General features: G+C 46.7%; 1 protein-coding gene across 2 annotated transcripts; it reads right to left on the bottom strand.

Annotated features, from left to right (window-relative positions):
• Positions 1–28,180: 28,180 nt before the first annotated feature.
• Positions 28,181–63,744, bottom strand: LOC147102633 (serine/threonine-protein kinase SBK1-like). Of its 2 annotated transcripts, XM_085963311.1 has the most exons (4): positions 63,505–63,744; positions 58,699–58,929; positions 33,352–33,554; positions 28,181–32,659 (listed from the first exon to the last, which is right to left on the bottom strand). In XM_085963311.1, exons 2-4 carry the CDS (start codon positions 58,865–58,867, stop codon positions 31,874–31,876), a joined length of 1,158 nt encoding a protein of 385 aa, XP_085819437.1. In that variant the 5' UTR covers positions 58,868–58,929; positions 63,505–63,744; the 3' UTR covers positions 28,181–31,873. The 2 variants fall into 2 exon arrangements, with proteins under 2 accessions (XP_085819437.1, XP_085819438.1); XM_085963312.1 differs by lacking the exons at positions 58,699–58,929; positions 63,505–63,744 and adding an exon at positions 34,423–34,615.
• Positions 63,745–71,820: the final 8,076 nt, after the last annotated feature.

Below are 71,820 nucleotides of genomic sequence, written 5' to 3'. Positions count from 1 at the left end.
CTCCCTATTTCTGTCATGTACTGTGCTCTCTCCCAATTTCTGTCATGTGCTGTGCTCCCTCTCCCTATTTCTGTAATTTACTGTGCTCTCTCCCTATTTCTGTCATGTGCTGTGCCTTCTCTCCCTATTTCTGTCATGTGCTGTGCTCTCTCTTCCTATTTCTGTCATGTACGGTGCTCTCTCCCTTTTACTGTCATGTACTGTGCTCTCTCCCTATTTCTGTCCTGTGCTGTGCTCTCTCCATATTTCTGTCATGTGCTGTGCTCTCTCCCTATTTCTGTCATGCACAGTGCTCTCTCCCTATTTCTGTCATGCACTGTGCTCGCTTCCTATTTCTGTCATGCACTGTGCTTTCTGCATATTCTTTCATGCTCTGTGCTCTCTCCCTATTTCTGTCATGCACTGTGCTCTCTCCCTATTTCTGTCATGGGCTGTGCTCTCTCCCTATTTCTGACATGTACTGTGCTCTCGTTATTTCTGTCATGCACTGTGCTCTCTCCTATTTCTGTCATGCACTGTGCTCTCTCCCTATTCCTGCAATGGGCTGTGCTCTCTCCCTATTCTGTCATCTACTGTGCTCTCTCCCTATTCCTCTCATGTGCTGTGCTCTCTCCCTATTCTGTCATGTACTGTGCTCTCTCCCTATTTCTGTCATGCACTGTGCTCTCTCCCCATTCTGTCATGTACTGTGCTCTCTCCCTATTTCTGTCATGCACTGTGCTCTCTCCCTATTTCTGTCATTGGCTGTGCTCTCTCACGATTCTGTCATGTACTGTGCTCTCTCCCTAACCCTGTCATGTACTGTGCTCTCTCCCTATTCTGTCATGTACTGTGCTCTCCCCCTTTTCTGTCATGTACTGTGCTCTCTCCCTATTTCTGTCATGTACTGTGCTCTCTCTCCCTATTTCTGTCATGCACTGTGCCCTCTCCCCCTTTTTCTGTCATGTGCTGTGCTCTCTCTCTATAGCTGTCATGCACTGTGCTGTTTTCCCCTATTTCGGTCATGTACTGTGCTCTCTCACTATTTCTGTCATACCATGTGCTCTCTCCCTATTTCTATCAGGCACTGTACTCTCTCTATATTCTGTCTTGTACTGTGCTCTCTCCCTATTTCTGTCATGCACTGTGCTCTCTCCCTATTTCTGTCATTGGCTGTGCTCTCTCACGATTCTGTCATGTACTGTGCTCTCTCCCTATTCCTGTCATGTACTGTGCTCTCACCCTATTTCTGTCATGTGCTGTGCTCTCCCCCTTTTCTGTCATGTACTGTGCTCTCCCCTATTTCTGTCATGTACTGTGCTCTCTCTCCCTATTTCTGTCATGCACTGTGCTCTCTCCCCCTTTTTCTGTCATGTGCTGTGCACTCTCTCTATAGCTGTCATGCACTGTGCTGTTTTCCCCTATTTCGGTCATGTACTGTGCTCTCTCCCTATTTCTGTCATACCATGTGCTCTCTCCCTATTTCTATCAGGCACTGTACTCTCTCCATATTCTGTCATGTACTGTGCTCTCTCCCTATTTCTGTCATGCACTGTGCTCTCTCCCAATTTCTGTCATACACTGTGCTCTCCCTATTTCTGTCAGGCACTGTACTCTCTCCATATTCTGTCATGTACTGTGCTCTCTCCCTATTTCTGTCATGCACTGTGCTCTCTCCCTATTTCTGCCATGTGCTCTCCCCCTTTTCCTTCATGTTCTCGGCTCTCTCCCTATTTCTGTCATGCACTGTGCTCTCTCTCCCTATTTCTGTCATGTACTGTGCATGCTCCCTATTTCTGTCATACCGTGTGCTATCTCGCTATTTCTATCATGCACTTTGCTCTCTCCATATTCTGTCATGTACTGTGCTCTCTCCCTATTCCTGTCATGCATGTGCTCTCTCCCTATTTCTGTCATACACCGTGCTCTCTCCCTATTTCTGTCATGTGCTGTGCTCTCTCCCAATTTCTGTCATGTGCTGTGCTCGCTCTCCCTATTTCTGTAATTTACTGTGCTCTCTCCCTATTTCTGTCATGTGCTGTGCCCTCTCTCCCTATTTCTGTCATGTGCTGTGCTCTCTCTTCCTATTTCTGTCATGTACTGTGCTCTCTCCCTTTTACTGTCATGTACTGTGCTCTCTCCCTATTTCTGTCCTGTGCTGTGCTCTCTCCATATTTCTGTCATGTGCTGTGCTCTCTCCCTATTTCTGTCATGCTCAGTGCTCTCTCCCTATTTCTGTCATGCACTGTGCTCGCTTCCTATTTCTGTGCTGCACTGTGCTTTCTGCATATTCTGTCATGCTCTGTGCTCTCTCCCTATTTCTGTCATGCACTGTGCTCTCTCCCTATTTCTGTCATGGGCTGTGCTCTCTCCCTATTTCTGACATGTACTGTGCTCTCGTTATTTCTGTCATGCACTGTGCTCTCTCCTATTTCTGTCATGCACTGTGCTCTCTCCCTATTCCTGCAATGGGCTGTGCTCTCTCCCTATTCTGTCATCTACTGTGCTCTCTCCCTATTCCTCTCATGTGCTGTGCTCTCTCCCTATTCTGTCATGTACTGTGCTCTCTCCCTATTTCTGTCATGCACTGTGCTCTCTCCCTATTCTGTCATGTACTGTGCTCTCTCCCTATTTCTGTCATGCACTGTGCTCTCTCCCTATTTCTGTCATGTGCTGTGCTCTCTCCCAATTTCTGTCATGTGCTGTGCTCGCTCTCCCTATTTCTGTAATTTACTGTGCTCTCTCCCTATTTCTGTCATGTGCTGTGCCCTCTCTCCCTATTTCTGTCATGTGCTGTGCTCTCTCTTCCTATTTCTGTCATGTACTGTGCTCTCTCCCTTTTACTGTCATGTACTGTGCTCTCTCCCTATTTCTGTCCTGTGCTGTGCTCTCTCCATATTTCTGTTATGTGCTGTGCTCTCTCCCTATTCCTGTCATGCTCAGTGCTCTCTCCCTATTTCTGTCATGCACTGTGCTCGCTTCCTATTTCTGTCATGCACTGTGCTTTCTGCATATTCTGTCATGCTCTGTGCTCTCTCCCTATTTCTGTCATGCACTGTGCTCTCTCCCTATTTCTGTCATGGGCTGTGCTCTCTCCCTATTTCTGACATGTACTGTGCTCTCGTTATTTCTGTCATGCACTGTGCTGTCTCCTATTTCTGTCATGCACTGTGCTCTCTCCCTATTCCTGCAATGGGCTGTGCTCTCTCCCTATTCTGTCATCTACTGTGCTCTCTCCCTATTCCTCTCATGTGCTGTGCTCTCTCCCTATTCTGTCATGTACTGTGCTCTCTCCCTATTTCTGTCATGCACTGTGCTCTCTCCCTATTCTGTCATGTACTGTGCTCTCTCCCTACTTCTGTCATGCACTGTGCTCTCTCCCTATTTCTGTCATTGGCTGTGCTCTCTCACGATTCTGTCATGTACTGTGCTCTCTCCCTATTCCTGTCATGTACTGTGCTCTCTCCCTATTCTGTCATGTACTGTGCTCTCTCCCTAATTCTGTCATGTACTGTGCTCTCACCCTATTTCTGTCATGCACTGTGCTCTCTCCCTATTTCTGTCATGCACTGTGCTCTCTCCCTATTCTGTCATGTACTGTGCTCGCTCAATTTTTCTGTCATGTACTGTGATCTCTCCCTATATTTGTCATGCACTGTGCTCTCTCCCTATTTCTGTCATGTACTGTGCTCTCTCCCAATTTCTGTCATGTGCTGTGCTCTCTCTCCCTATTTCTGTAATTTACTGTGCTCTCTCCCTATTTCTGTCATGTGCTGTGCCTTCTCTCCCTATTTCTGTCATGTGCTGTGCTCTCTCTTCCTATTTCTGTCATGTACTGTGCTCTCTCCCTATTTCTGTCCTGTGCTGTGCTCTCTCCATATTTCTGTCATGTGCTGTGCTCTCTCCCTATTTCTGTCATGCACAGTGCTCTCTCCCTATTTCTGTCATGCACTGTGCTCGCTTCCTATTTCTGTCATGCACTGTGCTTTCTGCATATTCTGTCATGTACTGTGCTCTCTCCCTAATTCTGTCATGTACTGTGCTCTCTCCCTATTCCTGTCATGTACTGTGCTCTCTCCCTATTCTGTCATGTACTGTGCTCTCTCCCTAATTCTGTCATGTACTGTGCTCTCACCCTATTTCTGTCATGCACTGTGCTCTCTCCCTATTTCTGTCATGAGCTGTGCTCTCTCCCTATTTCTGTCATGCACTGTACTCTCTCCCTATTTCTGTCATGCACTGTGCTCTCTCCCTATTCCTGTCATGTACTGTGCTCTCTCTCTGTTTCTGTCATGTACTGTGATCTCTCCCTATTTCTGTCATGTACTGTGCTCTCTCCCTATTTCTGTCATGCACTTTTCTCTCTCCCTATTTCTGTCATGGGCTGTGCTCTCTCCCTATTTCTGTCATGCACTGTACTCTTTCCCTATTTCTGTCATACCATGTGCTCTCTCCCTATTTCTATCATGCACTGTGCTCTCTCCATATTCTGTCATGTACTGTGCTCTCTCCCTATTTCTGTCATGCACTGTGCTCTCTCCCAATTTCTGTCATACACTGTGCTCTCCCTATTTCTGTCATGTGCTGTGCTCTCTCCCTATTTCTGTCATGTGCTGTGCTCTCCCCCTTTTCTGTCATGTACTGTGCCCTCTCCCTTTTCTGTCATGTACTGTGCACTCTCCCTATTTCTTTAAGGCGCTGTGCTCTCTCCCTATTCTGTCATGTACTGTGCTCTGTCCCTATTTCTGTCATGTGCTGTGGTCTCTCTCCCTATTTCTGTCATGCACTGTGCTCCCTCTCTATTTCTGTCATGTACTGTGCTCTCTCCCTATTTTTCTCATGTACTGTGCTCTCTCCCTATTCTGTCATGTACTGTGCTCTCTCCCTATTTCTGTCATGCACTGTGCTCTCTCCCTAGTCTGTCATGTACTGTGCTCTCTTCCTATTTCTGTCATGCATTGTGCTCTCTCCCTATTCTGTCATGTACTGTGCTCTCTCCCTATTCCTGTCATGCACTGTGCTATCTCCCTATTTCTGTCATACACTGTGCTCTCTCCCTATTTCTGTCATGTGCTCTGCTCTCTCCCTATTTCTGTCATGTGCTGTGCTCTCTCCCTTTTCTGTCATGTACTGTGCTCGCTCCCTATTTCTGTCAGGCTCTGTGCTCTCTCCCTATTTCTGTCATGTACTGTGCTCTCTCCCAATTTCTGTCATGTGCTGTGCTCTCTCTCCCTATTTCTGTCATGCACTGTGCTCTCTCCCTATTTCTGTCATTTACTGTGCTCTCTCCCTATTTCTGTCATGCACTGTGCTCTCTCCTATTTCTGTCATGCACTGTGCTCTCTCCCTATTCCTGCAATGGGCTGTGCTCTCTCCCTATTCTGTCATCTACTGTGCTCTCTCCCTATTCCTCTCATGTGCTGTGCTCTCTCCCTATTCTGTCATGTACTGTGCTCTCTCCCTATTTCTGTCATGCACTGTGCTCTCTCCCTATTCTGTCATGTACTGTGCTCTCTCCCTATTTCTGTCATGCACTGTGCTCTCTCCCTATTTCTGTCATTGGCTGTGCTCTCTCACGATTCTGTCATGTACTGTGCTCTCTCCCTATTCCTGTCATGTACTGTGCTCTCTCCCTATTCTGTCATGTACTGTGCTCTCTCCCTAATTCTGTCATGTACTGTGCTCTCACCCTATTTCTGTCATGCACTGTGCTCTCTCCCTATTTCTGTCATGCACTGTGCTCTCTCCCTATTCTGTCATGTACTGTGCTTGCTCAATTTTTCTGTCATGTACTGTGATCTCTCCCTATATTTGTCATGCACTGTGCTCTCTCCCTATTTCTGTCATGTACTGTGCTCTCTCCCAATTTCTGTCATGTGCTGTGCTCTCTCTCCCTATTTCTGTAATTTACTGTGCTCTCTCCCTATTTCTGTCATGTGCTGTGCCTTCTCTCCCTATTTCTGTCATGTGCTGTGCTCTCTCTTCCTATTTCTGTCATGTACTGTGCTCTCTCCCTATTTCTGTCCTGTGCTGTGCTCTCTCCATATTTCTGTCATGTGCTGTGCTCTCTCCCTATTTCTGTCATGCACAGTGCTCTCTCCCTATTTCTGTCATGCACTGTGCTCGCTTCCTATTTCTGTCATGCACTGTGCTTTCTGCATATTCTGTCATGCTCTGTGCTCTCTCCCTATTTCTGTCATGCACTGTGCTCTCTCCCTATTTCTGTCATGGGCTGTGCTCTCTCCCTATTTCTGACATGTACTGTGCTCTCGTTATTTCTGTCATGCACTGTGCTCTCTCCTATTTCTGTCATGCACTGTGCTCTCTCCCTATTCCTGCAATGGGCTGTGCTCTCTCCCTATTCTGTCATCTACTGTGCTCTCTCCCTATTCCTCTCATGTGCTGTGCTCTCTCCCTATTCTGTCATGTACTGTGCTCTCTCCCTATTTCTGTCATGCACTGTGCTCTCTCCCTATTCTGTCATGTACTGTGCTCTCTCCCTATTTCTGTCATGCACTGTGCTCTCTCCCTATTTCTGTCATTGGCTGTGCTCTCTCACGATTCTGTCATGTACTGTGCTCTCTCCCTATTCCTGTCATGTACTGTGCTCTCTCCCTATTCTGTCATGTACTGTGCTCTCTCCCTAATTCTGTCATGTACTGTGCTCTCACCCTATTTCTGTCATGCACTGTGCTCTCTCCCTATTTCTGTCATGAGCTGTGCTCTCTCCCTATTTCTGTCATGCACTGTACTCTCTCCCTATTTCTGTCATGCACTGTGCTCTCTCCCTATTCCTGTCATGTACTGTGCTCTCTCTCTGTTTCTGTCATGTACTGTGATCTCTCCCTATTTCTGTCATGTACTGTGCTCTCTCCCTATTTCTGTCATGCACTTTTCTCTCTCCCTATTTCTGTCATGGGCTGTGCTCTCTCCCTATTTCTGTCATGCACTGTACTCTTTCCCTATTTCTGTCATACCATGTGCTCTCTCCCTATTTCTATCATGCACTGTGCTCTCTCCATATTCTGTCATGTACTGTGCTCTCTCCCTATTTCTGTCATGCACTGTGCTCTCTCCCAATTTCTGTCATACACTGTGCTCTCCCTATTTCTGTCATGTGCTGTGCTCTCTCCCTATTTCTGTCATGTGCTGTGCTCTCCCCCTTTTCTGTCATGTACTGTGCCCTCTCCCTTTTCTGTCATGTACTGTGCACTCTCCCTATTTCTTTAAGGCGCTGTGCTCTCTCCCTATTCTGTCATGTACTGTGCTCTGTCCCTATTTCTGTCATGTGCTGTGGTCTCTCTCCCTATTTCTGTCATGCACTGTGCTCCCTCTCTATTTCTGTCATGTACTGTGCTCTCTCCCTATTTTTCTCATGTACTGTGCTCTCTCCCTATTCTGTCATGTACTGTGCTCTCTCCCTATTTCTGTCATGCACTGTGCTCTCTCCCTAGTCTGTCATGTACTGTGCTCTCTTCCTATTTCTGTCATGCATTGTGCTCTCTCCCTATTCTGTCATGTACTGTGCTCTCTCCCTATTCCTGTCATGCACTGTGCTATCTCCCTATTTCTGTCATACACTGTGCTCTCTCCCTATTTCTGTCATGTGCTCTGCTCTCTCCCTATTTCTGTCATGTGCTGTGCTCTCTCCCTTTTCTGTCATGTACTGTGCTCGCTCCCTATTTCTGTCAGGCTCTGTGCTCTCTCCCTATTTCTGTCATGTACTGTGCTCTCTCCCAATTTCTGTCATGTGCTGTGCTCTCTCTCCCTATTTCTGTCATTTACTGTGCTCTCTCCCTATTTCTGTCATGCACTGTGCTCTCTCCTATTTCTGTCATGCACTGTGCTCTCTCCCTATTCCTGCAATGGGCTGTGCTCTCTCCCTATTCTGTCATCTACTGTGCTCTCTCCCTATTCCTCTCATGTGCTGTGCTCTCTCCCTATTCTGTCATGTACTGTGCTCTCTCCCTATTTCTGTCATGCACTGTGCTCTCTCCCTATTCTGTCATGTACTGTGCTCTCTCCCTATTTCTGTCATGCACTGTGCTCTCTCCCTATTTCTGTCATTGGCTGTGCTCTCTCACGATTCTGTCATGTACTGTGCTCTCTCCCTATTCCTGTCATGTACTGTGCTCTCTCCCTATTCTGTCATGTACTGTGCTCTCTCCCTAATTCTGTCATGTACTGTGCTCTCACCCTATTTCTGTCATGCACTGTGCTCTCTCCCTATTTCTGTCATGAGCTGTGCTCTCTCCCTATTTCTGTCATGCACTGTACTCTCTCCCTATTTCTGTCATGCACTGTGCTCTCTCCCTATTCCTGTCATGTACTATGCTCTCTCTCTGTTTCTGTCATGTACTGTGCTCTCTCCCGATTCTGTCATCTACTGTGCTCTCTCCCTATTCCTCTCATGTGCTGTGCTCTCTCCCTATTCTGTCATGTACTGTGCTCTCTCCCTATTTCTGTCATGCACTGTGCTCTCTCCCTATTCTGTCATGTACTGTGCTCTCTCCCTATTTCTGTCATGCACTGTGCTCTCTCCCTATTTCTGTCATGTGCTGTGCTCTCTCCCAATTTCTGTCATGTGCTGTGCTCGCTCTCCCTATTTCTGTAATTTACTGTGCTCTCTCCCTATTTCTGTCATGTGCTGTGCCCTCTCTCCCTATTTCTGTCATGTGCTGTGCTCTCTCTTCCTATTTCTGTCATGTACTGTGCTCTCTCCCTTTTACTGTCATGTACTGTGCTCTCTCCCTATTTCTGTCCTGTGCTGTGCTCTCTCCATATTTCTGTCATGTGCTGTGCTCTCTCCCTATTTCTGTCATGCTCAGTGCTCTCTCCCTATTTCTGTCATGCACTGTGCTCGCTTCCTATTTCTGTCATGCACTGTGCTTTCTGCATATTCTGTCATGCTCTGTGCTCTCTCCCTATTTCTGTCATGCACTGTGCTCTCTCCCTATTTCTGTCATGGGCTGTGCTCTCTCCCTATTTCTGACATGTACTGTGCTCTCGTTATTTCTGTCATGCACTGTGCTCTCTCCTATTTCTGTCATGCACTGTGCTCTCTCCCTATTCCTGCAATGGGCTGTGCTCTCTCCCTATTCTGTCATCTACTGTGCTCTCTCCCTATTCCTCTCATGTGCTGTGCTCTCTCCCTATTCTGTCATGTACTGTGCTCTCTCCCTATTTCTTTCATGCACTGTGCTCTCTCCCTATTCTGTCATGTACTGTGCTCTCTCCCTATTTCTGTCATGCACTGTGCTCTCTCCCTATTTCTGTCATTGGCTGTGCTCTCTCACGATTCTGTCATGTACTGTGCTCTCTCCCTATTCCTGTCATGTACTGTGCTCTCTCCCTATTCTGTCATGTACTGTGCTCTCTCCCTAATTCTGTCATGTACTGTGCTCTCACCCTATTTCTGTCATGCACTGTGCTCTCTCCCTATTTCTGTCATGCACTGTGCTCTCTCCCTATTCTGTCATGTACTGTGCTCGCTCAATTTTTCTGTCATGTACTGTGATCTCTCCCTATATTTGTCATGCACTGTGCTCTCTCCCTATTTCTGTCATGTACTGTGCTCTCTCCCAATTTCTGTCACGTGCTGTGCTCTCTCTCCCTATTTCTGTAATTTACTGTGCTCTCTCCCTATTTCTGTCATGTGCTGTGCCTTCTCTCCCTATTTCTGTCATGTGCTGTGCTCTCTCTTCCTATTTCTGTCATGTACTGTGCTCTCTCCCTTTTATTGTCATGTACTGTGCTCTCTCCCTATTTCTGTCCTGTGCTGTGCTCTCTCCATATTTCTGTCATGTGCTGTGCTCTCTCCCTATTTCTGTCATGCACAGTGCTCTCTCCCTATTTCTGTCATGCACTGTGCTCGCTTCCTATTTCTGTCATGCACTGTGCTTTCTGCATATTCTGTCATGCTCTGTGCTCTCTCCCTATTTCTGTCATGCACTGTGCTCTCTCCCTATTTCTGTCATGGGCTGTGCTCTCTCCCTATTTCTGACATGTACTGTGCTCTCGTTATTTCTGTCATGCACTGTGCTCTCTCCTATTTCTGTCATGCACTGTGCTCTCTCCCTATTCCTGCAATGGGCTGTGCTCTCTCCCTATTCTGTCATCTACTGTGCTCTCTCCCTATTCCTCTCATGTGCTGTGCTCTCTCCCTATTCTGTCATGTACTGTGCTCTCTCCCTATTTCTGTCATGCTCTGTGCTCTCTCCCTATTCTGTCATGTACTGTGCTCTCTCCCTATTTCTGTCATGCACTGTGCTCTCTCCCTATTTCTGTCATTGGCTGTGCTCTCTCACGATTCTGTCATGTACTGTGCTCTCTCCCTATTCCTGTCATGTACTGTGCTCTCTCCCTATTCTGTCATGTACTGTGCTCTCTCCCTAATTCTGTCATGTACTGTGCTCTCACCCTATTTCTGTCATGCACTGTGCTCTCTCCCTATTTCTGTCATGAGCTGTGCTCTCTCCCTATTTCTGTCATGCACTGTACTCTCTCCCTATTTCTGTCATGCACTGTGCTCTCTCCCTATTCCTGTCATGTACTGTGCTCTCTCTCTGTTTCTGTCATGTACTGTGATCTCTCCCTATTTCTGTCATGTACTGTGCTCTCTCCCTATTTCTGTCATGCACTTTTCTCTCTCCCTATTTCTGTCATGGGCTGTGCTCTCTCCCTATTTCTGTCATGCACTGTACTCTTTCCCTATTTCTGTCATACCATGTGCTCTCTCCCTATTTCTATCATGCACTGTGCTCTCTCCATATTCTGTCATGTACTGTGCTCTCTCCCTATTTCTGTCATGCACTGTGCTCTCTCCCAATTTCTGTCATACACTGTGCTCTCCCTATTTCTGTCATGTGCTGTGCTCTCTCCCTATTTCTGTCATGTGCTGTGCTCTCCCCCTTTTCTGTCATGTACTGTGCTCTCTCCCTTTTCTGTCATGTACTGTGCACTCTCCCTATTTCTGTAAGGCGCTGTGCTCTCTCCCTATTCTGTCATGTACTGTGCTCTGTCCCTATTTCTGTCATGTGCTGTGCTCTCTCTCCCTATTTCTGTCATGCACTGTGCTCCCTCTCTATTTCTAACATGTACTGTGCTCTCTCCCTATTTTTCTCATGTACTGTGCTCTCTCCCTATTCTGTCATGTACTGTGCTCTCTCCCTATTTCTGTCATGCACTGTGCTCTCTCCCTAGTCTGTCATGTACTGTGCTCTCTTCCTATTTCTGTCATGCATTGTGCTCTCTCCCTATTCTGTCATGTAATGTGCTCTCTCCCTATTCCTGTCATGCACTGTGCTATCTCCCTATTTCTGTCATACACTGTGCTCTCTCCCTATTTCTGTCATGTGCTCTGCTCTCTCCCTATTTCTGTCATGTGCTGTGCTCTCTCCCTTTTCTGTCATGTACTGTGCTCGCTCCCTATTTCTGTCAGGCTCTGTGCTCTCTCCCTATTTCTGTCATGTACTGTGCTCTCTCCCAATTTCTGTCATGTGCTGTGCTCTCTCTCCCTATTTCTGTCATGCACTGTGCTCTCTCCCTATTTCTGTCATTTACTGTGCTCTCTCCCTATTTCTGTCATGCACTGTGCTCTCTCCTATTTCTGTCATGCACTGTGCTCTCTCCCTATTCCTGCAATGGGCTGTGCTCTCTCCCTATTCTGTCATCTACTGTGCTCTCTCCCTATTCCTCTCATGTGCTGTGCTCTCTCCCTATTCTGTCATGTACTGTGCTCTCTCCCTATTTCTGTCATGCACTGTGCTCTCTCCCTATTCTGTCATGTACTGTGCTCTCTCCCTATTTCTGTCATGCACTGTGCTCTCTCCCTATTTCTGTCATGCACTGTGCTCTCTCCCTATTCCTGTCATGTACTATGTTCTCTCTCTGTTTCTGTCATGTACTGTGATCTCTCCCTATTTCTGTCATGTACTGTGCTCTCTCCCTATTTCTGTCATGCACTTTTCTCTCTCCCTATTTCTGTCATGGGCTGTGCTCTCTCCCTATTTCTGTCATGCACTGTACTCTTTCCCTATTTCTGTCATACCATGTGCTCTCTCCCTATTTCTATCATGCACTTTGCTCTCTCCATATTCTGTCATGTACTGTGCTCTCTCCCTATTTCTGTCATGCACTGTGCTCTCTCCCAATTTCTGTCATACACTGTGCTCTCCCTATTTCTGTCATGTGCTGTGCTCTCTCCCTATTTCTGTCATGTGCTGTGCTCTCCCCCTTTTCTGTCATGTACTGTGCTCTCTCCCTTTTCTGTCATGTACTGTGCACTCTCCCTATTTCTGTAAGGCGCAGTGCTCTCTCCCTATTCTGTCATGTACTGTGCTCTGTCCCTATTTCTGTCATGTGCTGTGCTCTCTCTCCCTATTTCTGTCATGCACTGTTCTCCCTCTCTATTTCTGTCATGTACTGTGCTCTCTCCCTATTTTTCTCATGTACTGTGCTCTCTCCCTATTCTGTCATGTACTGTGCTCTCTCCCTATTTCTGTCATGCACTGTGCTCTCTCCCTAGTCTGTCATGTACTGTGCTCTCTTCTTATTTCTGTCATGCATTGTGCTCTCTCCCTATTCTGTCATGTACTGTGCTCTCTCCCTATTCCTGTCATGCACTGTGCTATCTCCCTATTTCTGTCATACACTGTGCTCTCTCCCTATTTCTGTCATGTGCTGTGCTCTCTCCCTATTTCTGTCATGTGCTGTGCTCTCTCCCTTTTCTGTCATGTACTGTGCTCGCTCCCTATTTCTGTCAGGCTCTGTGCTCTCTCCCTATTTCTGTCATGTACTGTGCTCTCTCCCAATTTCTGTCATGTGCTGTGCTCTCTCTCCCTATTTCTGTCATGCACTGTGCTCTCTCCCTATTTCTGTCATTTACTGTGCTCTCTCCCTATTTCTGTCATGAGCTGTGCCCTCTCTCCCCATTTCTGTCATGTGCTGTGCTCTCTCTTCCTATTTCTGTCATGTAATGTGCTCTCTCCCTATTTCTGTCATGTACTGTGCTCTCTCCCTATTTCTGTCCTGTGCTGTGCTCTCCCCCTATTTCTGTCATGTGCTGTGCTCTCTCCCTATTTCTGTCATGCACTGTGCTCTCTCCCTATTTCTGTCATGCACTGTGCTCACTCCCTATTTCTGTCATGCACTGTGCTTTCTCCCTATTCTGTCATGCATTGTGCTCTCTCCCTATTCGTCATGTACTGTGCTCTCTCCCTATTCTGTCATGCACTGTGCTCTCTCCCTATTTCTGTCACGCACAGTGGGCTCTCCCTATTTCTGTCACGCACTGTGCTCTCTCCCTATTTCTATCATGTGCTGTGCTCTCTCACTACTGCTGTCATGTACTGTGCTCGCTCCCTAATTCTGTCATATACTGTGCTCGCTCAATTTTTCTGTCTTGTACTGTGCTCTCTCCCTATATTTATCATGCACTGTGCTCTCTCCCTATTTCTGTCAAGTGCTGTGCTCTCTCCCTATTTCTGTCAGGTACTGTACTCTCTCCCTATTTCTGTCATACACTGTGCACTCTCCCTATTTCTGTCATGTACTGTGCTCTCTCCCTATTTCTGTCAAGTGCTGTGCCACCTCCCTATTAATGTCAGGTATTGTGCTCTCTCTCCCTATTTCTGTCATACACTGTGCTCTCTCCCTATTTCATGTCATGTACTGTGCTCTCTCCCTTTTCTGTCATGTACGGTGCTCTCTCTCTGTTTCTGTCATGTACTGTGATCTCTCCCTATTCCTGTCATGTACTGTGCTCTCTCCCTTTTTCTGTCATGTACTGTGCTCTCTCTCCCTATTTCTGTCATGCAATGCGCTCTCTCTCCCTTTTTCTGTCATGTGCTGTGCTCTCTCTCTATAGCTGTCATGCACTGTGCTCTTTTTCCCTATTTCTGTCATGTACTCTGCTCTCTCCCTATTTCTGTCATACCATGTCCTCTCTCCCTATTTCTGACATGCACTTTGCTCTCTCCATATTCTGTCATGTACTGTGCTCTCTCCCAATTTCTGTCATACACTGTGCTCTCCCCATTTCTGTCATGTGCTGTGCTCTCTCCCTATTTCTGTCATGTGCTGTGCTCTCCCCCTTTTCTGTCATGTACTGTGCTCTCTCCCTATTTCTGTCATGTACTGTGCTCTCTCTCCCGATTTTTGTCATGCACTGTGCTCTCTCCCCCTTTTTCTGTCATGTGCTGTGCTCTCTCTCTATAGCTGTCATGCACTGTGCTCTCTCCCTATTCCTGCAATGGGCTGTGCTCTCTCCCTATTCTGTCATCTACTGTGCTCTCTCCCTATTCCTCTCATGTGCTGTGCTCTCTCCCTATTGTGTCATGTACTGTGCTCTCTCCCTATTTCTGTCATGCACTGTGCTCTCTCCCTATTCTGTTATGTACTGTGCTCTCTCCCTATTTCTGTCATGCACTGTGCTCTCTCCCTATTTCTGTCATGGGCTGTGCTCTCTCCCGATTCTGTCATGTACTGTGCTCTCTCCCTATTCCTGTCATGTACTGTGCTCTCTCCCTTTTCTGTCATGTACTGTGCTCTCTCCCTAATTCTGGCATGTACTGTGCTCTCACCCTATTTCTGTCATGCACTGTGCTCTCTCCCTATTTCTGTCATGAGCTGTGCTCTCTCCCTATTTCTGTCATGCACTGTACTCTCTCCCTATTTCTGTCATGCACTGTGCTCTCTCTCTATTCCTGTCATGGGCTGTGCTCTCTCCCTATTCTGTCATGTACTGTGCTCTCTCTCTGTTTCTGTCAGGTACTGTGATCTCACCCTATCTCTGTCATGTACTGTGCTCTCTCCCTATTTCTGTCATGCACTGTGCTCTCTCCCTATTTCTGTCATGGGCTGTGCTCTCTCCTTATTTCTTTCATGCACTGTACTCTCTCCCTATTTCTGTCATACCATGTGCTCTCTCCCTATTTCTATCATGCACTATGCTCTCTCCATATTCTGTCATGTACTGCGCTCTCTCCCTATATCTGTCATGCACTGTGCTCTCTCCCAATATCTGTCATACACTGTGCTCTCCCTATCTCTGTCATGTGCTGTGCTCTCTCCCTATTTCTGTCATGTGCTGTGCTCTCTGCCTTTTCTGTCATGTACTGTGCTCTCTCCTTATTTCTGTCATGCACTGTGCTCTCTCTCACTATTTCTGTCATGTACTGTGCACTCTCCCTATTTCTGTCATACTGTGTGCTATCTCCTTATTTCTGTCATGTGCTGTGCTCTCTCCCTATTTCTGTCATGTGCTGTGCTCTCTCCCTATTTCTGTCATGTGCTGTGCTCTCTCCCTTTTCTGTCATGTACTGTGCACTCTCCCTATTTCTGTAAGGCACTGTGCTCTCTCCCTATTTCTGTCATGTACTGTGCTCTCTCCCTATTTCTGTCATGTGCTGTGCTCTCTCTCCCTATTTCTGTCATGCACTGTGCTCTCTCCCTATTTCTGTCATGTACTGTGCTCTCTCCCTATTCCTCTCATGTACTGTGCTCTCTTCCTATTCTGTCATGTACTGTGCTCTCTCCCTATTTCTGTCATGCACTGTGCTCTCTCCCTAGTCTGTCATGTACTGTGCTCTCTCCCTATTTCTGTCATGCACTGTGCTCTCTCCCTATTCTGTCATGTACTGTGCTCTCTCCCTATTCCTGTCATGCACTGTGCTATCTCCCTATTTCTGTCATACACTGTGCTCTCTCCCTATTTCTGTCATGTGCTGTGCTCTCTCCCTATTTCTGTCATGTGCTGTGCTCTCTCCCTTTTCTGTCATGTACTGTGCTCGCTCCCTATTTCTGTCAGGCTCTGTGCTCTCTCCCTATTTCTGTCATGGACTGTGCTCTCTCCCAATTTCTGTCATGTGCTGTGCTCTCTCTCCCTATTTCTGTCACGCACTGTGCTCTCTCCCTATTTCTGTCATGTACTGTGCTCTCTCCCTATTTCTGTCCTGTGCTGTGCTCTCCCCCTATTTCTGTCATGTGCTGTGCTCTCTCCCTATTTCTGTCATGCACTGTGCTCTCTCCCTATTTCTGTCATGCACTGTGCTCGCTCCCTATTTCTGTCATGCACTGTGCTTTCTCCCTATTCTGTCATGCACTGTGCTCTCTCCCTATTCGTCATGTACTGTGCTCTCTCCCTATTCTGTCATGCACTGTGCTCTCTCCCTATTTCTGTCATGCACAGTGCTCTCTCCCTATTTCTGGCACGCACTGTACTCTCTCCCTATTTCTATCATGTGCTGTGCTCTCTCACTACTGCTGTCATGTACTGTGCTCGCTCCCTAATTCTGTCATGTACTGTGCTCGCTCAATTTTTCTGTCATGTACTGTGCTCTCTCCCTATATTTGTCATGCACTGTGCTCTCTCCCTATTTCTGTCAAGTGCTGTGCTCTCTCCCTATTTCTGTCATGCTCTGTACTCTCTCCCTATTTCTGTCATGCACTGTGCTCTCTCTCTATTCCTGTCATGGGCTGTGCTCTCTCCCTATTCTGTCATGTACTGTGCTCTCTCTCTGTTTCTGTCAGGTACTGTGATCTCTCCCTATTTCTGTCATGTACTGTGCTCTCTCCCTATTTCTGTCATGCACTGTGCTCTCTCCCTATTTCTGTCATGGGCTGTGCTCTCGCCCTATTTCTGTCATGCACTGTACTCTCTCCCTATTTCTGTCATACCATGTGCTCTCTCCCTATTACTATCATGCACTGTGCTCTCTCCATATTCTGTCATGTACTGTGCTCTCTCCCTATATCTGTCATGCACTGTGCTCTCTCCCAATATCTGTCATACACTGTGCTCTCCCTATTTCTGTCATGTGCTGTGCTCTCTCCCTATTTCTGTCATGAGCTGTGCTCTCCCCCTTTTCTGTCATGTACTGTGCTCTCTCCTTATTTCTGTCATGCACTGTGCTCTCTCTCCCTATTTCTGACATGGACTGTGCTCTCTCCCTATTTCTGTCATACTGTGTGCTATCTCCCTATTTCTGTCATGTGCTGTGCTCTCTCCCTATTTCTGTCATGTGCTGTGCTCTCTCCCTATTTCTGTCATGTGCTGTGCTCTCTCCCTTTTCTGTCATGTACTGTGCACTCTCCCTATTTCTGTAAGGCACTGTGCTCTCTCCCTATTTCTGTCATGTACTGTGCTCTCTCCCTATTTCTGTCATGGGCTGTGCTCTCTCCCTATTTCTGTCATGCACTGTACTCTCTCCCTATTTCTGTCATACCATGTGCTCTCTCCCTATTACTATCATGCACTGTGCTCTCTCCATATTCTGTCATGTACTGTGCTCTCTCCCTATATCTGTCATGCACTGTGCTCTCTCCCAATATCTGTCATACACTGTGCTCTCCCTATTTCTGTCATGTGCTGTGCTCTCTCCCTATTTCTGTCATGAGCTGTGCTCTCCCCCTTTTCTGTCATGTACTGTGCTCTCTCCTTATTCCTGTCATGTGCTGTGCTCTCTCTCCCTATTTCTGTCATGCACTGTGCTCTCTCCCTATTTCTGTCATGTACTGTGCTCTCTCCCTATTTCTCTCATGTACTGTGCTCTCTCCCTATTCTGTCATGTACTATGCTTTCTCACTATTTCTGTCATGCACTGTGCTCTCTCCCTAGTCTGTCATGTACTGTGCTCTCTCGCTATTTCTGTCATGCCCTGTGTTCTCTCCCTATTCTGTCATGTACTGTGCTCTCTCCCTATTTCTGTCATGCACTGTGCTCTCTCCCTACTTCTGTCATGCACTGTGCTCGCTCCCTATTTCTGTCATGCACTGTGCTCTCTCCCTATTTGTCATGTTCTGTGCTCTCTCCCTATTCTGTCATGCACTGTGCTCTCTCCCTATTTCTGTCACGCACAGTGCTCTCTCCCTATTTCTGTCACGCACTGTGCTCTCTCCCTATTTCTATCATATGCTGTGCTCTCTCACTACTGCTGTCATGTTCTGTGCTCGCTCCCTAATTCTTTCATGTACTGTGCTCGCTCAATTTTTCTGTCATGTACTGTGATCTCTCCCTATATTTGTCATGCACTGTGCTCTGTCCCTATTTCTGTCAAGTGCTGTGCTCTCTCCCGATTTCTGTCAGGTACTGTACTCTCTCCCTATTTCTGTCATGCACTGTGCACTCTCCCTATTTCTGTCATGTACTGTGCTCTCTCCCTATTTCTGTCAAGTGCTGTGCCATCTCCCTATTAATGTCAGGTATTGTGCTCTCTCTCCCTATTTCTTTCATACACTGCGCTCTCTCCCTATTTCATGTCATGTACTGTGCTCTCTCCCTTTTCTGTCATGTACGGTGCTCTCTCTCCGTTTCTGTCATGTACTGTGATCTCTCCCTATTCCTGTCATGTACTGTGCTCTCTCCCTATTTCTGTCATGTACTGTGCTCTCTCCCTATTTCTGTCATGCACTGTGCTCTCTCTCCCTTTTTCTGTCATGTGCTGTGCTCTCTCTCTGTAGCTCTCATGCACTGTGCTATTTTTCCCTATTTCTGTCATGTACTCTGCTCTCTCCCTATTTCTGTCATACCATGTGCTCTCTCCCTATTTCTATCATGCACTTTGCTCACTCCATATTCTGTCATGTACTGTGCTCTCTCCCAATTTCTGTCATACACTGTGCTCTCCCCATTTCTGTCATGTGCTGTGCTCTCACCCTATTTCTGTCATGTGCTGTGCTCTCCCCCTTTTCTGTCATGTACTGTGCTCGCTCCCTATTTCTGTCGTGTACTGTGCTCTCTCTCCCTATTTCTGTCATGCACTGTGCTCTCTCCCTCTTTTTCTGTCATGTGCTGTGCTCTCTCTCTATAGCTGTCATGCACTGTGCTGTTTTCCCCTATTTCGGTCATGTACTGTGCTCTCTCCCTATTTCTGTCATACCATGTGCTCTCTCCCTATTTCTGTCAGGCACTGTACTCTCTCCATATTCTGTCATGTACTGTGCTCTCTCCCTATTTCTGTCATGCACTGTGCTCTCTCCCAATTTCTGTCATACACTGTGCTCTCCCTATTTCTGTCAGGCACTGTACTCTCTCCGTAATCTGTCATGTACTGTGCTCTCTCCCTATTTCTGTCATGCACTGTGCTCTCTCCCTATTTCTGCCATGTGCTCTTCCCTTTTCTTTCATGTACTCTGCTCTCTCCCTATTTCTGTCATGCACTGTGCTCTCTCTCCCTATTTCTGTCATGTACTGTGCACGCTCCCTATTTCTGTCATACCATGTGCTATCTCGCTATTTCTATCATGCACTTTGCTCTCTCCATATTCTGTCATGTACTGTGCTCTCTCCCTATTCCTGTCATGCATGTGCTCTCTCCCTATTTCTGTCATACACTGTGCTCTCTCCCTATTTCTGTGATGTACTGTGCTCTCTCCCAATTTCTGTCATGTGCTGTGCTCTCTCTCCCTATTTCTGTAATTTACTGTGCTCTCTCCCTATTTCTGTCACGTGCTGTGCCCTCTCTCCCTATTTCTGTCATGTGCTGTGCTCTCTCTTCCTATTTCTGTCATGTACTGTGCTCTCTCCCTTTTACTGTCATGTACTGTGCTCTCTCCCTATTTCTGTCCTGTGCTGTGCTCTCTCCATATTTCTGTCATGTGCTGTGCTCTCTCCCTATTTCTGTCATGCACAGTGCTCTCTCCCTATTTCTGTCATGCAGTGTGCTCGCTTCCTATTTCTGTCATGCACTGTGCTTTCTGCATATTCTGTCATGCTCTGTGCTCTCTCCCTATTTCTGTCATGCACTGTGCTCTCTCCCTATTTCTGTCATGGGCCGTGCTCTCTCCCTATTTCTGACATGTACTGTGCTCTCGTTATTTCTGTCATGCACTGTGCTCTCTCCTATTTCTGTCATGCACTGTGCTCTCTCCCTATTCCTGCAATGGGCTGTGCTCTCTCCCTATTCTGTCATCTACTGTGCTCTCTCCCTATTCCTCTCATGTGCTGTGCTCTCTCCCTATTCTGTCATGTACTGTGCTCTCTCCCTATTTCTGTCATGCACTGTGCTCTCTCCCTATTCTGTCATGTACTGTGCTCTCTCCCTATTTCTGTCATGCACTGTGCTCTCTCCCTATTTCTGTCATTGGCTGTGCTCTCTCACGATTCTGTCATGTACTGTGCTCTCTCCCTATTCCTGTCATGTACTGTGCTCTCTCCCTGTTCTGTCATGCACTGTGCTCTCTCCCTAATTCTGTCATGTACTGTGCTCTCACCCTATTTCTGTCATGCACTGTGCTCTCTCCCTATTTCTGTCATGAGCTGTGCTCTCTCCCTATTTCTGTCATGCACTGTACTCTCTCCCTATTTCTGTCATGCACTGTGCTCTCTCCCTATTCCTGTCATGTACTGTGCTCTCTCCCTATTTCTGTCATGCACTGTTCTCTCTCCCTATTTCTGTCATGGGCTGTGCTCTCTCCCTATTTCTGTCATGCACTGTACTCTTTCCCTATTTCTGTCATACCATGTGCTCTCTCCCTATTTCTATCATGCACTGTGCTCTCTCCATATTCTGTCATGTACTGTGCTCTCTCCCTATTTCTGTCATGCACTGTGCTCTCTCCCAATTTCTGTCATACACTGTGCTCTCCCTATTACTGTCATGTGCTGTGCTCTCTCCCTATTTCTGTCATGTGCTGTGCTCTCCCCCTTTTCTGTCATGCACTGTGCTCTCTCCCTTTTCTGTCATGTACTGTGCACTCTCCCTATTTCTGTAAGGCACTGTCCTCTCTCCCTATTCTGTCATGTACTGTGCTCTGTCCCTATTTCTGTCATGTGCTGTGCTCTCTCTCCCTATTTCTGTCATGCACTGTGCTCCCTCCCTATTTCTGTCATGCACTGTGCTCTCCCTATTTCTGTCATACACTGTGCTCTCTCCCTATTTCTGTCATGTGCTGTGCTCTCTCCCTATTTCTGTCATGTGCTGTGCTCTCTCCCTTTTCTGTCATGTACTGTGCTCTCTCCCTATTTCTGTCAATCACTGTGCTCTCCCTATTTCTGTCATGTACTGTGCTCTCTCCCTATTTCTGTCATGTGCTGTGCTTTCTCTCCCTATTTCTGTCATGCACTGTGCTCTCTCCCTATTTCTGTCATTTACTGTGCTCTCTCCCTGTTTCTGTCATGTGCTGTGCCCTCTCTCCCTATTTCTGTCATGTGCTGTGCTCTCTCTTCCTATTTCTGTCATGTACTGTGCTCTCTCCCTGTTTCTGTCATGCACTGTGCTCTCTCCCCCCTTTTCTGTCATGTGCTGTGCTCTCTCTCTATAGCTGTCATACAATGAGCTTTCTCCCTATTTCTATCAGGCACTGTGCTCTCTCCATATTCTGTCATGTACTGTGCTCTCTCCCTATTTCTGTCATGCACTGTGCTCTCTCCCAATTTCTGTCATACTCTGTGCTCTCCCTATTTCTGTCATGTGCTGTGCTCTCTCCCTATTTCTGTCTTGTGCTGTGCTCTCCACCTTTTCTTTCATGTACTGTGCTCTCTCCCTATTTCTGTCATGCACTGTGCTCTCTCTCCCTATTTCTGTCATGTACTGTGCTCTCTCCCTATTTCTGTCGTACCGTGTGCTATCTCCCTATTTCTATCATGCACTGAGCTCTCTCCATATTCTGCCATGTACTGGGCTCTCTCCCTATTTCTGTCATGCACTGTGCTCTCCCTATTTCTGTCATACACTGTGCTCTCTCCCTATCTCTGTCATGTGCTGTGCTCTCTCCCTATTTCTGTCATGTGCTGTGCTCTCTCCCTTTTCTGTCATGTACTGTGCTCTCTCCCTATTTCTGTCAATCACTGTGCTCTCTCCCTATTTCTGTCATGTACTGTGCTCTCTCCCTATTTCTGTCATGTGCTCTGCTTTCTCTCCCTATTTCTGTCCTGCACTGTGCTCTCTCCCTATTTCTGTCATTTACTGTGCTCTCTCCCTGTTTCTGTCATGTGCTGTGCCCTCTCTCCCTATTTCTGTCATGTGCTGTGCTCTCTCTTCCTATTTCTGTCATGTACTGTGCTCTCTCCCTATTTCTGTCATGTACTGTGCTCTCTCCCTATTTCTGTCATGTGCTGTGCTCTCTCCCTATTTCTGTCATGCACTGTGCTCTCTCCCTATTTCTGTCATGCACTGTGCTCTCTCCCTATTTCTGTCATGCACTTTGCTTTCTCCCTATTTCTGTCATGCACTGTGCTCTCTCCCAATTTCTGTCATGGGCTGTGCTCTCTCCCTATTTCTGTCATGTACTGTGCTCTCGCTATTTCTGTCATGCACTGTGCTCTCTCCCTATTTCTGTCATGCACTGTGCTCTCTCCCTATTTCTGTCATGTGCTGTGCTCTCTCTTCCTATTTCTGTCATGTACTGTGCTCTCTCCCTATTTCTTTCATGTACTGTGCTCTCTCCCTATTTCTGTCCTGTGCTGTGCTCACTCCCTATTTCTGTCATGTGCTGTGCCCTCTCCCTATTTCTGTCATGCACTGTGCTCTCTCCCTATTTCTGTCATGTGCTGTGCTCTCTCCATATTTCTGTCATGTGCTGTGCTCTCTCCCTATTTCTGTCATGTGCTGTGCTCTCTCCCGTTTCTGTCATGTACTGTGCTCTCTCCCTATTCCTGTCATGTACTGTGCTCTCTCCCTATTTCTGTCATGCACTGTGTTCTCTCCCTATTTCTGTCATGTACTGTGCTCTCTCCCTATTTCTGTCATGTGCTGTGCCCTCCCTATTTCTGTCATGTGCTGTGCTCTCTCTTCCTATTTCTGTCATGTACTGTGCTCTCTCCCTATTTCTGTCATGTACTGTGCTCTCTCCCTATTTCTGTCATGTACTGTGCTCTCTCCCTATTTCTGTCATGCACTGTGCTCTCTCCCTATTTCTGTCATGTACTGTGCTCTCTCCCTATTTCTGTCATGTGCTGTGCTCTCTCCCTATTTCTGTCATGCTCTGTGCTCTCTCCCTATTTCTGTCATGCACTGTGCTCTCCCTATTTCTGTCATGCACATTGCTCTCTCTCTTTTTCTGTCATGTGCTGTGCTCCCTCTCCCTATTTCTGTCATGTACTGTGCTCTCTCCCTATTTCTGTCATGCACTGTGCTCTCTCCCTATCTCTGTCATGCACTGTGCTCTCTCCCTATTTCTGTCATGCACTGTGCTTTCTCCCTATTTCTGTCATGTACTGTGCTTTCTCCCTATTCTGTCATGCACTGTGCTCTCTCCCTATTTCTGTCATGTACTGTGCTCTCTCCCTATTTCTGTCATGCACTGTGCTCTCTCCCTATTTCTGTCATGTGCTGTGCTCTCTCTTCCTATTTCTGTCATGTACTGTGCTCTCTCCTTATTTCTGTCATGTACTGTGCTCTCTCCCTATTTCTGTCATGTACTGCGCTCTCTCCCTATTTCTGTCATGCACTGTGCTCTCTCCCTATTTCTGTCATGTACTGTGCTCTCTCCCTATTTCTGTCATGTGCTGTGCTCTCTCCCTATTTCTGTCATGCGCTGTGCTCTCTCCCTATTTCTGTCATGTACTGTGCTCTCTCCCTATTCCTGTCATGCACTTTGCTCTCTCTCTATTTCTGTGATGTGCTGTGCTCTCTCTCCCTATTTCTGTCATACACTGTGCTCTCCCTATTTCTGTCATGTGCTGTGCTCTCTCCCTATTTCTGTCATGTGCTGCGCTCTCCAACATTTCTGTCATGTACTGTGCTCTCTCCCTATTACTGTCATGTACTGTGCTCTCTCTCACTATTTCTGTCATGCACTGTGCTCTCTCCCCCTTTTTCTGTCATGTGCTGTGCTCTCTCTCTATAGCTGTCATGCACTGTTCTCTTTTCCCCTATTTCTGTCATGTACTGTGCTCTCTCTCTATTTCTGTCATACCAGGTGCATTCTCCCTATTTCTATCAGGCACTTTGCTCTCTCCATATTCTGTCATGTACTGTGCACTCTCCCTATTTCTGTCATGCACTGTGCTCTCTCCCAATTTCTGTGATACACTGTGCTCTCCCTATTTCTGTCATGTGCTGTGCTCTCTCCCTATTTCAGTCATGTGCTGTGCTCTCCACCTTTTCTTTCATGTACTGTGCTCTCTCCGTATTTCTGTCATGCACTGTGCTCTCTCTCCCTATTTCTATCATGTACTGTGCTGTCTCCCTATTTCTGTCGTACCGTGTGCTATCTCACTATTTCTATCATGCACTGTGCTCTCTCCCTATCTCTGTCATGCACTGTGCTCTCTCCCTATTTCTGTCATGCACTGTGCTTTCTCCCTATTTCTGTCATGTACTGTGCTTTCTCCCTATTCTGTCATGCACTGTGCTCTCTCCCTATTTCTGTCATGCACTGTGCTCTCTCCCATTTTCTGTCATGCTCTGCGCTCTCCCTTTTTCTGTCTTGTGCTGTGCTCTCTCTCTATTTCTGTCATGTGCTGTGCTCTCCACCTTTTCTTTCATGTGCTGTGCTCTCTCCCTTTTCTGTCATGTACTGTGCTCTCTCCCTATTTCTGTCAATCACTGTGCTCTCTCCCTATTTCTGTCATGTGCTGTGCTCTCTCCCTATTTCTGTCATGCACTGTGTTCTCTCCCTATTTCTGTCATGCACTGTGCTCTCTCCCCATTTCTGTCATGTGCTGTGCTCTCCCTATTTCTGTCATGTGCTGTGCTCTCTCTTCCTATTTCTGTCATGTACTGTGCTCTCTCCTTATTTCTGTCATGTACTGTGCTCTCTCCCTATTTCTGTCATGTACTGTGCTCTCTCCCTATTTCTGTCATGCACTGTGATCTCTCCCTATTTCTGTCATGTACTGTGCTCTCTCCCTATTTCTGTCATGTGCTGTGCTCTCTCCCTGTTTCTGTCATGCGCTATGCTCTCTCCCTATTTCTGTCATGTACTGTGCTCTCTCCCTATTCCTGTCATGCACTTTGCTCTCTCTCTATTTCTGTGATGTGCTGTGCTCTCTCTCCCTATTTCTGTCATACACTGTGCTCTCCCTATTTCTGTCATGTGCTGTGCTCTCTCCCTATTTCTGTCATGTGCTGTGCTCTCCAACATTTCTGTCATGTACTGTGCTCTCTCCCTATTTCTGTCATGTACTGTGCTCTCTCTCACTATTTCTGTCATGCACTGTGCTCTCTCCCCCTTTTTCTGTCATCTGCTGTGCTCTCTCTCTATAGCTGTCATGCACTGTTCTCTTTTCCCCTATTTCTGTCATGTACTGTGCTCTCTCCCTATTTCTGTCGTACCGTGTACTATCTCCCTATTTCTATCATGCACTGTGCTCTCTCCATATTCTGCCATGTACTGTACTCTCTCCCTATTTCTGTCATGCAGTGCTCTCCCTATTTCTGTCATACACTGTGCTCTCTCCCTATTTCTGTCATGTGCTGTGCTCTCTCCCTTTTCTGTCATGTGCTGTGCTCTCTCCCTTTTCTGTCATGTACTGTGCTCTCTCCCTATCTCTGTCAATCACTGTGCTCTCTCCCTATTTCTGTCATGTACTGTGCTCTCTCCCTATTTCTGTCATGTGCTGTGCTTTCTCTCCCTATTTCTGTCATGCACTGTGCTCTCTCCCTATTTCTGTCATTTACTGTGCTCTCTCCCTGTTTCTGTCATGTGCTGTGCCCTCTCTCCCTATTTCTGTCATGTGCTGTGCTCTCTCTTCCTATTTCTGTCATGTACTGTGCTCTCTCCCTATTTCTGTCATGTACTATGCTCTCTCCCTATTTCTGTCATGTGCTGTGCTCTCTCCCTATTTCTGTCATGCACTGTGCTCTCTCCCTATTTCTGTCATGCACTGTGCTCTCTCCCTATTTCTGTCATGCACTTTGCTTTCTCCCTATTTCTGTCATGCACTGTGCTCTCTCCCTATTTCTGTCATGGGCTGTGCTCTCTCCCTATTTCTGTCATGTACTGTGCTCTCGCTATTTCTGTCTTGCACTGTGCTCTCTCCCTATTTCTGTCATGCACTGTGCTCTCTCCCTATTTCTGCAATGGGCTGTGCTCTCTCCCTATTTTTTCATGTACTGTGCTCTCTCCCTATTTCTGTCATGTGCTGTGCTCTCTCTTCCTATTTCTGTCATGTACTGTGCTCTCTCCCTATTTCTTTCATGTACTGTGCTATCTCCCTATTTCTGTCCTGTGCTGTGCTCACTCCCTATTTCTGTCATGTGCTGTGCCGTCTTCCTATTTCTGTCATGCACTGTGCTCTCTCCCTATTTCTGTCATGTGCTGTGATCTCTCCCTATTTCTGTCATGTGCTGTGCTCTCTCCCTATTTCTGTCATGTGCTGTGCTCTCTCCCGTTTCTGTCATGTACTGTGCTCTCTCCCTATTCCTGTCATGTACTGTGCTCTCTCTCTATTTCTGTCATGCACTGTGTTCTCTCCCTATTTCTGTCATGTACTGTGCTCTCTCCCTATTTCTGTCATGTGCTGTGCTCTCCCTATTTCTGTCATGTACTGTGCTCTCTCCCTATTTCTGTCATGTGCTGTGCTCTCTCCCTATTTCTGTCATGCGCTGTGCTCTCTTCCTATTTCTGTCATGTACTGTGCTCTCCCTATTTCTGTCATGCACATTGCTCTCTCTCTATTTCTGTCATGTGCTGTGCTCCCTCTCCCTATTTCTGTCATGTACTGTGCTCTCTCCCTATTTCTGTCATGCACTGTGCTCTCTCCCTATCTCTGTCATGCACTGTGCTCTCTCCCTATTTCTGTCATGCACTGTGCTTTCTCCCTATTTCTGTCATGTACTGTGCTTTCTCCCTATTCTGTCATGCACTGTGCTCTCTCCCTATTTCTGTCATGCACTGTGCTCTCTCCCTATTTCTGTCATGCACTGTGCTCTCTCCATTTTCTGTCATGTACTGTGCTTTCTCCCTATTCTGTCATGCACTGTGCTCTCTCCCTATTCCTGTCATGTACTGCGCTCTCTCCCTATTCCTGTCATGCACTGTGCTCTCTCCCTATTTCTGTCATGGGCTGTGCTCTCTCCCTATTTCTGTCATGTACTGTGCTCTCGCTATTTCTGTCATGCAGTGTGCTCTCTCCCTATTTCTGTCATGCACTATGCTCTCTCCCTATTTCTGTCATGGGCTGTGCTCTCTCCCTATTCTGTCATGTACTGTGCTCTCTCCCTATTTCTGTCATGCACTGTGCTCTCTCCCTATTCTGTCATGTGCTGTGCTCTCTCCCTATTTCTGTCATGCACTGTGCTCTCTCCCTATTCTGTCATGTACTGTGCTCTCTCCCTAATTCTGTCATGTACTGTGCTCTCTCCCTATTTCTGTCATGCACTGTGCTCTCTCCATTTTCTGTCATGTACTGTGCTTTCTCCCTATTCTGTCATGCACTGTGCTCTCTCCCTATTCCTGTCATGTACTGCGCTCTCTCCCTATTCCTGTCATGCACTGTGCTCTCTCCCTATTTCTGTCATGGGCTGTGCTCTCTCCCTATTTCTGTCATGTACTGTGCTCTCGCTATTTCTGTCATGCAGTGTGCTCTCTCCCTATTTCTGTCATGCACTATGCTCTCTCCCTATTTCTGTCATGGGCTGTGCTCTCTCCCTATTCTGTCATGTACTGTGCTCTCTCCCTATTTCTGTCATGCACTGTGCTCTCTCCCTATTCTGTCATGTGCTGTGCTCTCTCCCTATTTCTGTCATGCACTGTGCTCTCTCCCTATTCTGTCATGTACTGTGCTCTCTCCCTAATTCTGTCATGTACTGTGCTCTCTCCCTATTTCTGTCATGCACTGTGCTCTCTCCCTATTTCTGTCATGGGCTTTGCTCTCTCCCTATTTCTGTCATGCACTGTACTCTCTCCCTATTTCTGTCATGCACTGTGCTCTCTCCCTATTTCAGTTATGCACTGAGCTCTCTCCCTATTTCTGTCATGGGCTGTGCTCTCTCCCTATTCTGTCATGTACTGTGCTCTCTCCCTATTCCTGTCATGTACTGTGCTCTCTCCCTATTCTGTCATGTACTGTGCTCTCTCCCAATTCCTGTCAAGCACTGTGCTCTCTCGCTATTCTGTCATGTACTGTGCTCTCTCCCTATTTCTGTTATGGGCTGTGCTCTGTCACTATTTCTGTCATGTACTGTGCTCTCTCCCTATTTCTGTTATGGGCTGTGCTCTCTCACTATTTCTGTCATGCACTGTGCTTTCTCCCTATTTCTGTCATGTCATCTGCACTCTGTTCCTTTTTTGTATCAAAGGGACTCGACCAAGGGGAGGTTGTTTTTAGGTAATTTTAATCAAATTATAAAGAAAGTCTTACAGGAAGACAAATTGTATTGCAACCATTGAATCGATCGTACGGCTCCGGGAAGAGCTCAGGAAACATTTTAGCTAAGAGCTAAAACTCTGGATACTAAAAGGACGCATCGCTGTCACAAACCACAGACAGTTAAAACCACACACCATTCACTGAGGAACGAAACTTCGAGGAGTTTTGAACAGAAACACACCCACTGCACTGAAATTCAAACACTAGGTTCGGTGGCTTAATGGCCCCTACTACATCTTGGAGACTGGGTCTACGGTGGGAGGTCCTCGCTGCTCTATGGGAGTTTTGCACTGTCTACAAGAAGCAATTGAGTGCATTTCTAATGCGGGATGACGGACATTGACCATCAAGGTTGATTGGCACCTCTGCCATTCATTAACACAAAGCATGGCATCAGTCGACTAAGATTCCCTGTTCAAATATAGTCTTTGCAAAGTTCTCGCCGCTTTTGCCCACTGGTCTTCGTTGGACGTTTTCGTTCAAGAATTATTTCTTTTAAAATTTCTCTTTTAGGATTGTGCAGCAGTCCGTTGGTCCTTTTGCCCTCTGCCCTCTCGCTGATGGGTGGGCTCAAATGGGGCGATGGCGGCAAAGGGAGAGAGAGTGGACTGTAGGCCCATCACCCCCAAGGTCACGTAAACCAAACCTCGCTGGACCGGCCTGTCCTCCAGCCCCTCCTCACAGAGTTCCAGCTGAGTGACACTCTCGAGAGTCTTTGTGCAATTAATACAAACGCAGAGCACATCAAGTAATGTGTAAAGCTCTCTTTACGACGTCAGTTTCAAAGCCCTATGTTTTCATTATTCAGATCAATAAAAAAAATAGATATGACAATCCATTGTAAAATTATGTGTTAAATATGTGGTACTATATAGAATGTATTGCACATATGTTAACATTAGAAACACTTTTTTTGTAAGCACAGTGAAGATCCATCAGGATTGTGGATCTGTTAGATACACAAACTTAAATATATTTGTTTTATGCGGGGCAGGTGGCGGGGGGAATTATTGATAGGTAACAGGATTTCTAAGTCTAGAAGTCAAAACCATAGCAACAGCCTAGCAACTGTAAGCATGGTAAAGTGTTGTACAGGAAACTTTGTGATATCCGGCACCGACAGGACCGGCGTGTTGCCGATCTATCAAAACTGCCGGACATACAAAGTTAATGTTGAAGCATACGGAGGTTTTCATCTCCGTATCTGACAACAAACCCTGTTGCTTAGCAACAACTTCTAAAGAGTCGGCTGCAGCTGCAAGCGTCTCTCGCTGAAGCTGTTGCTATAGCTACAGACCTTGCAGTGCCTGACTGGGAAAAAAAAAGAACGAGAACTAAAAAAACTTATAGAAAATGGCTCCTGATTTTTGCCGTTAGATCGAGTATTCCGGACACACAACCTCAGATAAACCAAAGTTTCCTGTAATGCCAAAAGGTCAACTGTCCCCTCAAATGGTTGCTACAAGTCGGATCGTGTAGATGTCTTTACTGCTCGCTAACTCTTGCTCTAGCGGCCTGAGATACAATAGACCCAATGGCCTTTCCTCATCCTGTTTTTTTTTTTACGCTGTTAACTGGATTCCTTCCCAGCAGGCAAAGTTGATATTCAACAATCTGATTGGCCGGCAGGCCTTTTGTTAAGTTTAATGTAAAAGTACACAGTGCCCGTTAGCCGGCTTGGCAGAAGGCAAGAGGATCGGCTGACTGGAAGATACTGACTGACAATGCCAACTGGTCCCAGAAGGACCATGCCAACTGCCCACAGCTGAGAGAATGAGCTTCATCACAAGAACAACAATGGGGGTGTCATTTTAAGACCCCTTTACTAACACTGGACACATAACTCATTTGCCGCCACCCACTGTAAAATTACACATATGCCTGTAAGCTGTTCTGGCCTCAGTAACAATGATATGTAAAGCCAGATCTCCCAGACTCCATCACCTTCAGACCAAAACACATGAAGAACAATGAATGAGAATTTCCTAACTGCAGGTGTCACTCCATAGTCTGAGCTCAGTGCTCCTCACCCACAATCCATGCACCAAACGTGATTGAGTCTGAGAGAGATAATAAAATCACATGCCCCACCAGAGAAGTCTCATGTTAATCACCCTTTAGACTATATCTGGAGTTGGCTGCCATTTAATGGGTGGACTATATAGGGCGCCCATCATCTGGGCTTCATAAAGCAGAGGGTTGACTCAACTCTTTTGGACATTTTGTGGAGCAAGTGCTTGTTGAATTGAGTGAGTTTCATTGCAGTCTCCTTCTCCTGTCCCTTTAACCCAAAACGCACCGAATGTCTTCTGCATTCATTTCTCATTATTCCAAACTAGCCTTCTCCATCTTCTGGTCTCTCGACAGATAAGCTCCCCGTGAACCAGTGGGTTAGCTGGCCAACACAGACACTGGTGATTACACATGAGCTCACCACTAGCATAATCCTCACTGTTACAGATGCGGTGAAGCAGAAACCGGTACGGTGGGCAGGGACCAAGCCTGTTCAGGCCTCACTGTTATGGTCACAGTGGGACACAGAAGGAGAGGCGATGCAGCAACGAGCCTTCTCAAGCACACAGTGATGCAAAAGAGAGACATACAGCACAGAAACAGGCCATTCATGCCTGGACGACGGGGGTTGTTGGGGGGCGGTGGGTGGGGAAATATTTGGGGAGATTTGAGTACTTTGGAGCTTCACTAATAATAATTATTTTTAAATTGTCACAAGAGGACATCCCTTTGCCTGTGATTGTTGCACTGGGCTAATTGATCTCTTGACTTCTGTAATTCTAGCAATTATCTCAAATGTTATTTGTTTATGTTCAATAAGTATTGACTTCATAGTGTTGTAAAGTCAGGCCATTACTGGTTATTAAATGAGATGTTAGGACATTTAGCAGCTTAACATGCTGGCAGTGCCAGGGGGAAGGGTAGATAGAGGCTGAAGGCTGCAAGGTGAAAAAAAGGTTAAAGTTGACATTTTAAAATTCAGAAAGAACAAATTAGCATGATCTGATACGGGAAGTCACAGTCATATTAGTGAAAGGCTAGTGTAAATAATGAAGACTTGTGCCGAGTGATCACCCCTCCCGGTGAACACTACCCAGCCCTTAGGAAGAAAGTCATCTGAACAGTAGCAGCTGCCACAACTTGATCATTGGGCAATACCCTTAACTTTCGCTCTTAACATATAATAAAAAAAACGGATCCTTGCACAGGAACCGATCCTAATCGGTCGAGATCCTCGCTACGGTTGTGCCCAGTTCTTGGGACCGTTGTGCTGCTTCCTCTCTTGCTGTCCACCCATTGCGTCAACACGAATTGAGCATATTGCTTTAAAAGTGTTAGGACTGGGCCAAGTGCCACGCCATGGCACCTCTCACTTTGAATGGCCCAAAGACACAAAGCAACTCAGTCACAACTGGTAAGAATCAGCTTAGGGTGAAGGCTCCGAAGAGCCATGTCTGACACAAAGCCCCACTGGAAGTCTGAGTCTGAGCCCCAGTCGGCAGTTCGCGTTGACTCCAGAAGCAACAAACGACCATTTCCTTCGGTAATAATAAGTTTGTTACTCTTTAAAACACGTTTCCTATCACATTTAAAGCCGCCCACATCTTGGACACAGTACAGTGTAATCTAGACGCAGATCTCAATGGGTGTGGCAACCGGAATCCTGGTGTTGCTGCTCTCCCTCGATACTCTCTCGTAGCTGCTGGTAGATGAGAGGGAGCTAGATGTTGTCATGGAGGAGAAGCGTGAGGATGGCGTTTCCACGGCAATGGTGTTCTTGCCAACATTGCACACAGGGGACAGGCTCTGTTGCTTCATCCTGGCCACCAGGTCTTCTTCAGAGGACGAGCTCACATCAGCAATGCTATTGCTACAATCTGTGTCCAGCATCCACCGATAACTCAGGTACCTGAAGATCTCCTTGACAGAGCATCTCCTCTCTGGTTCAACAGGCAGAAGTTTCCGGAACATGCGGAGAGCATCGTCGGTGAACCGCCTCCATTGTGATGGCACGCTGGATCCTCTGCGCTTCTGCCATCTCACAAACTCATCGTAGAAAGAGTCTGAAAGTAGGGCTTTCTCCCAGGGGAAATTTCCTGTGAGCATGCAGAAGAGCAGCACCCCAAAAGCCCAGACATCAATGCTGTAATCCACTGAGAAGCCCTCATGTTTGGAGGCATCGCAGAGCTCTGGGGCAGTGTAAGGGATGGTACCACTCACCCGCTTGACAGGAGTGCCAGCCCGACGAGTCATCCCAAAATCAGACAGTTTAACCTTGCGGCACTCCTTGTCAAAGATGAGGATGTTCTCTGGTTTGATGTCACGGTGAACCAGCTTCCTGCTGTGAAGATAGTCCAGAGCTAAGGCAACTTGGTGCACACAGCGCTTGGCAATCTGTTCAGGAAGGCCAACCTTTGTGAGAAAACAATAAAGCATATGTTACCAATATTGTACTCCTCATCAACTACACGTGACTTCAGACACAGGAACATTGGGATGTAGGACCTCAAACCTAACACTAATGGGTTGGAGGACCCCAAATCCAAGGATAATGAGATGGAGGCCCAGAGCTAGTGAGATGGAGAGTCTTGAGTCCAGGGAGCGTGGAAAAGAGAACTTGAAACCTAATGATGGTGGGATGAAGGAATTCCAAACCAGCGATAGTGGGATGGAGACCTCAAATTAAGGAAGGTGGAATGGACAATTCTAAAAACTAGATGTTAGATTGGAGGATCATAAACCCAAGAAAAATGGGATGGAGAACCTCAAACTTAGGGATAATGGGATGGAAGGCCTGAAATTCAGGAATAGCGGAATAGAGGAATTCAGACTTAGGACTAATGGGAATGGGTGACCTGGGTATAACATAACAAGTCTTCAAACTTAAGTATAACGAGATAACAGATTTCAAGCAATGATTCTCCATTTTACCTTAATTTAAAGAAAACCCTCATACACTTATTTTTAACCATGAGTTTATAAATGAACGAGTCTTGCACAAAGTAGATAACTGGATAGCAGAAAATGGCCAAAAGAAGTAAAGGAAGCGACAGAGAAGGTACAACATTGTTTGGTGTCTGATTGCTGATGAAGGTGTTGTGTACCTGGGGAGGAATGATGTCAAACAGGTCCCCCGCAGTCGCATATTCCTGGGCAAACACATAATACTCATCGGTTTCAAAGGCTATCCCAAACATGTCAATGATGAAGGGTGAAGCTGACAGATAGAGGGAGATGCTGTACTCTCTGAGGAAGCTCTTCAGTTTGGTCGTCTTCTTCCTCAGGAACTTCAAGGCCATTTTGGTACCTGGAGCGAGAAAAGAATAAAGTGGATAATTTTATTCACTGACCCATCGTTTACATGCATGCCATTCGACCTGAGGAACCTTGGGTCCAATTTTAACTTTTTTGGATACATGAGTTTTTTTGCACTGTTGGCGATGAATGGGGTTGGTGGGGGTGAGGGGGGGAGGGGGTGTTGGGGGAATCTAGGCCCAGACATTCAGTATGTTAGAGAGTTAGATAAGTCTGTGGAGGGGCAATCACAGAATCACAGAAACCCCACAGTGCGGATAGAGGCCATTTCGGCCCATCGAGCCTGCACCGACACATATCCCACCCGATCCCCGTAACCCCTACACCAACACATATCCCACCCTATCCCCGTAACCCCACGTATTTAATCCCCCTAACACTAAGGGTTAATTTATCATAGCCAATCAACCTAACCCGCACATCTTTGGACTGTGGGAGGAAACCAGAGCACCCGGAGGAAACCCACGCAAACACGGGGAGAATGTACAAACTCCACACAGACAGTCACCCGAGGCCAGATTCGAACCCGGGTCCCTGGCGCTGTGAGACAACAGTGCTAACCACTATGCCACCGTGCTGCCCTCTATGCCACCGTGCTGCCTCTCGAATCAGGTTAGGAAGAGAAATAAGAGAATAATGTGGGGAGTGTGCAACATAGCGAACAGCCACCAGAAACCCTCCCACCCATGAATGGGCCATGGGCCTTCTTGAGGTATTTGCAGCAGGCTGCAGGATTTTAAACAGGAAATGGGTATATCGCATTGCCTCCATAGCAACAGTCATTGCCCTTAATAAAAGGAATTCATTCTGTATGTTTTGACATAGGAGGCACTGTATAAATGTGAGTATTTATTACTTACAAAGGAATGCAGGCCCACTCCAACTGAATGACGTCTGCACTATTATACACAGAGTATAATCAGGAACAAGATCTTTTATTGGAGTTTCTGGTACTCCTGCAGCACCGTGCTGGTTCTTAAAGCAAAGTAAATGCCTGTCAACCATAGATCAATACATGCTGCATGGCATCCATTGAGTATTCAGACTGTAGGCTTTCCTAACAGCCCGTCCTGTATTTTTTGGTATGAAAGAAAGGACAATGCCTTATCACATCTCTCAGAAATGTCTCAAAAATGCTTTGCGCGCAATGAATTTGTTTGGAATGCGGTGACTGACAGTTGTTACGTGGGCAGGTCAGATTAATGTAGGGAAATGTGAGGTTATTCACTTTGGTAGGAAGAATAGAAAAACAGAATATTTTTTTAAATGGTGAGAAACTTTCAAATGTTGGTGTTCAGAGAGATTTGGGTGTCCTTGTGCAAGAAACACAGAAAGCTAGCATGCAGGGACACCAAGCAATAAGGAAGGCAAATGGCATGCTGGCCTTTATTGCAAGGGGGTTGGAGTATAAGAGTAAGGAAGTCTTGCTACAATTGTACAGGGCTTTGATGAGACCACACCTGAAGTACTGTGCACAGTTTTGGCCTCCTTATCTGAGGAAGGATATACTTGCCTTGGAGGCGGTGCAACAAAGGTTCACTAGATTGATTCCTGGGATGAGAGGGCTGTGATGAGAGATTGTGTAGAATGGGCCTATACTCTCTGGAGTTTAGAAGAATGAGAGGTGATCTCATTGAAACATACAAGATTCTGAAGGGGATTGACAGGGTAGATGCCGAGAGGTTGTTTCCCCTGGCTGGAGAGTCTAGAACTAGGCGGCATAGTCTTAGGATAAGGGGTCGGCCATTTAAGACTGAGATGAGGAAGAATTTCTTCACTCAGAGGGTTGTGAATCTTTGGAATTCTCTGCCCCAGAGGGCTGTGAATGCTGAGTCTTTGAGTATATTCAAGGCTGAGAACGATAGAGTTTTGGACTCTAGGGAAATCAAGGGATATGGAGATTGGGCGGGAAAGTGGAGTTGAGGTCGATGATCAGCCATGATCTTATTGAATGGCGGAGCAGGCTCGAGGGGCCGTATGGCCTACTCCTGCTCTTATTTCTTATGTTCTTACGTAATCAGGCCACGTGACAGTGTTTCCGTGGTTACACTGACAATGGGATTGGCTCACAGCTCCTCAAGCCAACTCAAAGTGCGGCCCTAATTCTGAAGAGGGCAACTATGCTGCCTCTGTACGGCCTGCAACTTCCTGAGGCGAGGCTCCTGCCAGCAACGTAAACTCAGGAAATGATCCCACCAGAGTCCATTCAGACTACAAGCTTGGATATTCCAGTGTCCAAAATTGGATCCAATGGAGTCAATATAGAAAAGCTCTACCTCCAGAAACACAGGTCATGTTTTGTAAATATATTCTCATCTTCTATAATACATTAAAAATCTTTTGTCTGTGCTCACTTTCTGTGTACAAAACCTTACTTCCTGTTGTCACACATTTGTGTCTTCTTTGCCATTATAAATTCCCATGTCCCCATTTCTAATGGAAATTGCCAATGTAAACTTTACATGCTGTAATTATACCCTCCTACCAGCAGTGATGCTCTAGCACCTCATATTGCATCTCCCAGCTACTCAGTCTGTACTGCAGAGAAATTCCTATTCTCCAACCAACTCTACTTCTCTGCTTCCCAAATTGCCATTAAGTTAAATAATATAAAATCAAAGTATTACATAAAAATGTCTGATTAGAAACCTTATACCTGTTGTTGGATCCGTGGTTCAGTGGATAAATAATCCCACGGATGCTGTACATTAACAAATAACAGGTCTTTACTGGAGGAGGGTAATCTCTAGACTGGTGGTACAGAGGCATGCGCAAAGCTTATATACCGGTGTGGTCACTGCCGGTACTATAGTATACAGGAGCTGTAAAAGTAGTTCTGACTTAAAGGCACATACACTACAATTCCTCCCCTTTTAGATCAGTAATACCCCTTAATATTCAAATAACAATTAACATTTTTAACATGTACATTAAACAACAAAAGTCCATTTATAGATTCAGTCTTTGGGGTGGCTTCCTGACCCTTTCGGGATAGCACCTTTCCAGAGGTTCTTGTTCTTGGTGCAGAGGCGATTCTGACCCCTTTTTATTGGGTAGTCCATCGGGGTCCACTGCTACTGGGTCTGAAGTAGAGGCTACCGGTATGTCGGGTTCAACCCCAGGTACTCGAGACATGGGGTTGACGCGTTCCTGTGACGCTAAGATCTGATCGACGTGGCGTCTCACAATGTTCTCCCCGACATCCACTGTGTACATTAATGGCCCCTGCCTTGTACATATCGTTCCGGGTTGCCACTTCTCTGTTCGATAGTCACGGGCCAAGACTGGTTGCCCTACATTGAAGCTCCTTGTCGGCTTCTCATTGATGTGCTGGAATTGTTTGTCCTCAACATTTCTTCGCATATTTGGTCTGAGCAAGTCCAGACGAGATCTCAACCTTCGGTTAAAGAACATCATGGCCGGGGTCTGGTTGGTAACTGCATATGTCGTGTTTCGGTAGGCTAATAAGAAATTGTCCATCTTATGCTGTAGTGGAATTTCATCGTCGCACATGGCCTTTATCGCCTTCTTAAAGGTTTGTACGAACCTCTCAGCCAATCCATTTGTGGCTGGGTGATACGGGGCGGATGCCTTACCCCATTCCTTTTCATGAATTTTTGGAACTCGTCGGACACAAACTGTGGTCCATTATCAGAGCAATTCTGCTCTGGCAAACCGTTTCTGGCAAATATGGTCCGTAGGACTGCAATCGTTTTCTCTGTAGTGGTTGAAGACATCTTTATCACCTCAGGCCACTTTGAATGAGCATCCACTGCTATTAAGAACATTGAGTCCATGAATGGACCAGCGAAATCAATATGCACCCATTGCCATGGAGAGGAGGGCCACTCCCATGGGTGTAGAGGGGCATGTGGTGGTGCATTTTGGACCTTCTGGCATCCTAAGCAGCTCTTAGTTAGGTCTTCGATTTGTTGATCGATTCCCGGCCACCACACATAAGCCCTAGCAAGGCTTTGCATTTTCACTCCCCCCAGATGACCTTCATGTAGCTCATTTAGCACTCTCTCCCTTAACTTGGGTGGAATCACCACTCTGGATCCACACATCACTGTCCCCTGGCATACTGACAGCTGTTCTCTTCTGGATGAGAATGCTGGCAACAGTGAGTCGCCATGTGTTGGCCATCCCCTCACCGTCAATTCATATACCCGTGACAGCGTCGGATCATTGCGGGTCTCCTTCTCTATATCCGCGTTTGTTACTGGCAATCGTTCAATTATTGACGAATAAAATATCTCAATAGGGTCCACTGCTGGTGCTTCCTCCACAGTAGGCAGTGGCAGGCGCGATAGCCCATCAGCGTTCCCATGCTGTTTCGTGCCTTTATATTCTATTTCATATTGATTCGCCCCTAGAAACAGGGACCATCTTTGTAACCGCTGTGCAGTCATCACTGGAACGCCCTTCTTAGGATTAAAGATGGAGACAAGTGGTTGGTGGTCAGTCAGCAAGGTAAACTTCTGCCCATGCAGATAGTGGTTGAATTTTTTTACTCCCCATACTAGGCTGAGGGCCTCCCTGTCAATCTGGGCGTAGTTGCACTCGGCTGAGGTTAGTGACTGAGACGTAAAGGCTACTGGCCTCTCCAACCCGTCTGGGAATTTGTGTGACAGCACCGCTCCAATACCGTAGGGTGATGCATCACATGCCAAACGAATTGGTAGTGCTGGGTTGAAATGGGCCAACACCTCTTTTGATGTGATCAATTCTTTACACTTCTGGAAAGCTCATCTACGTTTGTCATCCCACTTCCATGGTACCCCTGTTTGCAGTAGGGTGTTCAGCGGGTGTAATACCGTAGACAAATTTGGTAAGAACCTGTGGTAGTAGTTTACCAGCCCGAGGAACGACCTCAGTTGTGGCACATTTTCTGGTGCTGGAGCCTTGACTACTGCCTCAATCTTGTCAGGGGACTTATGTAACCCCTCTTCATCGATGACGTGGCCACAATATGAGATCTGTTTCTGGAAAAACTCGCGCTTGTGGCGATTAGCTCGTAGCCCATACTCCTTTAATCTGGTGAGCACCTTCTCTAAGTTGGCGAGGTGATCACCGTCGTTTTCGCCCGTGACCAAGATGTCGTCCAAATAACACTGGGTCCCTGGAATCCCTTGCAGGACCTGATCCATCGCCCTTTGCCAGATAGCCGGAGCCGAGGCTACTCCAAACACCAGCCGGTTGTATTGATAGAGACCTTTATGAGTGTTGATCGTAAGGTAATGTTTCGAAGCTTCTTCTACCTCCATTTGCAAGTACGCCTGGGCTAGATCAACTTTGGTGAAGCGTTTACCTCCAGATAGCGAGGCGAAAATATCCTCAATTCGTGGAAGTGGATATTGCACCGTGTGAAGGACTGGGTTCACTGTCACCTTAAAATCCCCACAGATGCGGACCTTCTTTGGTTCCCCAGGCGTATTACTCAACGACCTCTTCATTACAGGAATGATGGGTGTAGCCCACTCGCTCCAGTCCACTTTGGACCGTACTCCTGAACGTTCCAACCCTTCCAGCTCTGCTTCAACAGCTGGTCTGATCGCATAAGGCACTGGTCTGGCCTTCAGAAACTTTGGGCTTGCATTTTCCTCTATTTTAATCATTGCTGTTATTCCTTTTAGTGTTCCTAGTCCCTCCTGGAACACTTCTTTTGTGTCAGTTAGCATTTTTGACAGTCGTCCAGGTGTGACGTCGTCATCCTTTTTGGCCTCAACCTTCAGTGCCTGTATGGAATGCCAATCTAATTGTATCTTCCGGATCCATTCACGTCCTAGACGGGTGGTCCTCCATTTGGCAATACATATATATCCATTTTAGGTATTTTCTGGCCTTTATATGTCACTTTCACCCTTATTTTTCCTTTGGGGTAGACTTTTTTGCCCCGTATACGTCTTCAAGACAATCTCTGTAGCTTTCAAGGGTATGTGTGAAAATAGCCGCTTGTAGTCTCTTTGATTTATGACTGTTAGAGCTGACCCTGTGTCCAATTCCATTTCTACTTGGACTCCGTCTTTCTTGAGTGTAACCCAGATAGTCTGGTGATCCTCCATTTCGGTTACCTTATGTAGTTTCAGACAACCCAGCTCCTTGCTTCCGGAGTCTGTATCATTTTCTGTTCATCTGAACCACTGTCCATCACCTGGTGTACCTTTTTGTACTTCTCCTGTGGAGATTGCTTACTATTGGTTTTCTTCCCAGACCTGCAGACTCTTGCTATGTGTCCTGCTTTCCCACACTGTCTGCACACTTGGTCCTTGAACCAACAATCTTTCTGGTCATGTGTTGTTCTGCCGCAGCGATAGCACTTTCCTGTTCCATAGGACATTTCATTGGTGCCATATTCTTGCGGTCTCCGTTGTATCTCTGCAGCGCCCCTTGCGGCTGCTTCGTGTGATACTGCCATACTGAAAGCTTTGTCCAGCGTAAGGTCCTTTTCTGATAGAAGCCGTTTCTGGGTTCCTTCACTTTGTAGCCCACACACAAACTTGTCCCTTAACGTGTCTGCTAGTCCCGCTCCAAACTGACAGTGTTTCGATAGCTTGCGCAGTTCCGTTAGGTACTCAGCATTGCTTTCGTCTTTGTGTTGGTTCCTTTTATGGAACTTAAATCGTTCTGCTATCAGCAGCGGTGTGGGGTTTAAGTGGTCCTGTAGGATTTCCACTATGCTTTCAAAATTCTTGTTTACCGGCTTCTCTGGGGTTATTAGATTTTGCAGTAACCCATAAGTTTTTGCACCCATGGAATTTAACAGAACCAGTGCTTTATTAACATCTGGCACTTCATTCGCCCTGCAGTACACCTCAATACGTTCCACATGTCGCCCAATCTTCGACTTCATTGTCGAACGTAGAGATACTGCCACTCTTCGGCATCCTTGGGTGTGCGTTAACTATCACAACTGGCGCCTCCCGCGCTTCCCCTTCTTCTCCGCTGGCACAAAATGGCATCTCCCGCGCTTTCTTTCCTTCCCGCGGTAGCCCTTCTAAAAAATGGCGTCTCCCGCGCTCTTCCTTCTTCTCCGTGGCTCAATGGCATCTCCCGCGCTCTCCCTTCTTCTCTGCGGCTCAATGGCGCCTCCCCTTGCTTCGCCCCGCGGACCCTGTTCAGCCCGTGAACACTGGCTGTACTCTGCGCGTTCTTCTTTTTATTTTTTAAAAAAAAATTTCCGACGCCGCTCAGTCTAGAACCCGGCTGTCTCTTGCCCTCTCTCTCTCTAGTTTGTTTTATTTTTCTCGACGCCGCTCGGTGTTCAACCCCCGGCTGCGCCCTGCGCTCTTCACCCTCTGTCTTACCCCGTCGACGCTGCTCGGCTCTCTCTCCGCCGTCGGTCGGCTCCAGCCGCCGCTGCTCAGGAAGGGTCTGCGCTGGACCTGTCGTCGGTCTCTTACTGCTCGTTGTGGCTAGGGAACCAAGCCCGGCTCTCCACAGCCTCCCCTGCGAAGTTGGGTCTCTGCCTGACTGCTGGGCGGTTGCTCGTGGTCGACGCCCGTGTTCCTGGCCTCGACTATTTTTTTTTTTTTTAATGTTGCAGGTAGATTCGAATCGACACTCGTCGCCACTGTTGGATCTGTGGTTCAGTGGATAAATAATCACACGGATGCTGTACATTAACAAATAACAGGTCTTTACTGGAGTAGGGTAATCTCTAGACTGGGGTACAGAGGCATGCGCAAAGCTTATATACCGGTGTGGTCACTGCCGGTACTACAGTATACAGGAGCTGTAAAAGTAGTTCTGACTTAAAGGCACATACACTACACCTGTGCATCCTGATACAATTATTCCCCCGCCCTCGAACCCTGCTTTCGTGTGAAGGCTACTTGGGCTTGACTTCCCGTATGCAACACCACAGGAGATGGACTAGTTTATAGTAATTATTACTAAAGGGGTTCTAAGGACCTCTGTTGAAAATAACCGAGCCCTATAATGTTCAATTAGGATGTCAGCAGTCTATGGGATGGTTGGATGTATGGTACATCTAGGGCTATATGCAGCCTCAATCATCCCTCAGTAAACTCTCAGGTTATGTTTGGGGTTGTTTTTCTCCACTTCTCTTGCTCTCCCTGTGCCACGCACCATCTGCAGATGGAAGGGTGCACAAATAACCTTGACTGACTACAAGAAGGTGTGCAACAGTGCCCTATCAAGACTTTCCACCTCAGATGTCCCATCTTCACTCTGGTTCAACTTCCACTTGGTGATTCCCAGCAGTGGCCTCGCTGAGATTGGCGACTCCATGTGCCACAGAGTGTAGGTGGAAACCACATCCCACTAACTTTTGTGGCACGACACAGAGGAGCTCCAAGCCGAAACATAAATATGCAATCATTTGCCCGTCAATTTGCCCTATCGTTAGCTTAATGGAGACTGAATACCAAATCCATATCATATTTGGTCAAAATAACCAATGCAACAATCAGATTATGCCAGCTTGACCCAGCTGGTAGTCAAATGCTCAATGGTAGCGCTGAACTCCATCCCATTTATATTTCCACATCTCACCCTCCAGCAACCATGGCAGTGCAAAGAGCTGGATGCTGTTAACAATGTCTGCTGTGTGTCTGCTCTCCCACCCACCCTCGTACTCTCCTTCCCTGATGAGGATGGCTACGTGAAGCAACAACAAACCCACCACCTCCCCCTGAGGAGAACATAGAGGAGAAATAAGAAAACAAGACACATAAAGCTGTAGCAGCACCTAATCAGTCCCATTTCTGTGTGGGCGGTGTGAGCTATGAGGGCGGTTTGTGGTGGATGGACGGTATGTAGCCACCAGATGGAGACAAAGTCCCCCTCTCCTTTTTGTACAAACCAAAAAAAAAGACATTAAACAAATAAACTATATCTAAAGGTCTGACAACCCTTTAAATAGACCTGATAAATCAAATTAAAATTTGGCCCCTTAAATCAATTACGCACTCCAGTCCCCGCGGCGCCCACCGGTCACGAAAGAGCTCGAGCTCGCCGGCGGACACCGCGTGCTCCATCTCCAGGGCCACCCGGCCGCGAACAAAGTCCCCCTCTCACTCCAATTCAGGTGAAGGCCACACCCACCTCCAACACACCTGAGGCAAATCTACCCATTAGCTCAGGAGTTCAAAAGGCAAACTAGTGCATCCCTTCAGGGCCAGTACCTGAGGGGAAAGCCAAGACAGCTGTTGAAAACCAGCTTGCAGCTGCCACAGAGAGGTCTACTATTGAACCCGGGTGGAATATTGTTTAGTTCTGAGAGCCTGATATGATCCCTGGACCGGCTGAGAAAGATCCAGTGGTAAAGTAACCTTGGCTTATTGTTTTTTGGAGGAAATTGATTTAAGGACTGGCTTCCTAACCAGGTGAAGGTTTTGTTCTTTTTTTTTTGAACGTTGTATGGTTTTTTGGATTTTGACAGACGTGAACCTTTTTCCCCGTTTCCTAAAAATAAAACACAGCTAACTGCTGTATTTCATTTACCAATCTTGTGACTGTGCTTGTGTCCTCCACCCCCCCCCCCCCCTTGCATCAACACACCCTTCGGTCTAGGTGGTGGTTGATTACAGCAGGTAGCCTGTTGAAGAAGCCACTCTTGCCGTGCCATTCTGGAACTATTGGTGAGGAGATACATGACAATAGCCCAATTGAGTCTCACTCTAATTACCTCCATTCCTCTATGGATGCTGCTCAGCCCTGCTCACCAGCTCCCACAGCTGAGAGCAGAAACTCACAGTGCAATAGGTTAAGGGACAGTCCAAATCGCACCAGTATTTCTACTCTCCTCAAAGCATTGAATCCGTGCGGGAATCAGGGTGCCCCTCACCCTCTGGTATTTTGGTCACGTGTCCTAACATGGTGACCCCAGGCAGCATGCGTCAGCAGGACAATCGAAAACAAGTGGATGTCACAGCCAAGCTCGGCCCTGCCCTCGCCTGGGTCAGTAGACAGCACTTGGCTTCCGCTTGCTCCTGGCGAAGAGACTCGAGTTGTTCGGCGCCTTCCCGGATGCTTCTCCTCCACTTTGTGCGGGCTTGGGCCAGGGATTACCAGGTGTCGGTGGGGATGTTGCACTTTTTCAAGGAGGCTTTGAGGGTGTCCTTGAAGCGTTTCCTCTGCCCACTGGGGCTCTCTTGCCGTGTCGTAGCTCCGAGTAGAGCGCTTGTTTTGGGAGTCTTGTATCAGGCATGCAGACGATGTGGCCCGTCCATCAGAGCTGATCCAGCATGGTCAAAGCTTCGATGCTGGGGATGTTGGCCTGAGCGAGAACACTGATGTTGGTGCGCCTATCCTGCCAATGGATTTGCAGGATCTTGCGGAGGCAGCGTTGGTGGTACCTCTCCAGTGCTTTGAGGTACATGGTCCATGTTTCTAAAGCATACAGGAGGGCAGGTATCACTACTGCTCTGTAGACCATGAGCTTGGTGCTGGGTTTGAGATCCTGGTCTTCAAACACTCTCTTCATCAGGTGACCGAAGGCTGCACTGGCACACTGAAGGCGGTGTTGGAATTCATCATCGACGTCTGCCCTTGTTGACAGTAGGCTCACGAGGTATGGAAAGTGGTCCACGTTATCCAAGGCCTCGTCATGGATTTTGATAATCGGGTCTCTTCACCGGGAGCAAGCGGAAACCAAGTGCAAACAGCGGAAGGAGTGCACGTCAACCCAAGCACCCCACCCACCTGCCCCTTCAATCACTGTCTGCCCCACCTGTGACAGAGACTGTAGGTCCCGCATTGGACTCATCAGTCGCCTGAGAACTCATTTTCAATGTGGAAGCAAGTCATCCTCGGTTCCGAGGGACTGCCTAAGAAGAAGAAGTAGATGATAGCAACCAGGAGATAGTCCAATTCTCCATCCACAACTCGGGAGCTCCAAAGCCAATTCTTACCACCTGACTGATATCAGGTAACTTAGTACAACCAGGGGATCAGATCCAGGACTTTCCTGATCTGCATGGCTCAGATACTCATTGCCTTAAGGCCTGAGCCAGCTGAGGAGCCAATCTACTTCTCTGTCTGTGTACCTAACATTTCATTGTCTCGTGCTCAGAAACCCAATCGCTTCAGCAGAGGTTGTGGGCAGGCTTGATGGATCAGCTGGTCTTTTCCTGCCTATCAAATTTCATATGTTCGTAAGCTTAACATTAATATCACCACAAATAACAACAACAACAACATGCATTTATACAACGCATTTACTGTAGCAAAGCATCCCAAGGCGTGTCACAGGAGCGTAATCAAGCAGAAATTGACACCGAGCCAAAGAAGGAGACATTAGGTCAGGTGAACCAAAAGCATGGTCAATGAGGTGCCTTAAAGGGAGAGAGAGAGAGAGGTGGAGGTGGGAGGGAATTCCAGAGCTTAGGGTTTACACAGCTGAGGGTGCGGCCACCAATGGTGGGGTGATGGGGGTGGGGATGCACAAGAGGCCAGAATTGGAGGAATGCAGAGTTCTCGGAGAGTTGCAGGGCTGGAGATGGTTACAGAGATAGGGTGGTGCGAGGCCTGGGAGGGATTTGAAGACAAGGATGAGGTTTTAAGAAGGGTATTAAAGGAGGAGAGATGGGTGCAGATAAAACTATGATTTTTGTTTCCAGAATGAATCCCACTGGTGGGGAGATCTGAGCTGTATTTTCTACTCTTTTTGATGTTGAGGAGTTTCAATACCTGCAGAAAGTATCAAGTGTAGATCATTGGACCAGTAATACTGAAATACTGTAGTACCTCTTCCTGCCATTTGAGGGAGCTCACTGTCTAAATGGGACCTCTGGTGGATGCAATTTGGGAATGCAGAACTACAACCATTTGAAGGGCCCATGTCTTAAGACCTGAAGATTTTGACATAGTCTGGCCCTGGAACAGCATCAGTCACAAACACACTTCCCAGCCCACTATACGGAGGTTTGACTATCTTAAAATGTTTAATTAACTATGAGGGAACAAGGCTATAAAACCTGGTATATTGGGCAGTGTCAGGGCTGTCTTTCAAACTAGGGTTGCCAGCCCGAGTCTCCAGGAATCAAGGGTTAATCTCCAGGACACTGCTGTGCGCAATCTCGGGAGAAAAATCACAGGGGCGCTCAAGAAAATTGTGCGTTCTATTTTTTCCAGTTTTGTTGAACCCTTATTTTTATTATAAAAATATTGGAGGTGGAAAAAAAAAGCCTGTTTGACTGGGCAGGGCAGTTGGAGGTGGGAGGTCATGTGATGAACTCTCCAGGAATACATCCAACCAGAGTTGGCAACCCTATTTCGAGCCTAGTGCTCAGAAATGCAGATAGTCGGGTAGACAACAAGGCCTGGACGACGTTCAGGCTTGGGCTGATAAGGGTAACATTCGCGCCACAGAAGTGCCAGGCAAGGACTATCTCCAACAAGCGGGAGTCTAACTGCTGCCCATTGACATTCAACGGCATTATCACTACAAGTGTCAAACTGGGCATCACTAGATAGCAATACATAGGTCAACTGGCCATCACTAGTTAGATATCACTACATGTTTCAGACTGGGTATCGTTACTACGAGGCCTCTGGATTACCAGTCCAGTAATATAGCCACTACACTACCATATCCAGTAAATGGCATATAGTAATGTTCTTGGTTTTAGCTTATATCTCTGTGCACACCCTTGGCACTGCCAAGCTGCATCTAAGGTTCTCTGGGCGAAGGCAAATGGAGCATGTACCTTCAGGGAGAGAGTGTGCTAGGTGTCATCAGCGGTAGCACTCTTGCCTCTGAGTCAGAAGGTCGTGGGTTCAAGTCGCACATTAGAGACCTGAGTCCAAAATCTAGGCTGACACTTCAGTGCCGCACTGAGGGAGTGCTGCACCATCTTTCGGATGAGACGTTAAACTGCCCCCTCAGGTGGACATAAAGGGCTGGATTTTCATTGAGGAGGCGGGACTACAACTTTCGAGATTGTAGTCGAGTTGCAGCCAATCCACGCGATTTTGACTTGATTGACCTTGTTGAGCCTGCCCAGCGGGCTCAGCAGGCCAATTAAAGGCCACCTGGCAACAGGTGACTGTACTGTATGTACCCGTCTACCTTTAAGAGAACTATTGTATGTAACCGTTCACCTTTAAGAGAACTATTTTAGGTGTGGCACTACTTTGTTTCGCTTCTGTATACTGTAATACCGACGGTGACCACACCAGTATATAAGTGTTGTGTCAGGATTTATTGGGCAGATTCGCCCCGACCTTCGAATAGTAAAGTCCTGTTTTAAGTTACTCTTGGAGTCTGTGTATTAATTAACTAAACAACCCACAGACTTTACAGTGGCGACGAGTCCGATCGTACCCTGCGGCAACAATACCTCCGAAGCAGTTAACCAGCGTCGAGAAGAGGCAACCGCCCTCGTCATTCTGCTGGGAGAAAACTCGAGGCTGCAGAACTAGAAAGGAGGAAGAATTCAGAGACAACGACTTCCCTCCGCAACAGGCACTGACTGTCCCTTCTGCCACGGTGAGGAGTGAGCCGATCAGCACGAGAGGCAAGGCGGCCACGGTGACTGTGAGTAAGGGAAAGTAAAAAGAATAACCGGAGGATAAGGGCGGTGCACTCGACCACGGTCGAGGGGGAAAGGAGCCAGACAGAAGTCGGGTCCAGAGGCGCTGAGACAGCGTGGAGCAAGGAAGCCGCGGTACAGACAGGCTGGGGGACGCAACGGCGTCGTGAGACAGCTAGACCGCGACTGGCGAAAAAGGCCGGACAGCGACCGAAGCCACGAAGCGCTGCGACCGGGAACGTAGGCGCGGGAAGAGAAACTCAGCCGCAGCCGGGGAGGGAAGCACCGGACTGCGAGAGGGCTGGGAGGCGCGATTGGGAGCCGAGCGAGCGGGAGAGGCAGAGCCGACCAAGGGAGACTGAGCGAGAGCCAGCTCAGCGGCTGAAACTGTTCTCCGTCAACGGGGTGTACCCAGCGCCGGTAGAGCCGAGTGAGCGGGAGAGAGACAGAGCCCGAGCAAGGGGAACTGAGCGAGAGCCAGCCCAGCGGCTGAAACTGTTCGCCGTCAACGGGGTGTACCCAGCGCCGGTTGCCCTGCCGAGAAAAGGGAAAGCACTGAAGCCGACGCGCAGGCTGTGAACCTGAAAGTCAGCGGCCGTCGCCCGTGGGGAAAGTGTACCCCTTCCGCTAGGGAAGAAACGCGGGAAGCCGCCATTAAGCGGGGAAGAAGACAGAAGCGGGAAACCGCCATTTTCGCGGGAACCGCCATCTTGGAAAAAATAAATAAATAAATAAAAGAAAATTTAAAGAAATAATTCGTGGTGTTATCAGGAAGAGAGGAAGATGCCTAAGCATGGTAACATCAACGATTTTAATTCCGAGGTAGAAGACTGGGCCACGTATGTGGAACGCAATGAGATCTATTGTGAGGCCAATAAAATAGAAGAAGATGACAAAGCTATAACCTTGCTAAACTCGATGGGCGCGAAGACATACGGGCTCTTGAAGCATCTACTAGCACCAGCTAAACCGGCGGATCAGACTTTCGATGATATTGTGACTGTTCTGAAGGATCACTTGAACCCCACACCGTTGATGTTGGCGGAACGATTCAAATTCTATGCGAGAACGCAACGGAAAGACGAAAGCAACGCAGAATACTTGGTCGAACTGCGTAGACTAGCGAAATACTGCCAGTTTGGAGGGAATCTGACAGAGGCATTGCGAGACAAGTTCGTGTGCGGATTGGCAAAGGAAGGAACGCAAAAGCGACTACTCGAAAAGAACGACCTTACACTTGACAGGGCTGTCCTTATTGCAGCATCGCACGAAGCCGCAGCGAAGGGAACTGCGGAAATGCAGCTAAAGACAGCGGCACTCAGTGTGGATCAAATTACCTCGACAACAACAAAATGCTATCGTTGTGGGAAGACAACACACGACCAGAACCAATGCTGGTTTAAGAACCAGGAATGTAGGAAATGTGGCAAACTGGGTCACATAGCTAAGGTATGCCGGTCAGGGAAGAAGACCAACAACCAAAGGACCAACAACCAAAGGAAGCCATCACAGGAAGAGTACAACAAGGTACACAAGGTGGCTGAGAAGAGTTCAGACGAACAGAATTCGGACTCCGACCCAAACGGCCAGGAGCTGGGTAGTCTGAGAATTCACAATGTGAGTAAGGAAGCTGACCTACAAACTATCTGGGTCATGCTAAAAATAGCTGGAGTCCAAGTGAAAATGGAGCTGGACACTGGATCAGCTCTATCAGTCATAAATCGAAGGGATTACCACCAGCTATTCTCACATATACCCTTAAGGGATACCAAGTTCGTATTGCAGACATACACGGGGCATAAAGTATACCCCATGGGAAAGATAAGAGTCAAGGTGAGAGATAGGGGTAAAGAACACCCAAGAATGAACTTATACGTACTACCTGAGGGAGGACCACCACTTCTAGGATGGGAGTGGATCAAGAAAATAGACATGGAATGGCACTATCTAAAAGCCATAACGAGTGAGGACTCGGTGCAGACAATCAGCTCAGATTCTGAATCGGATGACGATAAGACCAACCCAAATGTGAAAGACAAGGCTAAAATGGACTTGCCGACTAAGGTTGGAAAAACGAAGGCATGCAGAAAGGCTTATGCTTCAGAGAAGAACAAAGTTTCAGAACAGATCTCCACCGAACAACGACAACATAGTTTGACAGAGAATTCTGAGTCTGTTCGGTTTAAGGACATATCCATGACGGAAGAACACCGAGCTCGGACTCAACTTTATTTCAAATCACGACAACAATTAGAACAATTGAGTTACCGTCTCGTACAAGAGATGAAAACAATGAAAAAGTTCTATGACACCGAATGGGAGAATCTGGAAAGACAACAGAAGCAGCTAGCTCAAGCAGAGAGCGACCATAGAGCCATTGTGACCAATTACCGATCACATCTCCCTTATGCTGTTCAGGAACTAGAATATTTGCAGAAAGAAGCAAATGAAGAGGAATCTTCAGGAAGCCAGGATTTTATTCCAGTTCTTCTCTACGACTCCTTACAAGCAGAGTTTGAGAAGTTGAAGGAACAGTATGAACAGGCCCAGGCTACAATCCTGGAGGGGGTTAATTTGGCAACCTCCGAAAAGCTAGTTTCAGTGGAAGCATATGAGCAACTAAAGGTTGAACATGAACAAGAAGTCCAAAGGCTGCAGGAAATTCTTAATGAGCTCAAGGCCAAGACAGACTCATCGGTAGAAGTTCCATCCATAGATGAGAAATTAGAGGTGAAAGACATGGCAGAACATGAAAGTCAAGATGTCCAAGAACTCATAAAAATATTGAAGGAAACCCAAGACAAATATGAGGCGGCAATGACCGAGGTTCAACAACTTGAAGAACAGATTCAACTGGGAATTCTTTCAGTGAAAGAAAAGGCAACTGTAAGAAACACAGAGACTGTAAGAATGGCCCCTGAACATGAGCTAGAGAGCATCAAGGCGCAACTTCTCCGAGCGCTTAAAGCCAAAGTACAAGAGGAAAAAAAGGTGAAGGCATTGGAGGAAAAGGTGGATGAAATGGAGAAGACTCTGATCCACAGGGTCCCCGTGGAAGAGTTAACGGTCAGCCAACTCCTTCATATGCTGAGAGACAAGACTCTGCAATGGGAACCATTTGAACACGAGCTTCAATCTTCAAAGGGAAGGGGTTCGGAGCTCTCAAAAGTTTGGGGAATAGTTGAGGTTGCAACACAGATTTTACGGGGCTGCCGAAAGTACGCTGAATCACGTCAATGTGAACTACAGAATGTTGAAACAGCTGCTCCAGTAGAAGGATTGAATAGCCCGATCAATCAATCCCCGATGGAAGGGGAAGTATTGGAATCACAAATGAGGTCATTAGTGAAGGATTGGCAAGAAACCCAGGAAGAGCGGGATGAATATGAACGCATGAAGAAGTCTCTTCAGGAAAGATGTCTAGGGAGGGAACAACAGTCGGCTAACGTCCAGTTGGGTAAGGAAGAAGTAGCAGGCCCTCTCGCTAGACTAGCTCAGGACGACACCGAATATTACCATGACCTGTTGAGTGACACGGAATATTACGATGACTTGGTCTGCCCAGCTTGTGATGAAAACTCCCAAAGTGCAGAAATCAGGATGAAGCACTTAAAGTCTAAGGAACATAGGGAGATGGTGGCGCTACAGCTGGCAGCAGATAAGGGAGCCCCGAGAGTCTCCAAGAAGCAGAAAAGAAAAAGACAAAGCAGAAGACGATAACCATCTAAATCATTATCACTTCTATCAGATCATGCACGTGGGCCCTACGAAGGGGGCCAAATCAGTTGGAAAGTAGGAAAAATTACCAAGGCAGTCCAGCTGTTTGTAAAAGTCAGCACTGCTGGTTCAGCAGGACGGAAGTTCAAGCTGTTAAGCCAAGGAAAAGACTATTGGATGAGTCACGCTAGAAATGTGAACCGGCTACCCCACAGAGATGTTGTTCGGACCGAGTCAAGACCAGAGACTGAATCTGTGAACTGTTCCCGCAGAGACTGAATCTGTAAACTGTTTCCCGCAGAGACTATATCTGTGAATTGTTTTACATGAAGTTGATGTTATGTTTAATGGGGAATAAGTATGTTGTAAGCTAAAAAGGGAGGATTGTAGTGTATGTACCCGTCTACCTTTAAGAGAACTATTGTATGTAACCGTTCACCTTTAAGAGAACTATTTTAGGTGTGGCACTACTTTGGCTTCTGTATACTGTAATACCGACGGTGACCACACCAGTATATAAGTGTTGTGTCAGGATTTATTGGGCAGATTCGCCCCGACCTTCGAATAGTAAAGTCCTGTTTTAAGTTACTCTTGGAGTCTGTGTATTAATTAACTAAACAACCCACAGATTGACATTTCATCTGGCAAGACCTTTTGACAGATGACATATATCAGCATTTCACAGCTGTTTGAAGCTGTCAAACACTGACAATCTGTACTCTAAGTTAATTCCTCCCTCTCGGGATGATTTAGAGATCTCCCCGGAACAGAAAGCTGAATGCTGCAATTTTTGACAGATCGCAGCCATAGAGTCAGAGTCATAGAGTTATACAGCACGGATAGAGGCCCTTCGGCCCATCGTGTCCGCGCCGGCCATCACGCCCTGTCTAATCTAATCCCATATTCCAGCATTTGGTCCGTAGCCTTGTATGCTATGGCATTTCAAGTGCTCATCCAAATGCTTCTTGAATGTTGTGAGGGTTCCAGCCTCCACAACCCTTTCGGGCAGTGAGTTCCAGACTCCAACCACCCTCTGGGTGAAAAAGTTCTTTCTCAAATCCCCTCTAAACCCCCCGCCCTTTACCTTGAATCTATGCCCTCTAGTTATTGACCCTTCTACTAAGGGAAAAAGCTCCTTAGTATCCATCCTATCTATGTCCCTCATAATTTTGTACACCTCAATCATGTCCCCCCTCAGCCTCCTCTGCTCCAAGGAAAACAAACCCAATCTGCCCAGTCTCTCTTCATAGCTGAAGCGTTCCAGCCCTGGTAGCATCCTGGTGAATCTCCTCTGCACCCTCTCCAAAGCTATCACATCCTTCCTGTAGTGTGGCGACCAGAACTGCACACAGTATTCCAGCTGTGGCCTAACCAGTGTTTTATACAGCTCCATCATAACCTCCTTGCTCTTGCCTTCATTAGCCGAGGCATAGAATATAAGTATCCCATATGCCTTTTTTACCACCTTATCCACCTGTTCCGCCGCCTTCAGGGATCTGTGTACTTGCACACCCAGATCCCTCTGACCCTCCGTCTTGCCTAGGGTCTTACCATTCATTGTGTATTCCCTTGCCTTGTTAGTCCCCCCAAAGTGCATCACCTCGCACTTTTCCGGGTTAAATTCCATTTGCCACTGTTCCGCCCATCTGACCAACCCATCGATATCGTCCTGCAGACTGAGACTACCCTCCTCGCTATTTACCACCCTACCAATTTTTGTATCATCCGCGAACTTACTGATCATACCTTTTACATTCATATCCAAGTCATTAATATAGACCACAAACAGCAAGGGACCCAGCACCGATCCCTGTGGTACCCCACTGGCCACAGGCTTCCAGTCACAAAAACAACCTTCGACCATCACCCTCTGCCTTCTGCCACTAAGCCAGTTTTTTTATCCAACGTGCCAAGGCACCCTGGATTCCATGGGCTCTTACCACCTTGACCAGTCTCCTGTGCGGGACTTTATCGAAGGCCTTACTGAAATCCATGTATACCACATCCACTGCGTTGCCCTCATCCACACACCTAGTCACCCCCTCAAAAAATTCAATCAAATTAGTCAGACATGATCTTCCCTTGACAAAGCCATGTTGACTATCCCTGATTAATCCTTGCCTCTCCAAGTGGAGACTGATTTTGTCCCTCAGAATTTTTTCCAATAATTTTCCCACCACTGATGTTAGGCTCACTGGCCTGTAGTTCCCTGGTTTTTCCCTACTCCCCTTCTTGAATAATGGAACTACATTAGCGGTTCTCCAGTCCTCTGGCACATCCCCTGTGGCCAGAGAGGTTCTGAATATGTGTGTTAGAGCCCCCGCAATCTCTTCCTTTGCCTCACACAGCAGCCTGGGATACATTTCGTCCGGGCCTGGGGATTTATCCATTTTTAGGCCTGCTAAAACCGCCAATACTTCCTCCCTCTCGATGTTAATGTGTTCGAGCATATCGCAGTCCCCCCGCCCTATTTCTATGTCTACATCGTCCCTCTCCATAGTGAAAACAGATGCAAAAAATTCATTTAGAACCCCTCCTACATCTTCCGGCTCCACACACAGATTGCCACTTTTGTCCCTAATGGGCCCTATTTTTTCCCTAGTTATCCTCTTACCCTTAATATACTTATAAAACATCTTAGGATTTTCCTTTATTTTGCTTGCCAGTGTTATTTCATGGCCCCTCCTTGATCTCCTAATTTCTTTTTTAAGTATCCCCCTGCACTTTTTGTACTCCTCTAGGGCTTCCTCCGTCTTTAGCCTTTTGTATCTGCCAAAAGCTCTCCTTTTTTTTCTAATCCATTCTCGTATATCCCCTGACATCCAAGGTTCCCTGTGGTTTTTGGAACCACCCTTGACCTTTACGGGAATATGTTGCCATTGTATGATCTCAATCTCCCTTCTGAAAGCCTCCCATTGCTCCGATGCGGATTTTCCTACAAGTAGCTGATCCCAGTCCATTTTGGCCAGATCCTGCCTTATCCTATTAAAATCGGCCTTCCCCCAATTTAGAACCTTTATTTCCGGCCCATCCCTGTCCTTTTCCATGACCACCTTAAATCTCACCATATTATGGTCACTGTCACCAAAGTGCTCACCTACTAGCACTTCTTCCACTTGGCCGGCCACATTCCCTAGAATTAGGTCCAGTACCGCCCCCTCTCTTGTAGGACCTTCTACATGCTGGCTCAAAAAGCTCTCCTGGATGCACTTTAAGAATTCTACACCCTCTGTGCCTTTCACACTCTGACTATCCCAGTTAATATTGGGGAAGTTGAAATCCCCCATTATTATTACCCTATTATTTGCACATTTCTCTGAGATTTGCCTACATATCTGTTCCTCTATCTCCCCCTGACTGTTTGGAGGCCTATAGTACACTCCCAGCAAAGTGCTTGCCCCCTTCTTGTTTTTAAGCTCCACCCATATGGCCTCATTTGAGGAACCTGCTAATATATCATCCCTCCTTACTGCAGATTCTGCTTTCTGTGCCGGTGAGATGAGGGACTCCCGAGACCTGAAGGAAGGAAGGCTGTGAAGGTAAGTACATGTAAGTAAAACTTCTTTAAACACGCCAAACACACTAACCTTTTCACTCATGCACCCATCACTCACCTGAACACCTGACATCTCGATCCCTCCAAGCCCTTCAGTCCGACGGCCCGCCTCGCTAACTTGGCGTGGTTTGGAGCCGTCGGGAATCCCACACTTCAAGAATGAAAATAGGGATTAGGCTAAAAACTGCCTGTTAACTACTTGTTAACAGGCAGTTAATTGGCACTAATCCCCTTCCCGCCTCGGGGAGGCGGGTCCCAGCGCGGGTCGGGTACCCGCCTCCTTTGAAACTGGCATGGAGGCGGGTTGGGGGTGGGATGGGTCCGTGCCCCTGATTTTGGGATTTTAACCCCCCACACGCCTCCAATCCCGCCTCCACGGCCCAATGAAAATCCTGCCCAAAAGATCCCATGGCACTATTTCGAACAAGAGCAGGGGAGTTCTCCAATATTTGTCCCTCAGCCAACATCAATAAAAACAGATTATCCAGTCATTATCACATTGCTGTCTGTGGGAGCTTGCTGTGCACAATTTGGCTGCCGCGTTTCCTACATTACAACAGTGACTACACTTCAAAAAGTACTTCATTGGCTGTAAAGAGCTTTGGGGGTGTCCTGAGATTGTGAAAGGCGCTATATATTTTTTTTCCATATCAGGCAGACAGAATCTCTCCCTGTGTGCATTCCCCGCCGGCTTTAAATGTGAATAACAGGCAGCTGAGCAGAAACAAATGCACACATACAATTTCACAATGCACACACACAGCCAAGAGGTGGAAGTGTAAGTAGGAACACATGCAAACAGGGCAGGTCCACAGAATCAATAATTCGACTATCAGATCGCTATATAACGCTCATTCATTAAATTACTGCTGAACAGCTCATCACCCTGAATAGCTGGACCTCTCTCCACCCAAGGTGTGGCTCCTCAACAGGTTTCTAATTCCGAAACTCTCGGCTGTGTTAAAACACGTTAGCTGTCACATCTCTGTTTAGTTCGTGCACTTACAGAAAGGAGCTGAGAATTCTGCTGCCACACCCAGAGAAGGGAACACCTAGGATAAGAACAGAAACTACTCCCCTTTAAATAAACTGCGTAAACAGCAAAAAGAAGATACAGAAAACACTGGAAATGCACCACAGGTAGCTCAACATATGGCAAGTTGGGATTTTACTTTTACGTAGCGCCTTATTGTGTGTCAAGAGTGCTTCACGCAATGAATTACTTTCAAATATAGTGACTATGTAGTAAAATACAGCAGCCATGTTGTGCACAGCAAGATTCCATAAACAATAATGAGATGAATGGCCAATTAATCTGGGCTTTTATTGGGTTGGTAGAGGATTAAACGTTGCCCAGGACATGAGCAGAATTCCCAGATCTTCTTCAGTTCCTAATGTGGGATATTTAAGATCTACCTGGACCTATCAACATGCAGACAAGGTGTCTCATCTGAAGGAGGAGGGTAGAGGTATAGCCCAGGCTTCACCAGTGCCAGAAGATAATTAGTGCCATGGTTCAAATAGACAGAGCCTTGGGTTAACACCTCATCGGAGGGACTGCACCTCCCTCAGTGCAGTGCTCCCTCAGCTGTCGCTCAGTGTTCTGAGTCCGAAGGTTGTGGGTTCAAGCCCCACTCCAGAGCCTTGAGCACAAAATGTAGGCTGACACTCCCAGTGCAATGCTGAGGGAGTGCTGCAGTGTCGGAGGAGGCTGTCTTTTGGATGAGATGTTAAACCAAGGCCCCCATCGCCCTCTCAGGTGGACATAAAAGGCCCCTATTTAGGAGAAGATTAGGGGAGTTCTGGCCAATATTATCCCTCAACCAACATCATTAAAACATCAGATCATAACCTCGGCCCCTATCCAATTTTTATATATTTTTTATTCACACCTTTGGTTTGTGCCTTTTCCTTTTCTCTCTCCCACATGGCAGCTGTCTCTCACTCTGCCAGCGCATTTCACACTTCATCTAGAGCCATCCTTTGTCTCTTTACCTGTCCTATTACCATCTCGTCTCGCCTTGAATATCTCTTAATGTCCCTTCACCCCTCCCAGACTTTCCCTTTTGTTCTTTCATCCCCTCCTCCATTTCCCAGCCCCCCTACTTGCTTATTAATCTGTTTCATTTCCTGCTCTTTTCTCAGTCCTGACGAAGGGTCTTCGACCTGAAACGTTGACTCTAATTTCTCTCCACGGATGTTGCCGGACCTGCTGAGTTTTTCCAGCATTTTCTGCTGTTATTTCACTAAAACATTATCTGGTCATTGATGTTTGTGGGAGCTTGCTGTGCGTAAATTGACTGGTGCCATTCCTACATTACAACAGTGACTACATTTCAAAAGTACTTCATTGGCTGTAAGCTTTGGGACATCCTGAGGTCACGAAAGGCGCTATAGAAATGCAAATTGTTCTTTTATCCTTGTCAACACCTAGGCTGACACTCCAGCACAGTGCTGAGGGAGTGCTGCACTGTCAGAGTTACCATCTTTCAGGTGAGACGTTAACCCAATGTCCTGAGTGCCTGTTAAAGTGAACGGATAAGGTCCTCTCGCACAATTCAAAGAACTGCCGACACTTATTCTAGCACCCTGATTAATATTCTTCCCTCAAACAATGGATTTCCGAGCCATTAATCTAATTTTCTGTTTGTGGGATCTTGCTATGTGGAAATTAGCTGCCATCTTTCCTAAATTACAACAATGACTGCCCTTCAAAAGTAATTTATTGCTTGTGAACAGAAGATATGGCCTCCGCCACATTCCTACATTACAGCAGTGACTACACTTCATTGGCTGTAAAGCGCTTTGGGATGTCCTGAGGTCCTGAAAGGCGCTATAGAAATGCAAGTTCTTCCTTTCTTTAGTACTGCACAGCAGTGAAGTGCCAGCTCCGATCAGTCCAGCAGTGAGACCTGAACATACACCATTTAGATTCTGAGATGCGGGTCAGCCAACTTGACACCACAGGCCATTTTTATGAAGGGACACTCCTGGCAAGGAGCCTCGCCCAATGGGAGGGGGGAGGGGGGTGGGGCAATTCTACAAATTGTAAGTGCACTCTCCGCCATTTTCCATTCATTTATTTTAATGGATATTAAACCTTGGGCTGCGTGACCACCATTTCCTGATGCGCGCTCCCGATAGGTAAAGCTTAGAATCTCAGGAGAGCAATTCCGTAAAGCCAGACTCAATATTGCAAGCTCCTGATGAAGGGTCTCGACCCAAAATACAAACCTTTCTTTTCTCTTTCAGACGCTGATGGACCTGCTTTGTATGTCTGTTTTTTTTTTTCTCTCTTGTGTAGAAGCATCTCTGGATTCATAGGTCCTGATCCAGTCTAGACAGAGGTAACTTATTGAGGGAGTCTGGGTTGGTACAATGTGCCAGATCTAGTCACCTCATGGAACTGGGTATCCAATCTAGGCGAAACTGTGCTGGGGGTGGGGAAATGAAGACCTCCTCCCTCTGATGGCTGCTGAAGCTGCCAACACCTCAATGCCTAGCTGATGTTAACAGCACAAAATGAGTCTGAAGTTCAGCACTACTCTTACACGAATTCAACAATCTGAACCAAAGCAGCCACAACGATGTTGTATCAGATTTAGGCTGAGACACTGCACGTTGCCAGGGAAACACAGAGCGAGCTCTGTTTTGTAATGTACCTGTGTTACACTTAGCCTGACGTACTCCATTATTTAATTAGGTATGATGTGAAGTCGCAGAGGCAGGGAACTTTGTATTGCAACTGAACAATAACAGCAACAGCAGCAACTTGTGTTCATATCGCACCCTTTAACGCAAAAAACATCCCAAGGAGCGTCGCAGGAGCATAATCAGACAAAAATGGAGGCCGAGACCAAAAAAAAAGGAGACATTAGGGCAGGTGATCAAAAGCTTGGCCAAAGAGCTGGGTTATAAGTGGCGTCTTAAAGGAGGAGAGAGAGGTGGAGGGGTTTAGGGAAGGAATTCCAGAGTTTAGGGTCTCGGCAGCTGAAGGCACGGCCGCCAATGGTGGGCAGAAGTTGGCGGGTGGTTGGGGGGTGTGGAATGCACAAAAGGCCAGAGTGGAAGAAACGCTTTGTTCTCAGAAGGTCATAGAGCTGGGGGAGGCTACAGAAACAGGGAAAGATGAGACCATGAAGGGGTTTAAATACAAGCATGATAATTGGAGTTGTTAGGGGGATAGGTGGGAATTGTAGGCCAGTGAGGACAGGGGCGATGGGTTGGGGGTCGGGGGGGGGGTTCAGTAACAAACTTGACTCATGCTTGATGCCAGGAATTGGTGTGAAGGGAGAGGACATTTCAGTGCAGTCCCAAGTGTCTGCGTACAAAGAAAAAAAAGTGCGGCTGCAATCGCTACATACCTCTGACCTTATGGATAACCAGGTCAACCTTGCCATAGGTGCCTTTTCCCAGCTCTCTGATCACCTCGTAGTACTTATTCACCTCCAGCCTCTCCAGGTTCTGAGCCGTCAGTAGCTGGAGCTCCTCCAGAACATCGCTCGCTCCTCGGGTCATCAGCGAAGAATTCATGGCTGTTAAAGGACGCAGAGTGGGTCAAAGCCAACCCCAGCTCTGAATTCAGATCTTTCTCCCTATGGGAAAGATGAAACATTTGTCAATACACCTCCATCATCACTAGTTTAAATCCCGACACTCCATTGAAAATCAGGATTGTAGAACTAAACTGATCTTAGCAATAATCTATTCTGTGCTGCTCACCCATCACTGTGCTTCTCTGTGGCAACAATCATTCCTAGGACTAGGACAGGTGATTTGCTATCACTGAGGCACCACTATTTCCATTGCTCCTGGTGCTTGTTATGTAAAATTGCAATACTCTGGCAACAAATGGCAGTACACAAAGTAAGTGTAGAAATGTGCAGGTTTGTCCAGAAGGTGTTGCACCAAACCACTTCCCTAACGTTCTTTTTTCAATCACTTTCCATTTAATTTCCATTTTTTTGAGTCAACCCCTAAATATTCAATCTAAGTTTCACCATGCCAATCACAGACAACTGCCCAATATCACCCAGTCTGCCATCCACTGTTGCCCACACAGCCAATCAGTGATATCTGCCCAGTAATGTCTGGTCAGCCAATTACAGTGATATCTGCCCAGTAATATCTGGTCAGCCAATCACAGTGATATCTGCCCAGTAATGTCTGGTCAGCCAATCACAGTGATATCTGCCCAGTAATATCTGGTCAGCCAATCACAGTGATAGCTGCCCAGTAATGCCTGGTCAGCCAATCACAGTGATATCTGCCCAGTAATGTCTGTCCCATACACTCTAATTTACCAAATAGTCATCCCATCCCGGTGTGTTTGAAATTCCTTGTCATGTCTGCATCACTAAGACTGGGCATCACTAGATATCACTACATGGGTCAGATTGGGCATTACTAGGCAGGTATCAAATAAAGCAGAAAATCCTCTTATCTCTGGGTGAAAAAGTTTTTCCTCAAATCCCCTCTAAACCTCCTGCCCCTTACCTTGAAACTATGCCCCCTGATTATTGACCCTTCTACTAAGGGGAAAAGTTCCTTTCTATCTACCCTATCTATGCCCCTCATAATTTCGAGTACAGGAACAAGGATGTCTTGCTGCAGTTGTACAGGGCCTTGGTGAGACCGCACCTAGAGTATTGTGTGCAGTTTTGGTCGCCTTACCTGAGGAAGGATGTTCTTGCCATGGAAGGAGTGCAGCGAAGATTCACCAGGCTGAGGGGATTTGAGGAAAAACTTTTTCACCCAGAGGGTGGTTGGAATCTGGAACTCACTACCTGAAAGGTGGTAGAGGCAGGAACCCTCACAACATTCAAGAAGCATTTAGAAGCCATAGCATACAAGGCTACGAACCAAGTCCTGGAAAATGGGATTAGAATAGACAGGGCTTGATGGCCGGCATGGACACGATAGGCCGAAGGGCCTCTTTCTGTGCTGTATAACTCTATGACTCTATCTCTGATGTCCTGATGAAACTTAATTTCTGGGTTCCTGTGTGAAGATTGACCACTTGTCATGAGACAGCGCCCTCAGAGAGGAGGAGGAGGGAAACTCTCAGGACAGCTACCATCTTACACTCCTTTAAACCGAACCCCCCCCCCCCCCCAATGGTAACATCTCATTTTCCAGCTGCCTAATCGTTTCCAGTTACAATTCTGTGCAGTTGCAGTGAATATGGAGAGCCGGGTCTAACCTAACACGTTCCTTAGAGCCCTAAAGTGTGTTTACCAAACAGAGATAGCAAGGATGAAAACCGTGTTGGGAGGTGTCATTCCACGCCCTAGGGGGTGACGTTACAGTGAGGAAAATTATGCGTGGCTCCTCGTGCTCCAGAAACAAAATAGACGTTTGCCAAACAGTCTTTCATGAAAACCTTTAAGGGATGCTGGGGAGAGAGAGATATTTGGAATCATTTCGTTGTGGCTGTATTTGAGCTTGATTTGTTTGGGTAGCTCCCATCATTTGGCTAAACACGGTGAAAGGCAATATCTGGGGAGCAGTGAGTGGTGGATTAATGAATACAAGGAATTGGAATGCTGGAAAAAAAGACTGATTTCTATCTCTGTCTCACCCTGTCCCGAATTCTTTATCTTCCCCTGTTTATATTTGCTCTATCTCAATTATCTCATTCTCTCCTCCCTCCCCATTTCCACCCATCTATCCTGATCTGTCTCTCTCTACCCATTTGTCTCTAATTTGACCTATTTTTCGGTCTCTATTTTCCACGTCTCTCCATCTCTTATTTTCCCTCCTTTCTTTATTTCAACCTCAGCCTGCATTTCTCTTTCTTTTTCTCTCTATTTTCCTCTCTTGCTCTCTCCCTTTGTTTTGAACCTCTCGGTTTGAATCACGCTTTCTCCTTCTCTCTCTCTCTCTCTTTCTTTTTGCCCATCGCCAATACTACGTGACCAGCCTGCCTGATGTGACACACCCCATAATACCCAAACACCGCGCCTTTAAGAATATTAAAACAGCTCCTTGTAAATAAAGCGTCACCTCCAGCCTGCCTTACAGCGAGACACTGAATATGAATCCTGCTGATTATCCTGACACTGCAATTCAGCGACACCGATTAAAATGCATGGATCACAAAGGATTTTGCTCTTCAAGATTCACTGAGCCATACAGCAGTAAATATTTAAAGGGGGTCTGGGGATTCTGAAGAATGAAAGTGCTTAGGAAACAGACCCAATTTATACTGCATAATTTAATTAAAACAATACCATTAAGCAAACAGTTAGTGAAATATTAGACATTAGTATTCTGAACCTACTCTAATTTTTAAATGTGCTGTATCTATGATTTATATATCATAGAATGATACAGCACAGAAGGGGGCCATTCAGCCCATCGTGCCTGCGCTGGCTCTTTGAAAGAGATCTCCAATTCGTCCCACTCCCCCCTGCTCTTTCCCCAGAGCCCTGCAAATCATCGAAACAGACAATGATGCAGCACAGAAGGAGGCCATTCAGCCCATCACGCCTGTGCCGGCTCTTTGAAAGAGCGATCCAATTAGTCCCACTCCCTTCGCTCTTTCCCCATAGCCCTGCAATATTTTCCCCTTCAAGTATTTATCCAATTCCCTTTTGGAAGTTATTATTGAATCTGCTTCCACCGCCCTTTCAGCCAGCGCATTCCAGATCACAACCACTCGCTGCGTTAAAAAGAAATCTCCTCATGTGGCCTCTGGTGCTTCTGCCAATTATTATTATATGTAAATAAAAGGGATCTTGACTGTTCAGTTCCCCTGCTAATCGCTCATTAGAATCAAGGCTGTTTCATATTCATTAATTTGCCTCGGCCATGAAGATTGGAATTCGAAGGAATAGAAATGATCGGCAGAAAACTGCAGATACGCAAGGAGCAGATCAATAAAATCAGGCACATCAACCACAAGATACAGCACCATGTTATTCTGGAGATTCGACGCTGGGCTTGGCCACGGGACATGACCACAACAGGCACGTTTAATAAAGAAAAGGGAGGGGGAGTGAGATAGCATCCTACACATTTTCAGATTCACAGTCAACACTGAACAGGTGAATAACTATGACTGCACTGTTGTGGGAGTCTTGACTTCCTGTAATTCTCATCCACCAACAACACTATTTAAACACACACTAAGTGAACTATCCATATAAACACAGCTCCTATAAATTGATCCTTCCGTTTTTTTACCACATCCAATGCAGAGAGATCTTTAAGAATGCAGATTTGTTTTAGCAAGATTATAATGATTTTTGATAGTACAACAAACCTCCAGCACCTGTCTTTCTGATTCCCGTAAGACAGAATCATAACAACAATCTTGTTCTTTTCCTCATTACGGTAATAAATCAAGCTTCCCTGTTGAACCCGTTCATACCGCTCGATCCCTTTTCTTTATTGAGCTATTGGTACCCTGCACAATCATAGACCAACATGAAAGGAAAAGAGGCATTTTGTTTCTTCTCGCCTGAAATTCTCTAAAACGTCGCACATCTGTACTCTTTTAAGCAAAAGCAAAAATCTGCTTTAAGGTACCCGTGCAATGTTTAGAGAAGTGAACACACGCCTCCGAATCGCATACAAACCACCGCATCGCAGCAACAAATTTGCCCGGGAGGACAGACAGAGGCATCTGCTGGGTGCTGTAAACCAGTGGTCCCAGTGATCAGCCGGCTGTAATCGTGCCAAGCTTTGCCTTGCACCCTCTCACTCTGCATTGCATCCAATACATAGACATATATTAAACCATTGGCATTCATGCAGCTAGCAACCTCCCCTTATCCGCGGGCATCGCCGCACTGCTCGTGTGTATGTATGTATGCATATGTGTGCGTGTGTGTGCATAAATATATATAGTTAACACTGCAATGAGACCAACGTACATGCAATTAATATTTATATATTTGAGAATAACGCATGTGCAATTAATATATATATACACACACATAATTCTATATATTAATAGCACGTACGTTATTCTCATTGCAGAGTATTAATTATTATATTGCATTCCTTATTACTGTTATTCAAATTAACAGTAAGCAAATTAGCATAGCAAATAAATAGCATGTTCGCCCGTTGCTGCCATGTTCTCTTTTTGTTGCTTTCTATTGTTTAATGCTATTTTAAAAAAACATTTATTTCTATTGCTGTGCAGTTGCAAGGTGCCTCACCTTAGTGCTGGGATACCTGGTCACAGTGTAGCCCAGATGCAGGGCAAGGATGGAATTTGTGCCCTGCAGCAGCCTCTGATGGTAGCATTGACTTTCTCCTTTGTTTGGGAGTGCCCTGCTCTTCTTGTCTTTAACCGCCCCTTGTGATTTTTCTCTCCCCCTCTCTCTCAGATGGAGCTGCTGATCATTAGAGATATTCAGTTCCCCACCCCCAGCTTGTTATAACAGCACTCGCCTCTCACTCTCCTGCTCTCTGTCTCCAGCTCAGGGACATTTAAAGGGACCCAGAGCGGCCTGCTGACAGCCGGCCCCGCCCTCAACCAGCAACCTCCCCCAATCAAAAGCAAGCAGTCGCGCCCGCCACCAATCACAATCGGGGTATTGTGGCCACCGCCAATGAAAATGCAACGGCATTAAAAAAAACGACCGCCAATCACAGCCCAATTGAGCTGGACCAATTGGGAGAAGAATTTATAGACCAATGAGAATGCAGCATAATAAACAGGGAATTTGCAGGCACCAATCAGGGCTCTCCCCCTCTCACCGCACAAACCAGACTGGAAGATCAGTGTATCTGTCAACCTGCAGGCACAATGAGAATTACAAAGCACAAAACAAACAGCTATTATTTCACGCCACACGCATGCAGACAAGGACAACACAATATGTGGCATCCGTCAGCCTTCATATTGCAATGTGAAATTGGGATTGCAATGCGCTCTCAACAAAACTCCCAGGTTGTTTACTTGCTGCAAAACATACACAGAGAGCAATGGATTCCCTGGAGCAAATCACACACCAGCAAGGGAGTCAAGGCATGCAAGATGCCACAGACTGCAAGAGCAAAGCATATAATTTGAATGAACCCTGAGGTTAAATTACAGCCTTGTAATCACTCCCTGGTATCTGTTATTATATTTATTATACAAACAACATAACACTATTGTAGTTCATTGTACCACATGTGTGGAGTCAATATCACTATTTGTATTTCGATTCATGAGGCGCTTGCACACTCCTGACAGCCATGTTTTGAAACCATTCTCCCTCCTTACTGTGTATAACAACAAAATGACAAATACAAATTCTGCCAATCACATGATTAAACTACAAGTGGGCAAAACTGCGAACCACTAATTTACCTTAATTCTCTAATAAAGCTAAATTCTCATGCCCATAAATGCACTGTAAATAGATTCATTACCACAATATAGAAACCAAAGGAAGCAATTAAAATGGATAGTCTAGATATTACACCCTGTAATATTACCCTGTAATTACTGAGCACATTTCTTTGCCTTATTCTAACAGAGTGTTAACCCATTTAAAATAAGCAAGTCCTTTGTTAAAATGGAGGATGTAGAAACTTGATGGGAACCTGCTGAACATTTGTACAATACTGCATAAAGTAATTTCTTCTTCTTCTTAGGCAGTCCCTCAAAACCGAGGATGACTTGCATCCACATTAAAAATGAGTTCTCAGGTGACTGATGAGTCCAATGTGGGACCTACAGTCTCTGTCACAGGTGGGGCAGACGGTGGTTGAAGGGGCAGGTGGGTGGGGTGCTTGGGTTGACATGCTCTCCTTGCGCTTGGCTTCTGCTTGCTCCCGGTGGTGTTCGGAGCCTTCCCGGATGCTTCTCCTCCACTTTGTGCGGTCTTGGGCCAGGGATTCCCAGGTGTCGGTGAGGATGTTGCACTTTTTCAAGGAGGCTTTGAGGGTGTCCTTGAAACATTTACTCTGCCCACCTGGGGCTCTCTCACCGTGTCGGAACTCCAAGTAGAGCGCTTGTTTTGGGAGTCTCGTATCGGGCATGCGGATGATATGGCCCGTCCATCGGAGCTGATCGAGCGTGGTCAAAGCTTTGATGCTGGGGATGTTGGCCTGAGCGAGAACACTGACATTGGTGCACCTATCCTGCCAATGGATTTGCAGGATCTTGCGGAGGCAGCATTGGTGGTACCTCTCCAGTGCTCTGAGGTGCCTGCTGTACATGATCCATGTCTCTAAGGCATAGTAATTTACACACTGTATAATACACTAGCAGACGGGATTGCTCACACTGAGTTGGAGGATATGCTGTTTTATCACAGTAGGGGTGTTATCAACAAAGTGTGATAGGAAAGTTTTTCAGGAAATAAGTGTCATGCTCACAGGAAGTACTTGCTCTACGCAAGACTACTAATAGAATAAAAATATTACGTCTGCACCCACTTTCTGCCAATGTCTTTCCATTACAAATTCCGATGTCCTCATCTCTAATGGGCATTGCTCATTTAACCGTGGCACGTTGAATTTACACCCTGCTGCTAGCGGTAACGCCTCAGTTTTGTGTCTCCAAAGCCCTCAGCCTGTACTGCGGAGAAACCCCATGGCTCCAACAAACTCTACCCCACAGCTTCCCAAATTGACGCAAGTTTTGTCGAAGTATTGTCTAAAAATAAGGACCGAATGGAGAACTTTAAAATGGGAACTGAATCAGGTCTGCACTAGGGTCGCCAACCCTCCAGGATTGGCCTGGAGTCTCCAGGAATTAAAAAGTAATCTCCAGGTCACGGTAGTAAGTAAACCCAGGAGGAAAAAAATCATAGGGAGCATTAAAAAAAAGTGTTTATTTCATTTTCTCTGTGCACTTTCACTTGTTAGTTGAAACGATATTGGAGATGGGAAAACTGGCTGTTTGACTGACAGTGAAGAATCATCCAATCAAGTAACAAAAAGTCTGCCCACTTTATCCTCGGTGCGGGGAAGGTGATGCCTCGTGATGATTGACGTGTCAGTTGACCAATGGTGGGAGTGTGGAGGCGGGGCGGTTGGAGGCGAGCAGTCATGTGATGAAACCTGCAGAAATATGACCAACTAGAGTCGGAAACCCGAGCCTGCACGCCCTGACGCAATTATCCCCTGACTTCTATCCCAGCCCTGCTTCGCCTGAAAGCAACATTTGTTTCCGACTCCCCGTGTACAACACCACGGGAGTAATGTATTCAAAATCTCCTATCGGCCTACACTTCCTGTCAACTTTTTTCATACAGACGTAAGATTTTTATTCTATTAGTAGTCTTGTGTATAGCAGGCACGTCCTGTAAGTATGACACTTATTTCCTGTAACACTTTCCCTGTCACAGATACATTTTTATATCCCCATTTATAATGGAAACTGCATATGGAAACTTGTCACACTGTAATTACACCCTCTTGCCTGTAGTGGTGCTGCAGCACCTCCCTGTAAGATTTTTACATAATATAATAATTCAGATATATACAATTAAAAAGCATTGGTTAAAAAACTGCTCCCTGTTTTCCACCATTCTTTGATGCGGGAGTCAGCCAGCTCACCTTAGTACGGAACTCGTTAGTCTTTACATAGAATTACATAGAAATTTACAGCACAGAAACAGGCCATTCGGCCCAACCAGTCTATGTCGGTGTTTATGCTCCACTCGAGCCACCTCCCACCCTACTTCACCTCACCCTTATCAGCACATCCTTCTATTCCTTTCTCCCTCATATGCTTATCCAGCTTCCCCTTAAATGCATCTATACTATTTGCCTCAACCACTCCCTGTGGTAGCGAGTTCCACATTCTCACCACTCTCTGGGTAAAGAAGTTTCTCCTGAATTCCTTATTGAATTTATATGTGACTATCTCATATTTATGACCCTTAGTTTTGGATTACCCCACAAGTGGAAACATTTTCTTTACGTCTACCCTATCATAACTTTAAAGACCTCTATCAGGTCACCCCTCAGCCTTCCCTCTTCTGGAGAAAAGAGACCCAGTCTGGCACAGACCGCATCGCAGAACGGTGATCGTGTATCACGGAGCGTGACGCAGCCCCCCGATGGAGAATAGCCTCGACTAAATAAAAATTATGCAGGCTTAAACTTTTCACCAGTGAGGTTATGTATTCAACTTTGCATGGCAATTTCTTTTCTGAGGCCTCTCGTATATCGGCTGTGTCTTTGGTCAGTCTTACGCTGGGGTTAGTTGTCCACTCTCATTATGCTTTAATGCATTTAATGCCTTTGGATGGTGCTTGCAGGTAGAAGATTAAAGATTATGATCTAATCACAAAAATTGGAGTGAAAATCAACAAACATGGAAATAAAAGAGCCACTGTATTTTATACAACACACAGGGTATGTATTATAAATGGCCAGTTGACAGTAAATGGGACTTTAGTTCAAGACTATAAAACACTTCTGTAGTTTAAATGAGTTAATAAATAGTAAAGGCAAAGTATGGGTAGTTTGTCTCCCAAATTCAAACAATTTTTTACTTTAAATTACATATCACTTAAATATTCATGGCTGCATGAATTACCTTTAGTGTGTGTGTATATATATATATATATATAAAATGTGTAAACAGGACCTTGCCTGTATATGTGTATGTGTGAGTGTGTGTGTACACATGCGCACAGGTACATTCATTTAAATCTCACCTCAGGAAGGTCCTGGGCTTGAGTCACAGAACAGAAATCACAGAAACCCCACAGTGCAGATAGAGGCCATTTTGGCCCATCGAGCCTGCACCGACACATATTCCACCCGATCCCCGTAACCCCTACACCAACACATATCCCACCCTATCCCCGTAACCCCACGTATTTAATCCCCCTAACACTAAGGGTCAATTTATCATAGCCAATCAACCTAACCTGCACATCTTTGGACGTCCCTGGGCTGCGCTGAGTTAGCTGATCCCGGCCAGGGTGCTACAGTTGAGCTTAGAGAGGACAAAATCAGTCAGAATTCCCAATCCTGACTGCTGTGTGGTGAACCCCTGGCAGTGCACCCGTGTGGATGTCGGGCGAGAATCGGATCAGGCTCAGCTGCGATGCCTTTCACAGTCGAATAGCACCCTGGCACTTGCCGTCAAGGCTCACACTTTGGAAGGTGAATGCTGCCCGTGAGATATACACCAGTGAGTGAGTCGACGCCAGCAGGAGAGGCGGAGAAGAAACTGGAGAAAGTAGCAAACAGAAACCCCCTGTGAATCATGCATCTCCCTTATTTAATGGTTAAGACACTGGATAACAAACAAAGAGGCTTTGAGCTCAGAACCTCTTGGTCGTTTTCTGGTCCCGTTACCACTATATTCCTCCACTTCCCCATTGGTAAAGCCAAGTTGTGAGCGAGGAATTCATTCTTCATCTCTGTGATCAATCCCAAGTCACACACCATCCTGACTTGGAAATATATCGCCGCTCCTTCATTGTCGCTGGGTCAAAATCCTGGAACAGCACTGTGGGAGCACTTTCACCACATGGATAGCAGCGGTTCAAGGCGACGGCTCACTGCCATCTTCTCAAGGGCAACTAGGAATGGACAACAAAGGCCAGCTTTGCCAGCGACACCCACATCCCGAGAATGAATGAATAATTAAAACAAAAATACAACACCCCCTCCCCCCAAGCTAGCTCATGAGACTGGTGTGGGCGTTAATTATGAGTCAAACAGTTAGACACAGTCATATAGAGCCTGGGTGCTGGTTTCATTCAGCAGATGGTTAAATACAACAAAACTATTTTTCAGCCAAACTATTGCAGTGGTGTCTTATAATGAGGGGTCTTTCAGCCTTGGCTCAGTGGTAGCTGTTGTGTATGTACCTTTAAGAGAATAACTGGTCTCAGACTGCAATACCGGCAGTGACCACCCCTGTATATAAGGCGCTAGTGAGCCTCTGTTGTTTTCAGTTTCACTATTGACTTCCATCAGTAAAGACGTGTTTTGTTCAACTCCTGCTGTCCGTGTCTCAATCATTCACGGACGTAATACTGGCGACGAGCAGATACGAACCTACCTACAGTCTGCACCACCTCCTGGGATCCATTCCTACAGCGAAGTGAGCAGAGGTCGAGGCCAGAAAGAAAAGAAAGTAAGAGGCAGTAGAAACGGGCGTCGACCGTGGGCATCCGCCCTGTGATGCGGAGTTGAAGATTGCTGGAGAAGCTGTCGGAAGCGGGGCATGGTTCCTGTAAACGGTGCTTCAGCTAATCGGGCTGGTGGCAGGTAGTGCACTGATCCTTCCTGGGCTGCGGCGGTCGCGAACTCGAGCGGGTGGTTTGCAACGGGGCCGAGCAGCGTTGTCGGGAAGAAGAGAGAGAGAGGGTGGAGCACACAGCCGGGTGCTACGAAGCCAGGCTGCGTATAGACCCGCGAAGAGGGAGGCAAGAGTCCCACAGGGTTGTTCCACGATGGGAAAATAATTAAAAAAAGAAATATTAAACGCACAAGAAACCGCGAGGAGCTGCAGGTTGCAATGGGAACCGCGGAAAGCAGCGCTAGCAACAGTGGGGAAGAAGGCAAAGCGCGGGAGGCGCCATCTTAATCAGCAGGGAAGAAGGCAAAGCGCGGGAGGCGCCATTTTGTTAAATCGGGGAAGAAGGCAAAGCGCGGGAGGCGCCATTTTAGATTTGCAAGATGCCGAAGACTGGCTGTATCACTGCTTTTGATAATAAATTGAGGACTGGACCACGTATGTGGAAAGAGTCGAGGTATATTTCGAGGCAAACGAAATAGCGGAGGAGAAAAAGGCATCGATATTGCTAAACATAATGGGCACTAGAACGTACGGCCTATTGCGGGACCTGATTACTCCAGCCAAACCGAAGGCGAAGAGTTTTAACGAAATTGTTGCTGTCCTACAGGAACACCTAAACCCTGCACCGCTGTTGATAGCAGAAAGATTTAAATTCCACAGGAGAACTCAGCATAAAGATGAGAGCAATGCTGAGTACCTTACGGAACTACGCAAGCTATCAAAGCACTGCCAGTTTGGAGCAGGACTGGCAGATACCCTATGGGACAAATTTGTCTGTGGACTCCTGAGTGAAGGAACACAGAAGAAGTTACTCTCAGAGAAAGAGCTGACGCTAGATAAGGCTTTCAGCGTGGCAGTATCGTATGAAGCAACAGCCAGGGGAGCTGCAGAAATTCAACAAAAACCACAGGAATACGGCACCCACGAAATGACATGGGGATTTGCAAAATGTTATCGCTGCGGCAGAACTAACCATGACCAGAAGGACTGCTGGTCCAAAGACAAAATATGCAGGCAATGCGGGAAGATGGGACACATTGCACGAGTTTGCAGGTCTGGGAAGAAGACCAGCGACAACAAAAAGGCTACTAAGGAACCGTACAAGAAAGTACAAAAGATGACGGACAGTAGTTCCGAAGACCAGATGAGCGATAGTGAATCCGGGAACAGGAGACTAAGCTGTCTCAAACTTCACAATGTAATCGCAAAAGAGGATCACCGAACCATTTGGGTCACCCTCACGATAGCAGGGTCCCAAGTTAAAATGGAATTGGATACAGGATCAGCGCTAACCGTCATGAATCGACGAGGCTACGAGCGGCTATTTTCACACATACCCTTGAGAGAGAAATCCATCGTCTTGACAACGTATACGGGGCAAAAAGTATACCCCAGAGGAAAAATAAGGGTGCCTGTCGAATACAACGGCAAGAAAATACGGAAATTGTATCTCTACATACTGCCAAATGGTGGACCACCGTTATTGGGACGGGAATGGATCAGGAAGATAAACTTAGATTGGCACTCCATTCATGCAATGACGGTGGACGGTAAAAAAGATGAAGACGTCACTCCTGGACGATTGTCAACAATCTTAGCTAACGCCAAGGAGGTATTTCAACAAGAACTGGGCACGCTTAAAGGCGTAACCGCCTCGATAAAAATAGAAGAGAATGCAGTTCCCAAGTTTTTCAAAGCAAGACCGGTACCATGTGCAATTCGCCCAGCCGTCGAGGCAGAGCTGGAGAATCTGGAGAAGGCAGGCGTGTTGTCTAAGGTCGACTGGAGCGAGTGGGCGACACCCATCGTTCCTGTCATGAAGAAAACGTTAAGCAATAAGTCCGGGGAGCCAAGGAAGATTCGCATCTGTGGGGATTTCAAGGTGACGGTGAACCCAGTCCTTCACACAGTACAATATCCTCTTCCAAGGATAGAAGACATCTTCGCCTCACTGTCTGGAGGGAAGCGTTTTACAAAAATTGACCTAGCACAAGCATATTTGCAGATGGAGGTTGAAGAGTCCTCTAGGAAGTATCTCACGATAAACACTCACAAAGGTCTTTACCAGTATCATCGATTGGTATTCGGAGTAGCATTGGCTCCGGCGATATGGCAAAGAGCGATGGAACAAGTCCTGCAAGGGATTCTGGGGACTCAGTGTTACTTGGACGACATCCTTGTGACAGGTGAAGATGACAGTGAACACCTTAACAACCTAGAACAGGTGCTCACTAGACTACGGGAACATGGGCTGCGAGCCAACCGC

Source organism: Somniosus microcephalus, chromosome 21 (assembly GCF_052327205.1).
Source record: "Somniosus microcephalus isolate GS21.2 chromosome 21, FLI_Smic_1.0, whole genome shotgun sequence".
NCBI classification, from domain to species: domain Eukaryota; kingdom Metazoa; phylum Chordata; class Chondrichthyes; order Squaliformes; family Somniosidae; genus Somniosus; species Somniosus microcephalus.
Note: the sequence above shows the minus strand (reverse complement) of the source record. Positions and strands in the feature narration are given on the sequence as shown.

Coding starts and splice junctions, on each gene's coding strand:
- LOC147102633 (XM_085963311.1), bottom strand. CDS start 58,867: ATGAATTCTTCGCTGATGACCCGAGGAGCGAGCGATGTTCTGGAGGAG. Junction 33,555..58,698: donor GGTTATCCATAAGGTCAGAG/GTATGTAGCGAT, acceptor TTCTCGCTCCAG/GTACCAAAATGGCCTTGAAG. Junction 32,660..33,351: donor TTGACATCATTCCTCCCCAG/GTACACAACACC, acceptor TTTCTCACAAAG/GTTGGCCTTCCTGAACAGAT.